This window comes from Harpia harpyja, chromosome 3, assembly GCF_026419915.1.
Source record: "Harpia harpyja isolate bHarHar1 chromosome 3, bHarHar1 primary haplotype, whole genome shotgun sequence".
NCBI lineage: Eukaryota > Metazoa > Chordata > Aves > Accipitriformes > Accipitridae > Harpia > Harpia harpyja.
In genome coordinates this window covers 78750710-78811657 of record NC_068942.1, presented here as the reverse complement: position 1 = coordinate 78811657, position 60948 = coordinate 78750710, and the positions used below count along the sequence as shown (strand labels likewise).

The window sequence follows — 60948 nt, the reverse complement described above, 5'->3', positions numbered from 1 at the left end:
ATGACTGCAAAGGGTATTTAGTGATTGTGCCAGAGAGGCAATGTTGGCAAAATACGCTAGCTGGCAAGATGCTGGTGGGGTTCCAGTACCGTGAAGGACTAATGCTTCACGCTCCCAGTGACCTCTTAGCAGCTCTTTTGGCCCTGCAGTCAGGAGTTAAGTAGATTTTAAAGCCGAAAAGGTCTATCAAATGAGTTTCTTTGGCCTCTTGCAGAGGACCATACCGATTTTTAGCCTGTTATCACCATACTAAACCCACTCGTAGGCTGCCGGTGCCACGCAGGGGGGTGGGAGCTGGCACCCCCGTTGCCTTCAGTGCCACGTTGGTCGCTGAACCTCACGGCACACGGGCAGCAAGGTCCAAGCCTGGAGACACCAGTGCGAGCAAGGCTGCAGGGGCCCCACGCCTGCCAGCGCTGGGGACTCCAGCAAGGCCTCGACCCTGCCGGTCCCCAGCACCGGGGTCTGCCCTGAAAACGTCCCTGGCCCTTGAACCCGCCGGCCGGGACCCCACGGGCCCGGCCCCGCTCTGAGGAGACCGCTGCGGCCCTGAGGAGAGCTCCGGGCCCGGCAAAGGCCCGCGGAGGAGAGCCTCAGCGCCGTGAGGAGAGCCCGAGGGAGACCCGAGAGGCCCCCAGTCGGGCCCCCGCGGTCGGCGCTGCCCGCCCGACGGGTGCCTGGCGCGGCGGGACGGCCGGTGCCTGGCACGACGCGGGGGCGGCCGGCGGTGCCGCGGCCCTCCCCGGCGGGTCCGGGCCCGTCCCGGTCCCGCCCCGCCCCGGGCGCGGATTGGCGCGGCCGTGCGCGGCCCCTCCCGCCGCCGCGGCTGGGAGCAGGGGGAATCCGACCGCGCCGAGCCCAGGCTGGCGGTTCCGCGCAGCTCGCCGCCGCCGGGACGCCCCTTCCTCCCCGCTCCGGGTAGGCTTCTGGCGGCGCGGTGCGGCGGGGCCGGGGCGGGGGACGGCGGCTCGGCTCGGTTCGGGGGCCGCGGGCCGGGGCGGGCAGGTGGGCGGCGAGCAGGCCCCGCACGCACCGCCCGTTCTCCCGGCCGGCCATGGCGGCTCCGGGGGCCGCCGAGGGGCCGCTGGCCGCTCGCCGGACGGGGCTGCGCGGCGCCGGGCCCCGTGGAGAGGGCAACCGGGCCTCCTCGTTCCCCCGGTGCGGAGAGACGGCCGCCCCCTCTCGGGTTCATTTGATTTGATTGGATCGGATTCCCGGTGCTCCCCTCAGCGCCGGCACCCTTCTGCCGTGCCGGGGCACCGCGCTGTCGGAGGCGGCCGCCTCCCCGGGAGGGGGGTTTATTACGGTTTCCCCGTTGTGCCCCTTCCCCGGCTCCGCTGGCAGCGCTCCCGTGGCCTTCCCGCCTGACAGCGTGAGCCCGCGGCGGCGGTGGGAGGGAGGGAGGGAGGGAGGGAGGGGGGGGCCCGGGGGAAAAGATCCCTCCGTGGGTGCCGGGTCCCGTCTCCTCCGCACGGCCCGGGTGAGGCGTGGGGGTCGCGGAGCATCTCTCCTTCCCAGCGGTTGCATAACGCGGCCGACCCACGCGTGGCTGCGGGCAGCGCGACGGGGTCGCGGCGGGTGTCCAGAGCTTCCCTGCTTTCTTGCAGGTCGCGGTCTTTTCGCGGGCCTGCAGGCAAGCATGCAGGGTTTTTCTTTATTAAAAAAACCAACCAAACAAACAACCAGCAAACCAAAAAAATCCGTGTATTTTTCCCCAAATTTTGATCTTCTGAGTACTGTCACTTCCTGATCGTGTTTTTCTGTATGGCTTACCCCGTGCTTCATACATCTATCAGCCTTTTAGGGGCAAGGATTGTGAAGCTCAGTAAACATAAATAGTGATCCGGAAAGAAAGCCTTAATTGTTATGAGATATTTTAGATAACACTTCTAATAACGCGTTCACGTGGGGATGGTGTAAGAACCTAAGGAAAGGTTAAAAGTACAATTACAGTGGAAGTGATTTCTTCTCAAAATTACTTCCTCCAAGGCCTTACTTGAAACAATAAGAGTAGCTTTTAATTTCTTCAGTAAACTGAGGTTATTGAGTTGTGCCGTGTGGCTTCCAGTTGGAAAAAATCACCCTGTATCAGCCAGAGAAGTGGGTCTAACGCTTGTCCTGCGAGGTGCTTTGTACAACGCCCAACAGCAGCGTACGTCTCTCTGCTCTGCTTTTAAATAACCGGCTTGGATGGGGCTGTAAAGCACAGCCGCAGCAGCTCGGGGTTCGTTGTGGGCTGTAAAACCCGCCTGCGAAGCTGTGTAAATACTCAAGTGGTTAACCCTGCTGCGCTGCATGCTATCTTGGCTATGCCATAGCTCTCGGTATCCAGTTTTGGTAGCTCGAGATATCCAGGCTAGCTTTGAACCGGCTAAGCGCCCAGCGCAGACTCGAGTCGCGAGTCTTAATGAGTGTTTGCGTAGTGCTTCGTGTTTTCTCGGATGAAAGGTTTTACATAATTGGCCATTATAATTGTCTGTCACCCCTAGAGAAGAGCCAAAAAAAACCCGTGGAGGTAGGCAGTTGTTTTGGAAGTCCAAAGTCTAAATCTGTAGATGCCTGTAGGTTGTTAATGTTGTTATTGCTTAACGTGGAGGCAGCAAAATGACTGACTAAAAAAAATAATCTAGTTCTGTTCTCCTTTTGAGCCATTTCATCAGCATCGTCCGGACAAATGACATCCTGCTTACGTTTGAGCTACTTGTTCTTCAGTGCCCAGAAGAATTTCTAATGCCACTCCAGTTGCACCAGCATTGCATTTTTTTTGTTTGTTTGTTTTTTTTTTCTTGAAATCTTAACTGGAAGCTTTTTACAGTGTTTTGATTCCTTTTTAATAAATGGCTAATCCCTTGCTGCAGGGGATGGGAGTGTTTTGAATGCAGCGTTTTTGGGTCCTGAGGGGAGGGGGAAGGGAGTGCCTTGTATTGCTTTCCAGCAGCCACCCTCCTTCCCTGTGCCTGAGTGAAAGAGCCTTATTGACTGGTTTTGAAGGTAACATGCCCAATTCTCCTCTTACATGCTAAAAACCATAAATTTGCTGTAGCACAGACCCTTTGAGGGAAAGAAATGGAATGTCAAGGAGTCTGGGCTTCATCACGAGCAGCCTGGTAACAAAGGCGGTGTCTGTTAATTGCATTGCGCTTATCAAAATCCCGCCTTCTAATGACAAAGTTCCATTTTAATAGGTGTGAAAAGTTGTGGGATTTGATTTAATACCAGTGTCTTACAATCATCTTGCACGCTCCGTATGACTAAGTTGTCTCTTTCATGCTTAATTGGAGAATGAGCAGAGGTTGAGGAGGAAGCTCTGTACATTTCACTTGCAGTAAATGCTCTCTCGGATCTTTTCTCCATTTAGGTAAGGATTGTGAAGAAGCATGAATGACTTGTCAAACGCTAAGCTGCAACTAATTTTCTTATAGGCATATAAAACATCTTTCTGTGTCCCTTAAAATTGGAAGCTCGTCTTGTAGCGTGCTGTGGACGTGCACCACGGCATTGGTGAGCTCTCTGCCAGCTTGAATACCAGCTAGCAGCGAGAGCGTGTGCTCACAGAGACTGGCCTGTAGTTCCCATTCCAGGAAGGGCTGTGGTTTTGGGGCACAGAGGTGCCAAGGTTGATTTCTGGTGCGTGAAGTTGAATACTGTGTTGTGGACGCACAATGCTACCCTAGGTACTAACTGTCCCTGAGGTTCCAGGTGTCAACACATTCATCATAATGTGTTATTTTCACTTCTTGCTGCCCTGTAGCATAACAAAACAAGCAATTCAATATAATCCTCAAACACCGGTTGCTTTATTACCAGCAGATATGGTATATTTCAGTATTCCCGTTGCAGGTTTGATACCTGGTTTCAGAGAAGATAGCAGCTTATCTTGTACCCAGTAGTTGAGTCTCTAAGGAAAACATAGGACTGGTCCTAAGCCTATGATTAAAGATAATGTAGCTTTGGAAGCATGCATGTCTGTCATCCCTGTCTGCTGCTTTTTTTTGGCTTTTGTGGATTATTGGGTCATTGGATGTATTACTAGATGTTCCTATGCATCCATATAAGCTTTTGAAGGAGGTCTTAGTTTAGTGAAAGCTGCTGGTTAGAAATCAACTTCCCAGCTTTGTAAGCTCTGCAGTAAGGAGGGCACAGGAATGCTGCTTTGGTATGTGTGGCTGCTCCTTTTTTATTTGTACCATATTTTACTGGTTTTGTTTCCTAAGCTATTTTGATTCTATTAACTTATTAAAGTAGAATCTATTAAAGCCAGTGTGACAAACTTTTTTTTTTTAATGTCATTTTTTTCCCCACTTGTATGAATCGGGATAATTGCTCATAGTGCAGATTCTGGGTATAGTTGTTGGATTTGTATTTGGAATTTGTGTTGATTCCCCAAATAACTTTTCCTTTTTGTCTTGTTGTGGAAGGGGAATATCTACTGTATCACTTGCTAATCCTGCTGTTGCGGTCTCATGCCTAGAGCATAACTGGAGATGTATTTACCACTGTAGGCATGGTGGTTGGTTTTAATCTAGCTATTTTGGGTATCAAACACAGAGAAATCACAGCAGGACTGGCTGGTATAGGTATGGGGTGGGCTTGTGCAACTCATGTTAATGGTACTCACTTGGACAGCCAGTTCAGGGTAAAAGCTAGGTGTCTGCAGTGTCATTGCAATGGGTATCAGAGGCAGATAGATTAAATATATCTCAGGTACGCCTAAACATGTTGCAGTTGCATGTCTTGCTGCAGTACAGAGGTAATATGAATGTTTACATAGATCACCTTCCTACACATTGGAGGTTGAACTACCTCTTTTGTAGTGAGTTGCTGCTGGGCAGCCACATGACTACATAATGCTGTTTTGAGAGTAAAAATACACTACAGAGGGATGCATAAATGGCTGTTAAGAAAATGTCTGTCAGATTTAAAAAAAAAATTATTCAGAAATGGCTGACTGGTATCTTGGGGTGCAGAAAATAGTGCTCTTTTCCATGTGATTAAAAAAAAACTGCTTTAGAAGCTGCTATGTTTGCAGTTCATAGCAAAGTAATGGCATTTAGGTAGCACAGAGGCTGAATTTCTGCCAGTTAAAATCTTGCTGTCCTAATGTGCCATTCTGTACAGTGCTTGGAAGCTAATATACAATGTTCTTCTGCCTTGCAGCAAAACAACTAGTGATTAAAAATTCAGCAGATGTTGTGGTTCACTTAACTACTTGTTCTTGCATCATTCAGGTCATATCACACAATTAATGTTGCTAATGTTCAATCTAGCTTTTTTTTGTTCTGAGAATGGAAATTATCTGAACTACCATGGGATTTACAGAACTGTTTTGGCAGGAACTGGGCTATGCAAAGTAAGTTATTCAGAACTGTTTTCATTCTTCCCCTAACTTGGAGAATCTCCTTTTGATTTCTCAAATATTACTTGTTCGTGCCAGACAGGGCTTTCATTTCTGCAGCTTTTCTCACTTTAAAAATCGAAGTGTTTTCTTTTGATTGCTTTGAGATAAATGAGACTCCCTAGTTGAGAAGGGGGGGGGGCGGGGAAGAGCACGATAGGTGTAAGTGGTTGCTTTCTTACTTAAACTCAGTATTTCATTTGGCCATAGAAATATTTTTGTATGAGAATTCTCGTTTTGTTTCGGGCAGGGTTTCTACTGCTTTCAGTATATCTACTTTTAATTTGCACAATTTTCATTAATAGTATTCAATCAAGTGTGTCATTTACTTGACTTTTAAATTAGAGTTAAACTTTACTTTTCCTTCCCTATGTTCCTTTAATTATGTAAGTTTGGGGTTCTTTTTGTAGCACGTACAGGTTCTAGAAACCTTTCCTGGGCTACCTGGAGCTACAAAGCAATGTTTGTGTAGTGAGACTTGTAGGTTGTTTTCACTTCTTTCACCACTTTTCTGTTTGGAAGCTGGTGCCCGTACTGCACAAGCAGCAGCCTATCCTTTCTCTTCACAATCAGTGCAGTAACTGTGCTTTTGGTTGACCTCCCTGCACCTTCTCAAGACTTATCTGCTGATGCTCGCAGTAGGACACTGAATGGTCCTAGGTGGGTGCCCCCTAAACTGGATGCATGTGTTGACGTACATCTTTATGGATCACGCTGCTTCTATAAGCACAATATAAATATCAAGGTTAAGGCAGGCAAACAACTGAGAAAAGCTGCTGGGTCTTTCAGTGTCTTTGAGAGTAACTTGCTATACTGGGGCAGCTCCTGGCTCGAGTGCTTAAGAGAAACTAAATTCAGAATGTGGAACGCAGGTGGAGTATTTTGGTCAAGGGCACATGTGAGGTTCAGCCATTGCTCAGCGCATTGCTGCAGGTAGCTTGAGAATTGCAGGGCTTGGGAGAAGACTATCTTTTTAAGCATGAAGTAAGTGTCAAATCAGTAATAGGAATGGAAAAGGTGGATTTGTGCGTTACAGTATGCGATATACAATGTATGATGTATACGCCTGTAAACCAGGGTTTGGAGAAGTAATGGGCAAAAACTGGAGACTTTCAGTTTATGCACATTGTTTGAACTTGCAATTTGGATGACTTTTTGTAATCTTGTCAATTAGCACATCAAGAGGATGTATTTTTAGTCAAGGCAGACATTTTTCTTTGGAAAAACCTGCTTGGACTATTAACGCTAATGTACTTTGAGAGAACTTGTTTCAGCTAAATTGTCGGCAGATAGTCGATAGGTTTGAAAAATGAAGTCTTAAATGTGTACCCCTCCCCCCAGCCTCGTTAGTGTCCTATTTAGAATGATGGAAAAGAAGGATTTGGATTGGTTTTTGCATATTCCTGATACCTTGTATGCATGTATCCAATATGCTATATTTGCAGAATTGATATTCAGGATAATATGTTTAATCTCTGATTGCAAAAAATAACTTCACACACAGCTAGTTCCATCTGCTGGAAAAATAAGAGCGAGACTAACTTCATCACTTACTTGGGACCTGCTTTTTGCTGTGCTAATTACTATGTATGAACTTTGGAAATTTGCATAATTTTTTGGCAAACCTAAGCGGCAGCCATTTAATTTAGGATTTTATTAACTTTAAACATCCCTAGCAACTCCTAAGCTACTTGAGTTCATTTTGTTGTTTTGGTCTTTTACAAGCTTTGATTTAGTAAGCTTCAGTAACATTTTTTTTTCCTCCTTGCAATGACTTTATATATATAAACAGGAGCTTGCTGCCATTTCCAGTAACTTTGAACCTGCAATCTAACAGAAAATTCCTTCTGTCATTCAAATAAAAGAAGTGTTGAAATTGACTTCTGGTAAAATGAATGCTAAAACAGTAAAGTTAGAAGTTAGCTTTTGGTTGCTCTTCTGCAGTGTGAGAAGAGCACTTGAAATATTTTAAGTGTAGATGGTTTTCAGAAAGTAACCTTGGGGAAACTGGGGCATGTCAAGTCTGGTCCTAGTTCTGCTAAAAGCTGGTCTCATGATGTGAATTCATAAGCTCCAAAGAGTTTGGATATAAAATCATCATTGCAGATAGCTGCTAAATGTTCTCCCTTACTAAAAGGCTGGGGTTTGACACATTTTCAGCTTCTTGAGGTGTCTAGCAATGTCTTTTCCAGTTGGTTTGCTTTTGTTCTTGTGACCTCCTCCTTTTACTGATTTCGCTGGTTGGCAGTCAGTGAAGGCATATAATCTGTAAAATATTATAACAGTTGGAATTTTACAGTAAAAAAATACTGTCTGCTTTATTGGAATGCTGTTATTTACTGGCTAATTTTCTTTTGGATGCAATAGACTGGATTAATTTTAAAATCTGAACTATTCTTTCTTCGTTACAGTCTTAGCCCGCTTTTAGTCTCGGTACCATCAGAAACTTCCTATCTTGGTATGCGCAATTGCAGTCCTGTGTCTTTGTCCCACTTTCCTTCTCTCTCTTATTCCGTTGATCACTTAAGAATGCAGTTTCTTCCTTGGGATGAACGGGGTTATATTGCTAGGCTCTTTAATTCCTCTCTAATTGGCAGAAAGCCAAGCATAAAATCTTGTTCATAAGTCACTCTAGAGATTTCTTTGTACATGCTATTATTTTCTTTGCATGCTAACATCACTGAAAAGATTCCCCCCCGCCCCCCCCCCAAGTCTAGACCAGGCATAATTATGTTCATGTGTATGTGTAGGCTTGGGTGTTGCCACTCTGCAGCCCAGCAAGCAATTTGAAGTGTTTGGGCAGTTTAAGATCAAAATTTCTTGTAGCATCAAAGGCAGCAGCTATCCCTCTGCATCTAGGTAGGTGAAATAATTTTCTGTTGTATCTAAACTTCAAAGACTAACTCATGGCTTGTGCCTGTGGTTTGGCTTTCTGCAATGTGTCATACTGGAGGCTATATTTTAAAGAAGAGTTTGGACATTGAGTTCAAACAGGACTTGCTGTGTATCGAGTGATAGAAGCTAGTGTCGAATTGGGGTTTGTGTTCACCAGCTTACGTGCTTCCAGAGGCAACCCAGTTCCCTTTTGATTTATAAAGCTCTTAATTGAGGTTTTTGTTCTGAACTTTGCCTTACCTAAGTCTTTATTGCAAAGCATAAAAAGCCTTTCCACCATGAAGCCTCCACTCTGGGAGTGCGGGACTGCGGTCTTAGTGTATTTATGTTTTCAAACCTTTTGTGCTTCTGCCTGTCCTGACTCCTGAGGTTGAGAGAAGCTCTCTGTAAACATATATGCAAAACTGCCCCTTATTCTCCTGCTGTTAGGCTGCTCTTGGTTTGGTATCGTGCTGCCTGTCACTCTGACTGCGATGTTCTCATTCATTTGCCTGCCTGACTGCCTGCACATGTCCCTGTCCTGGGGAGAGGAGGGCTGTCCCTGCACAGGATGTTTGCACCCTGGGCAATCCACTGCTGAACAGTCAGGGTGTGCAAGGCATGGTAGCTTGAGACGAATGTCAGGGTACGTGAACTCTAAAAAAAAAAAAAAAAAAACCCAAACCAAAAAAAAACCCAAAAAACCAAAAACCTTTAAGGAAAGCCTGTCCTCTGGAAATGGGTTTCTAGACCTCGATTTAACCATCAGTTCACCAGAGCTTGCTATCGAGTGTGGGACAGACTGTTGGTTTCTTGCCTTTTTTTTCCCTTTTAATTTCCTTTCTAAAGAAGGATGGCACTCTACTGTCTTTTTTTAAACGAGGTAACTTTATATTGATAAACACATGAATGAAGTGATGCAAAGAGTGCTTGTTTATGCGTCTGAAATCTAAGTAAATCTGCTACCACTTCTGAGATTTGGGCTGTGGGAGGATTACTGATAGCAATGAATCCATCTTCCATGGTGTTAGAAAAAATCCCTGTGTTTCTCTTAGAATGCTTATGGATTTTTTTAGATGCAGTAGGACTGCAGATGTAGTCATCTTAAAATGTATAATAACTTGCTTTGAATAGGTCTTGCAGCAGAAGCAGTTGGAGACATCGCTTTGGTACAAGTTACTGAGAATTCTCTTTTAATGCAGCTTTACAGCCTGTGCTGCAAACGGGAGCTCAGAGCAGTTTGAGTCACGCTCCCTCCACGGATGGTGCATGGGATGCCACCAACAGTGGACTAAACCAGTTTTCCTAATGATTGCTTTGTTAGGCTTTAACAGCTTATGGGATTGTTAAAATGGTGTCCGCTGATGTGTCAGCTGTAGGGTTTAGGGTAAATTGTAGGATAAATAGTGGTAGTTTGCATACCTTTGTAGCAAATGTTTCTGCAGCATTCTGCATACTCTTCTCACCTTAAAAGTTTGGGGTTTTTTTTTCCCCCTTTTTTCCTCTTTTGGATCAGTAGATGAAGCCAGCAAGGAAAGGGTTGTGTATGGATTTTGTGAAGTTAACGCAGCTTCATCCCTGGCCTCACTGAATCCAAGGAAGTGAATGCACCAGAGTGTCCTGCAGGGATGGCCCAGTCATCTTTGGGAAAACATTTTTAAGAGGTTGGAAAGAACTTAACTTGGAAAAAAGTCAGGGAGCTTAATCTGAGTGTAAAATTGCTGCATCCGTAATGGAGCTATACAGAGCAAGTTCATTGATGTTGCTAGCTGCATTAATAATGGTTGTAAGTTTGTTTTTTTTTTTTTTAAATTCCTTTTTTTAGGGCTGGAGGAATCCCCCCCTGTCCCCCAGCCCTCCTCCCTTGTGTTTCTTGGGTCACAGCAGACCAGCAAGGAATTACTTTTCATCAGGTGGCTGTCCAGGCTGAACAGAGGTAGTTAAGGACTGAGGAGTCTGTTAGGTTGCTTTCCATATGAAGAAGCCCAGAGATCTTAAAAAAAAAAAAAAAAAAAAAAAAAGGTAAGAAGTTGGTGATCACAGATAGAGAAACTTTACTGGGGTATACGTGAGGCAGAGGCTGTTGGGAGAAGGCGTGTCTTTAATTAGACCAACTGGTATCGCTGGGGTGGAGGGGAGGATGAGTGAGCTTTTGAGCATGAATAAATGTCAACATGTATTTTATCAGAATGGCAGTTTGGAAGCAGGGGTGTACTGTGAGTTGCCCTTCGGCTTTGGGGTGTCTGGGGCCTTTCTGCGTCTTCCATACATTAGCCGCTGTTATGGAAGGAGCTGTGTATACCACTTTACAAACATAAAACACAACTCTTTAAGGGAAGGTAGGGTGCAAATTGTTAAGGTAAAATGAGCCAGTGTTTTCAGGCTGGAGTCAGTAAAGCTAGACAGAGCGCCAGCAAGTGATACCTGTGTCCCGAGTTTAATATATTCACTTCACAGTGGTCGTGCCCAGGAGGATTGGAGGATTAGTGAGAGATGCTTTAACTGAAAGCTAGTAGGAACAGCAGTGCTTTTTTCCTCTGAAAAGTGGTGTGCTTTTACTGGAATAGCTAAATGCAGGCATGTTAAGCTTAATATATGCGTGTGTGGGTACCTGAGAAAACATCCCATTAAGTAAACCAGTAACTTTCTTCTCGGGAAATGCTGAGAATATCACCTTTGCTGCCAGTCAGGGCCAAGCCAGGCTTGTTAGCAGCTTGTAAGTGACAGCCCTACTTTGCTTTGTAGGTATTTTAAGTGATGAGGGTAGCAGAGCTAGAGATAGAGGTGATAACGTCTGTGCTGTGGTTTTTTTTTTTTTTCTTTTCTCTTTTTGAGGGGGGGAGGAGGAGGAGATGGGACTAATTGCATACCTTCCAATTCCAGTTACTTCATTACTGGATAATCATTGGAGCAGCCCTGCAATCTGCTCTGATAGCAGATAAGTGGCATGGCTTGCAGCACTTTAATCTAAACAAAACTTAAGTGCTTTTTCCTTTTTCCCTGGAGTGAAACTGTAATTTCATTATGTGAATGTTAGCCAGGACAAAGTTGTTTTTGCAGCTGTCATGATGCTTCTCTGGGCTTTGTGCATGTTAGAGGTGTGTCCCCAGTGTATGTAGCAAAAATATCCTAAAATACTGCATTCCCTTACCTGGCAGCTTCAGCTGAAGGCTCTCCAAGTAGTTTGCCAGGTGAAGATCTGTTTAGCTTTGACCTTAGAAGTCTCAAAGGGTTTAGATATAAACCAATGAACGTTTAGATTATATTTCCTTCCCATAGTGATACGTGTTAATTAGTTTCTCTGTCTGCATTAGGCCCTGAATAGTCAAGTAAAACAGCCTGAGCATCCTCTGCTACCAAGCTTGCTGCTTCAGAATATGAGTCCCTGCGGTGAGAGTGGTCACGTTGATGAGGCTGTAGCAGAATTGTGTCGTTTTGGTTCCCCAGTGTAGAAATGGCGTTGTATGCAACCTGTATGATGCAAAAGAGAATTATTGGGCAGAGCTTCGGAGAGGGTTTTTGTCTTTCTTTGAAATGGGATAAAAGTGCATTCGTGCATCAGGCTGAATCCTGATAAAATACCTTCTTGGAACTGATGTTGATCATGATAATGATTTTTGAGGTACCGGCTTAAGGCCGTGAGAGCACCGCAGACGAGTGCCTGTGTCAGGCTAACTTTTTCTGGACTGCCATAGAACTGTTAAATCTGATCTATTCCTAAAAAGACAGCTGACTGTGCAGTCTGAGCTACATACAATTCTTTGTCTCTGCTTTTGACTTGAATGGAAAAGTAGTTTGTTTTCGCATTAAATGGAACTCAACTGCCGCTGCCCCAAAGGGGGTCTGTTCTTGCAAGCTCTGCTTGGACTCCAGGCAGAGTGCTTTTGGCTCTCGCTGCTTTTTGCTGTAAGCAGGGTAACTCAAGTCAGGGTGATGGGAGGATGGTAACCCACTAAGGCAGATACTTGTTGACAGGTAAAATGTCTTGGGGAAAGAAAATACAATACGCTTTTTTAATGTTGATAGTTTTTGTAAGTTTGGGCTTGGTTGTAACTGGGCTGATGGGGTTGATCATGTAGAGCGACTCAGTATGGATCCAACTGCAGTATTAAGCTCTGGGAATAACTTCAGGTGAAGTGATGGTGAATTTCAAAGAATTAAGGAGTACAAGGCCCCTTAGCTGGGTCTTGCATTTATAGAGTGGCTTTCAGAGGGAAAGACCCAAACATGCTTTGCAGACTGGCCTGTGCATCATGTCCTGGAATGGATCCATGCTTTGATAAGAACAATATGCGTTCTTCTAATGAGATGAACTGCATCACCTTTTTTTTAAGGAGGTATTTATTTATTTGTATAGGGGGAAAATACTTTTTTTTTTTTTTTTATTCCCTGTGAAAATCTGTAGCCGATCAGATTCCTGCATCTGTGTTTAGCCACTGATACTGCAGGGACAGGAGGCTGGCAGGCTGGATTGGGTATTGCCGAAGTAAAAACTAGGTTCAAGCCTGGAGTGTTATCTGGCAGCAGGGCTGCCTGAACCCCAGCCCGCTGGGCAAGTTGACCCAGCATGTTCTTTGCCACGGTTTCCTCAGGAGAAGGTTGTAGGCCATGTGAGTCTTGTGTGGTAACCCGGGTGCCTAGCTGCCTTTTAAAAAGAGGTCAGGGACCTTGCATTTGTAGGGAAAAGAAGCTAAAGGATGGGCTGCGATAACTTTCTCTCATGCTGGCCAACCTACTCTGAGGGTAATATAGGTGGAAAGGGACTCGTCTATGGACAGGAGGTTTGGGTGGGTAGTGAGGAAGGGTCTACAAAGCACAGCTCCTTCCTATGAGTGGGTGAAGGTCCTCCACCTGTATGCTTATAATGAGGGTAAATACCATTGCTTAGAGCAAGAGCTTGGTATCTTTTGTGCTGAGGTGGACTGCTGGCTGATGAAATGGTGTCTCTCACAGATGTCTCAAACCCACAGTGCTGGATTCTGCTTTGCTGTTGAACGGTTGTGTGCAGTTGTGTTCCCTTTCTCTAGTAAAAAAGCTAATTCTGCGTCTCAAAACGGTCTGTTTGCCTACCCAGCGCTGCGCTTAGTATTTTTGGCATTGCTCTTGGGTCTGTGCAAGTTGACAAGGCTCTTGTGACCATTTGGATGGTGAGTCGCCTTCCCCATGCTCCACTCTTCTTGAAGTTTGCTAACGAAGCTTCCACGGCAGCCACCCAGCCTTGGCTCTTCTCCGGCCTTTGTTTACCTCCCCATGGTTGAAGTGTGCCTCGGTGCTTCCTTCCTCTCTTTCTTGTGTTTGGCTTGGGCGTTTGATCAGTCCTCTGAAGCAATGTGTGGTTGCTTGAATCAACACATGTGACTGGGAGGGTAGGTGATGAGTGTCCACAGGTTTTTGCATTTGTGTGTTCATGAGCTGGGATGGGTGCACTGGGGCTACTTGTGTGCTTCAATATCCACTACTTAGTTATGATCCATCTTGACTGCAGAAAATCAATTGGAGGCAAATTATCCAGTACTGGAGACTTTTCTGCGGGAAAAGTTCGATGAGTACCTGAAGGGCTGCAGTCCTGTAGGTTGTGTGTGGTGTCATGTAGCTGTGAGCAAGTTTTCCTTCTTACAGAAGCTGGATTGATTTGGATAGCATCTGATCTTTATGTGAGGGAGGGGAAAAGGCTGTCCGACTTTAATCTGAATTTACTAGGTAGTTAATAAGAAAGACCTCTGCCCTGAGTAACTTGTTCAGCCTATGTTATGTTGCAGGAGCACCATGGAGATGAAGCCTGTTGGCTTTATTTTCCTCCAAAATCTATTTGGCTTAAAGTTGCCTTCAGAATCTCAGCCTCCATGGTACTTCAGACTTGCAACTGGGTAACCTGCCAGGTGTTTAAGGACTGAGGTTGGGGCAAAGCCTGGATGCTTTGGTGGCTGAGCGGTGACATTGGCATGTGGAACTTGTCATTCAGGTGTCCTCATGCTGAGAGCAGTGTGCCTCTTGCCTGTCTCTTCTTCCCTTTATAATTTGCAATTTGTATTTAAAAGTAGAGGGATTTAAATTTTGTTTTCTCTGCAGTTGTGGTCTATAGGAGCAATTAGCTATCATGATGTTTGGCACTGGAACTGCCTATGGTGGCTGATTGCGTAAGCGAGCAGGGAGCAAGTGAAGGCATTTGCACCAGTCATTTAGAAACTGGTGTAATTCAGGCCTGAATCAAGTTCAGGCTCAAACAGGTTGTGGAATTTATTTATACAACACCACTGGGGTGTGTGGCGTTGCAGAGACAAATAAACAATGGTTCCCAGCCCCGAGGCATGTGTTCGGTATTAGATAATGAGGCATGGGGTAATAATAGTCAGGGACCTGGGAGGAGGGGTTAGGAGAGGGTGAGGGTTACATCCGTGTAGAGAGCATGAAATGTTCCTTGTTGCACCTGCAGCTTGTTAATGGCACTGTTAAGAAATTGTGGGTGTGTCTGAGGTTATAGGAAGGATGGAGGTCAGCTTTGCAGAAGGAAATACTGAGTGAGTTACAAGAGACGCGTGGATTAATAAGAGAAAGCGGAAGGAGGTGAAGTGAAACTGGTCAAGTATATGGGGAGTGGCTGGGTTTACACGGAGGCTGAACATGCAAAAGCAGTGGTACTCAAGGGTCTTGAGGAACTTGGGTGTTAAAGCAGTGACTGGGAATCCACACCCAGACCTCTAAACACATGTGCGTGATGAGAATGGAGGAACACGTAAAGAAAGGGGTCTGGCGTGAGAGCTACTGAGAGCTTTGTGTTCTCTTCTCTTTGCCGTCCTTGCAGCCTGGGCTCCCATGATGCCAAAGCAGCTTCTGCCCTGCCACCCAGCGGGACTTCTCCTTGTGGCAGGGCTGCTGCCTTTGACTGTAGTTGCTGAACTTGAACTCTTTTTGGGGTGTACTCAGTCAGTTGGCACTGAAGACCTGCTCGAACTGGTGGTGCTCCACATGTCAGCAATGCATTGATTGTTGTTCCCGCATGCCCTTTGCACTGGGCAAACCGGATCTTTTGGGTTTTAAGAGCTGGATAGTAGTTGTAACACCATTACCGTGTCACTAATTTCCTTTTTCCTTCCCTTTTGCTCTTCAGAAATGCCATTCTCATGAGTGTGCAAGGAACCCACAGAACTGTAATGTCTAACCCTACATGGAATAGCAACTCTTTGAAGGTACCACCCTTTTTTAACTACATGGCTTTGTTACAGGTTGGGTTAATGATGCACTGATCTTTGCTTCGAAACTTGAAATTGAAGAACCATGTCTTATGTAATGGTATCTCTTCCAAAGAGGTAACAGTGCTGTGACACTCTGGTATGATTTCCAGAAAAACTGCATGCAACCCAGCACTTGATCTGGGGTGCCAAGGGGCCATCCCTGTTTCTCTGTGAACAATTTCTTTAGGCAGGTCTGGTGTTGCCTTAGGAACAGATGGTGGTTGCTATTCAGAGAGCTGAACTAAGCTTTCTTCGTACTTGATGGCCATCCTTGGAAACATATTGCCCTTCTTTTTAGTGACGCATGATGGCTTGCCTGTTTGTCTTCAACTTAATGACCTTCTGGATCGTCTTTCTTGACGAGAGGCTTCTAGCCATATTTATGAAGAATATAATGATAAAGTGCAATTACGCTTTAACGTTTAGATTTAAATGTCTTAGCTGTTTGTGCTGCATTAACCAGCTCTCAGGCGTTGGCTTGCTCTGCTGTCTGATCCTGCAGTGATGCCATAATACTGAATTTTGGACTGCCCTGTACGTTACCATGGCAACAGACTGATGTCACAGACTCAAGGACATGACTTCAGTGTATGATCATGCAGAGGCACGATCAGATTTGTGAAGGAGAAAGCTGACTAATGCACATCTCAAAAGCAAACAAGGGGAATGCAGGTTACAGCTGACCAAGCAAGGTGCTTCAGTATGAAAATTCCCCTCTTAGACAGAGGAGGGGCTGATCATGTCTTTAAGACAGGAACAGTCGTCTTGATGAGCTTCTCTTTACCGTGGATAAGCAGACATCTTGCAGGTATCCTATATCTTTTAAACAGGTGGTGTTCTGGGGTGGGGAACCTTGCTCTCTGGTTTCAGAGCTTTGAAAGGGCACTTTTTTGTTTTAATTTTAAAGAACTTCTCAGTGGTCTTGCAAGCACACTGAGAACACTTCGACTTGCTTAATGTTGTTCAAAGAGTTTAATTGGTTTTCCAAAGCTTTTATTTTATCCATAACATTGGAAGGTGAAAGGGGAACTCTGCATCTGCATTATGGTCACATTTTCCTATATCCTATTAGCAGATTCCAAGATTGTTTAATGTGATCTCCACCCATTTCATTTGGCTGCAACCTTTGCTCCCATGAAAACAAGGCTGATTGTTCTGAATTGCTGTGTGTATGTGCTTTGGCACAGCATGAAGGTACCTATAATAACACAACCATTGTCTGGAAAAAAAAGCAGTTTGCAGTAATAACTACAAATAAAAGGGTGCAGTACTGGGGCAAGACAGATAATGGTCGTTTTCCCACCCATTATGTACAGCAGATTCTCAACATGGTCACCCCTCGGCATGACAGGGATGTGGGCTTTAGTGTAGTATGTGAATATTGGGAATAAGGGACTGAAATATTTGCATGTTGTTCCAAGTTTCTCTTTCCTGGACGCGGTTCCATTGCTCATATCTACGGATGGGGAGACTGAATGACTTTTGCACAATGCGGTATTTTATTTGCATGCTGTGAGCAGTTTAACAAGTGTGTGTGCTAAATGAAGCATTCCCACTTTCAGTTAGCAGCTGACGCACCCTTAAAATAAAAAAAGTGCCTTTAGGTTGAACAGTGGGGTTTTGAGGGGTGACATTGTGCTGTGTGTTTGAGCGGATGGTTGGTCGTGCCAAGCCTGAATGTTAACTTGAAATGCTGTGGGATTCAGCAAACAACCAACTAAAACTCCTTCACGCTGAAGTAATTTTGCTCATCTCTACGCTTTGTGGAATAAAAGCTGTTATAGTGCAAGATTTGGGAGCAACGTAATTGTTTTAAATGTTCAGTGTCACACGAATTGGGGATGTTTAACAGAAACTGGCATTTCTTATAGCAGTTTTGTTGCCTCCCAGGACAGGAAGCTGTAGTGTGTTAAAAAAAGAGACAGGGAAGGAGTTTTAACAGCCCTCTCTCTAAATCAGGATGCTTGAATTCGGTGCCTGGCCTTGAGCTAAAAGGACTGGAAGCTCTGCAAGATTCAGTGATTCATGCTGCTCTGCAGCGAACAAGAAGATAATAGCGATGGACTATCAAGAAGGCAGCCTTGCTAAAAAGAGAGGCTTTGTGATACGGTAAAGGGGAAGGAAGTCTGGAGAACTTAGAAAAGGAACAAATGTTTTTGGAGGTGGGGAAAAACTTAAGTATCCATGTAGTTTGCTCTTGCAGTGAAGCCAGCAGAAGGAACTTGATACCAAACAAAAGTAGGCACACCCAGTATTTAGCACAGGGATCCTGGAAAGCTGCTCTTCAGTGCTGCGGTGCCTTTCTGTTTGACAAATACCTTGTACAGTCACATCTCACAGAGGCAGAAGTGAATAATACAAGCACCTGTGAGTTTGTGCAAAGGTGTGTGTGAGAGTTTGGAGGTGTTTGCTTCTCTAACAACAATAAAAAAACATTTAATGGATGTATAAAACTATACTCAAAGCAGGAAGCCAAGAGGGCTGCCGTTCCCTGAGAAGGAAATAATGACAGAAGATGCATTAAAAAAGAGGGAGAGGTTGCTTGTAGGGTGTGTTTATGGACTGTGATGACTGGAAATGTGATAAAACAGATTGCCACTCGTGCTTTGATACACAGGATCAGCAGTGATTTTTCAAGTTGTTGAAACTTGCATTCAAAAAAAAAAAAATATATTTTGCTCTTACTAATAGGTTAATCCACTGTAATTGACTGTGAAATAAACCTGGGGGAATTTTCCCGTCTGCATGTGATGCACAGCCTCTTTGCTGTCTACTTGGCAACTGTACCTTCAGATAATTAAAAGCTGTTTTTTAAATCCATTCTTCTTTCAACTCTTATTTTTTTGCACCTTGGTACTTCTCTGTGAGCCATCAGTCACTCTTCTGGCTAAGGTGAAAAACCAAGATAATGTGCTTTTAGGAAAGGAAAACTGGAGATGAATCTTTTTACTTTTTAAAAAAAACAAACCACAAATACCGCAAAACTAGGTGAATGCGTGAGGCTTTTTAACATGCTGCTGCATTTCTAAAAATAATTTAACTTTCCCAGTCCAGTATGGAAAACTCCTAAGTTCACTTTGACTTTTTAAGATCTCATGCCACTTGCCCCTCTAAAATCAATAACCAAACCTCCATGGCTGCCTTTGCTTAGGAAGCAGTTGTAATTACCCAGAAATTACAGGAGTTGTTCAGCACAGGGATCCTCTGGTTTCAGCACATAGTTTCATCGCTCTGTAGTGTTTTGAGAGGCCGAAGGGTGGGATGCAGCTACAATGAGTTTCCAGATTCCTAACAGTGTGAGAGACTGTTTTTAATAGTGATGATAAAAACAGTTATTCCCAGTTGGAGGTTAGTCAGTGGTACAATTATCAGAGCTATGAAATAGTGCAGGGATGGCTCAGAATGGAAAAACTAAGGCTTGAAACTCACTTTCTTGAGGGAGCTGTTTGAAACTATTTCCTGCAAGGTCATAGAGAATTAGTATGAGATGTTAAATGGTGAGAGATCAAGCTGATGAGGCTTGGTGATTACTTCAGTAATTTAGTTTTCAGGCTAGCAAGCTTCAGCTGGCTTTTGGGAGAGGGATTTGGTAGCAATTTGTTGACAAAAGCCAGTGTGGTGAGTAGGAGCTCTGGAGCTGGCATGTTTGATTTGTAAGGTTATGGTCTTCTGCTCTATGGTGTGCTCACACCAGCTGCTCCACTGGGGAGCCTGAAAATGAGCTGAGTATTTTCACAGTAAAGTAACAATCCCCAGCTCAAAATCTGGTTCACTTAAACCATCCTTTTTAAAACACAGTTGTGGGTATCTTATTTTCTGCTTAGTGTCTTGGTGATTTGGTGGTTCTTATTCATATTTGCTGTTTTGCCCAAGAGCAGGAAACCCTAAAAAAAAAAAAAAAAAATCGATTGTACTGGAGAGGAGTAGTAGGGAATACTGAGTTAGATAGCAATACTTGTATTTTTTCCTTTTCTGTCTTGCTTATAAAGCTATTTTTGCAATACTAAGTCTAAAAGTCTTCTGAAACAAACCAGAATCTGATGTTTTCAGGTGAACTTTTCTAAAAGTTCATACTTCAAAAATGGTTGTTAACCTGGAAAGAATTGCACCAGAATTATTTGTGGTGTCCTGTTGTAGGTCTGTGTTACTGAATTTTGAAGATGAGACATGAAAGGGGAAAGATTTGCAGCAAAAATTCTCACAGTTAACAAGGCACTTGAGTGTGCAGAAGCTATCCTTTACTGAAATTTAGATGCTATTTTGGGGCCTTTCTTTTCTTCTTTAAAAAATGAATTATGGTAGAATTTGTGCTATGCTTGGAATTTCTGAAAATTTGTGTTAGTTGCTAGGCGTATCAACTACAAAGCTCTGAAAATATAAAACTATTTTTTACTTCAAGTAACTCTTGAGTTATTAATGGAAAAAAAATCTTTAAAAATGTAGCCAAAAAAAGATTAAAGATCCACAGAATTGGTAGGCTTCAAAATTAGCTTAGATTTTAAACAGTCTTTTAAAACAATCATGCAAAAAAGATACTGTATTTAACGCTGGTCTCTACTGCAGTTTACTTGCCAAACCCCCAAGTTTATCTGTAGCTGAGTGAGTTCAGCAGAAGATGTTCTGTGTATATTCTTCTTTTAAGCATCTGTATAAAACCAAGCAGATACTTTGGCTGAGAAGTATTTTTAGTGTGTAGCCTTGCCTGCCTTCTGTCTCCATCTTAAGCAATTTAACCATAGTGTGTCACTAGTCACAGGCCAGTGCTTTTGAGTGTTCCAAAGTCTCTCTGGTCTCTTTGAGCAGGTTCTGTGGTTTGCAAGCTGCAAAGCAGTTTAGTGGTGAGAAACATCCTCTGCATCCAGATGCTGTTTCCTGGATCATTCACCTGCATTTGTGTGGCCCTAGCTCCACTCACTGATGCACTGTTTCTTCCCTGTGCCTGCTCCTGCTGAGCTTGGACGAGCTTTGCCGTGTGATGGCTGCAAGTGCCTAGTTTCGTATGACAGATAACTAGGGGGTCTGCTTTGATTGCGGCATTGCCAAGTGCTGTTGTGAGTCTCATCTGCATTGCTGTGTTATTCCTTCTGTCACTGGTTTGGATTACATCTTTATTTTGCTGGCTTTGACACCCTGCTGTCCCGTTTCCTTGCCATGCACGTGTATGACTTCATGCTGCAGGCCTAGAGCTGTTGGAGAGACGCTAGCACAATGCACGACGGTAGGCAAAAAATACGCTGCTGGATTGAAATGATGGGGCCTCATCCTGCCTGTAGTGAGCAGATGTCTCCGGCACCATGACAGATTAATCTTCTAATGAAGAGTGAAGATTGGCAGCCTTTGATGTGCAGCCTAATTGAAAATGTATGATTCTTGTGTGTGGTGTCAGTTAAACAGCACCAGCACTTAACAGCAGAGTCAGAATAACTTTAATTTCTTCAGATTTCGTTGAAAAGTTGTGTGGTGAGTTAGCCTTGGCCAACAGCCAAACGCCCACCCAGCTGCTCGCTTGCTCCCCCTGCCCAGCAGCACTGGGGGGACTAGGCTTAGATAGCTTAAAGGTCAAGATAAAGTCAGGGAGATTACTGATTACTGTTGTGGACAACACAAGAAAAAATAATTTATTGCTAGTTAAAATAGATTTGAGTAGTGAGGAACAAAGATAAGCATTAAACCACCACCTTTCCTCTCCCATTTCACTGCAGGGGATTACCTGCCCTGCCACAGAGCACCTCCTCTCTATCCTTCTCTGAGCTTGGTGGGTTTTTTCCCCCTCCTCTCTCTCTCTCTCAGGTATTTTTTTGCCCTTTCTTAAATATGTTTCCGCAGTGGTGCCAGTTGCTTGGCTGATGGGCTCAGCTGTGTCCTGTGGTGGGTCATGGTGGAGCCAGCTGGAAAGGGCCTGGGGCAGCCATGACCTCCTCCTGCAGAGGCCATGTTACAACCTGACACTAATTAGTGATTTTTTTTTTTTTCTTGTCTTAGATTGTAGCCTGTTCTTTGGGAGCTTTTTGTTTTGTTTTATAAGATACCACTGGAAAGACCAGTGAATCCAAAGCTTGTTGAGAGGGTGTGGGTGGTGGTGTGTCTTGTTTGTGGGTGAGTGGGTTGTTTTTAGATGCTCCTAATGAATCTGTTCTGTTGGAAGTTTTCTGTCCTCAGCAGATGTAATGTTGCACTTTGTTACAAAATGTTCTGTGAAAAATAGTTTGAGCTTCCTTTTTACATGAAATCTGTCTTGAAGTTGGGTATACTTAGTATAACTGTTTTCTTAAGTTTGCAGAGCAGAATTTTTTTGTAAACTGCTGACGTATAAATTTGAAATTTCAGAGTTCAGCATTCTTACATTATCCTCACAAGATGAAAGATGGTTTTCTCTGAAAGCATGAAGTCGGGACATCAGCAGTGTCCTAGTTTAAACAAAAATTTGGAAGGATTTAAGATTTCATGACAAGTCATGAGACATGGATGCAAGAAATTGTGGAAGATGCTAGTATGTGAAAACAGGGTGGATTCAGGAGTATGATAGAAAAATTTGGGCATTTTGAATTACAGAAATACTTGCAACTGATGGCACAGTTACTTACTAAACTTTTTTTTTTGAGTACTGTTATATTTAGTGTTTGTGTTGCTGAGCAAGGCTTCTGGTTGTTGAATTTGGGTTTGGAGACCCTCAGGAAAAATTTGAATGCTTTAGAGATGCCTAGTGAATGTTGCAACCTCTCAGCTCTGCAATGGGTTGGTGGAATGAATCCATGTGGACAAAATTAGGTTTTTCTGCTTTGAGTCTTGGATTTTTTGGTGCCTGGGTTTTGTTGCGAAGGTATTCACAGTGTATAGGACAGAGAAATCCACAATATAACTTTTTGGTTAAAGGGTAAGATGCCACAAAAATAAACAAAAATTAATTGCCCCTTATTCTGCTAAGCTATTTAGGGCTGGACCTGTGATCAGCATATATGGTGCTGTCTGTGTGAAAGGAGAACTGTCATCCCAAAGGCTGGTCCAAACCAGTTAGAGCCATATAAACCAGTTAAAGCCATATTTAATTCAGTGAATGAAGTTTCAAAGCGGATAAATTTAGTGTTTAACATGGGGTCACCTGCTGTAGGGTTTTCCTTATTAGCAAAGTTCTAAAGAAGGAACTGTATTTATTTACTGGATATTTAGAAGTTAGCTGTAGGCTTGCTCTTCTACTTTAGAAGCCATTTAAACACCCCACAGAGAGATGTACAGAAGCAATTATTACTGTGCATTTTGTGCCGTGGTGCAGGGGGACTTCTTGCCTATATAGTATCAAGTATGAGATTTTTGGTTTCCTACTAACATTTTACTTTGTCAATATATGCCAGTAAAATGGCCAGTCCTATGCTGGACTACATAGATTTAAAGATATGCTTGTCATCAGATGAGTATCACAAATGGGTTTATTTTCACTGGGTTCTAAGAGCTGCCACAAAACAGGCAAAGGAAACTAATTTTAAGCATTAGAGTGGGTCGTTATGCCGTGCTATTGGATCACTAACAAACTATTACTGGCTAGCTAGTGAGTAATTACTGTCAGGCAGGCCATGTGGTGGTCAATTTATTAGCAGTTGTAGCAAAAAGGAATCTACCAAATGTGTGCCAAAATGAGTCAAGTGGACCTCTCCAGCCAGGATCCCTAACACCCACAGGCGAAACAGGATGATGAAATTATTGTTGACAATCCTAATCTGCCACGTCAGTGTTGTAATAGTAATCAGGATCTTCTTTAGCAAACTAACGTTGCATTCTTGAAAAAGATGGGATTCTTCTTCTTGCTGGTTTTAACTGGCTTTCTCTAGAGGGGGACAGGTTGGATCTCTGTTGGCATTCAAGCTGATCTCTTTCATGTAGGGTGACCGGATTTCTGTCTCTGGTGTTTGTCCTAAAACTCCTTTAATGTCAATACTGCATCTTGCAGTTGTTCCTACTGTTCTTTGCATGTACAGGAGCAATCCAGTGAGACCTCAGCTTTACAAAACGAGGGCACAACGTCTCCAGAGCTCTGGGAGTGCTTCTTTACTATTTTTGGAACCAGTTCTATTGCTTCTATAATAGGAAGGCTTCTGGAAGCTTTCTCCTTCCCCTCGCCCCAAGAAAGTAGCCTTTCAGCTGAGCTTTCATTAATTCAGAATCTGCATGGCAAAACAAATCTAGTTTTATACGCTAAATAATTCAGACGTGGCTCATGGATCACGTGGCCTCAAATGCACAGCATTACAGTGAGTATCTTTACCCATACCCCATAACCTGAGGACGCAGCAGCTGTAACCCTGCTCAGGGCTGTTTAGCTACCCCCTGTTTATCATTCAGGGCACACCATAGATTTTGTGGTGACAAGGAGTGCCAAAGTAGGTGGTAGCTTTCTAGAAAGCAGAGTAATGTGTGATCTGGGTGGGTTTGTTGCCAGTGCTGGAGCAGCATTGGCAAGTAAGGGATTTATTGGTTTTGTTTTCCTCTTGGATCAAGCAGAACAAATCTAATGAGCCAGTTCTTAACTTCTTCCCAGTTGAGCAACGGATTATGTCCTTACCCAAATTGTGCAATGCAGCTAAAACCTTTCAGGAATAGTTGAACAAGGGAAACACTTGTGATAGATTCTCCACCCCACCTCCCTGCCCCATTAAAATACAGGGTTAACAAGGTGCAGCAGAGCTTATCTTTATTTTATTTTCTTTTTCCCTTCTGAGATTTTCCTTTTGAGGAGAGAGGGGCCGACTTAGTCCTTCCGATGCTAGCCACGCCTAGAGGAGAAGAAAGCATGAGAGCTACAAATTTGAAGCATTTCATTCTTTATTGACATGATCTTGGAAGGAAGACAGGTTCTCCCTGTAGTGCTTCATTAGAATAAGCATTTCATATGCTTATTGGTGCAGCAAGTAGCCCTGTTTGACAGCAGTGAAGAGTCAAACGTTGTCTTGAAGCCCTACATGCTCATTTCCCTGCTTCCGAAACACTCTGTATTTTGCACACTGTGCATTCAAAAGTGTTCTTTTCCACTGACATGAAAGAAGCTAAAAAACCACTTAGTGGCAGACACCTTTCCTGGCATGATTCAAGGCATGGATTTGAGACACCTGAGTCCAGTCTGAGTTGCTGAGAACCTCATCCTGCTGGGCTTTGCTAGTGCCTGCTAGGTCTGGGGGTAAGTGGGTTCAGGGAGCTTACCTCTCCTGGGTTAATTTTCTCCTAGTTCAGCTCCTTGAGCTGCTTCAAGTGAGAAATCAGATGGGAACCAGTGCTGATAACGGGGAAGGTGTGAAACAGCTGGGAGGAAGAGAGGGGTGAGACCCCATCATGGCAGAAATTACAGTGATGGAGAGGGCTGTGGGGCTGCACAGCGTTTTGGAGCATCCATGTGCTCCCCGCTGACATGGATGCCCAAGCTCAAATTTATGTGGGAATCTTCAGATTTCAGTTAAATAACTGCTCCATCTGGTGTTATCCAGGGTACAGAGTATGGATGGGAGCTTGGTGGAACTTTGAGAAGGGCTGGAGTGAATTTGGTGGGGAAATGAGCCAAGAGCAATGGTAAGGAGGTCCTGTTGCTTGGCCAGCTCTGATTGCCGGTACCTAGAAGAAGTGGTATCGGCAGGTTTTGGTGTGTAAGTAGACAGGGGAAGCTCTCCCTGTTTATTGCAGCTGGAGCCTCTGTGGCAGCTTTATTGCTTTTAGATTAGATAACATCAGATCTATGTAAAGTTACAACTTTCGACTATCAAACGGAGAGGAAGCTGAGCACACAAGGTTTCACAAGGCAAACGGTGTTTATGATGGTTCTCTAGCTTCCTGCTGCAGGTGAAGAGGCCAAAGTGCAGTTCAGCAGGACTCAGAGAATCTCATCTGATTGTAGTTGTTAATCTTTGCATCTCTTAATGCTTGTAAGTTGGATACAGTGTCTTTACTAAATAGCTAGTTTCATGCGAGGGTTTGTTGCCAGCTGCGGATGGATGGAAGCACAAATGTGAGGTCACTCTGAAACTCTTTGCAAGATAGCTTTAGTTTAAACATGCTTGTTTTGTCTTATTTTGCCTGAGGCTGTTCTAGTAAAGAAGTGAAACCTAGCTAGTGAACTTAGTGTTAAAAGGTAGTTCTTTAAGGTGTTTAAAATAGGTAGATACTACACAAAGAACAGTTAAAGAGAGAGGGTTGCATTCCTGTGGATGTCTAAGAGGCTGACTATGAGGACCTGGTGTATCATCTTGCTGTCTGAACTAGTCTGGGAGCTGCTGCGGATCGCTGGTTGTTACCATGGAGTGTGAATGTTGGGACTAGGGAAAGCTTTCTGTTTGGGGAGGGAGGGAGGGAGGGTGGGCTGGAGAGATGGCTAGGCTGGGAAATGGCAGAATTGCATGTCTGGTGAAATCTGCTTTTAGAGACAAGTATCATGTAACAACCTAAACTTGAGCTGAGTGGTGGGGGAATGAACTTGCAACCCTGTTCTTGCAAGAAAACAAAAACCCTCGTGGAGATCTCTATTATAAGGCCTCGGCGCTGGCTTTTTTTTTTTTTTTTTCCCAAAGGATTACCTGTCCCTCATAATGACTTTTTTGGTATTAACTCTTCTGAGTTCCCCTCTGAAATACTTGCCATTGCTTTCTTCTGCATCCTGAGTGTGCTGATGCTCTTTGCCCAGCTGATCCAGGGCGATGCGGAGCATCCTAAAGCTAGCCCTGCGTGGAGGTGGGGTGGTCAAGTCTGTTTTTACCAACAGTGTGGTTGTTGCTGAGAACCAAGTCCCGAGGCCAGGGCTTCCTTCCTAGAAAGCAAATTTTCTGAAAGGATATGACCATCCTTTGAACTCATTTGTTGATCAGTTACTGTTGCTACTGTTTAAAATACACTTGCTCTTGCAGTAAAGCTTTAGTGTATCGCTGCACAGATGAAGAGACCTTGACCCCCCCCATCCATGCTAGTTGAGTTAATACCTTACTTTTCCTAAACTGCAGCAGTGTTCAAAACCGATGATAAGACGGGGAGTTCTGTGGGACCATTCAGCGAATCGCTGTCCGTTGCTGGGAGGACGTGATGCTTACTGCTGCCAAAATCTGAGTCCTTCCCACATCTTATGCATAAAGGCATATGTTTGGGGGTGGTTTCAGAAAGGGAGAACAACATGACTAGGTTTTTAACTTCCTCTTCTGTTTTGTTTCTCTGTGCATCTGTATTTCAGTTTTTGGGCTGTACCCAACTGTGTGCAAAACTAACAAATCAGCTGAAGCACCTACTGATAAGGATCAGCCTTGGTAAAAAAATACACTGTGGTAGTTAAAAGGCAGTAAGTATCTCTGTGCTAGCTTGGATGCTGATTTTTTTTTTCTTTTTTTTTTTTTTTTTTTAATTCACAAGCACAGCTTTTTACTACTTACACAGTAGGAATTTGTCAGTAGCTTGCTGGCATTAATAGTCTATTTCAGCTCTTTTCTGTAGCCCAGCAGCTAGAGGAGGGGAAAAAGCATGCTTTGTATGGAGTTGTGTTTGGATCTGTGCTGCAGTGCCCATCTGAACTTGTCTGTGTCTATTTTGTCAGCTTTTGCTTCCCTCTAGTAGGTGCTAGTACCTTCTTAAAACGCATGACATCCCACCATACAATGCCTGTGCTTGGATCAGGGTTGTGACTGCCCCTGACCTGAACCAGTTCGCTTGATGGTTTTGCTTCTCCAGCTTTTTGCTGCAAACAAGATACCTTTTGGTTTCGATTTCTTTGTTTGGCTTTTTATTGTTACTTCTCAATTGATCTGCAAAGGAGTAGGGCTGGGACAAAACATCTGGTATTCCTAACTAGGAATACATGGAGAGAGTTTTAGCTATTGAAAAAGTGACTGGCATTCTTGAAATGGTATGGTTGCATTTATTTGGGTGTGGATATAATCATGTTTCTGTGATACAGTTCCTGCTGAGTCTGAAATGCTAGTGTCAGTAAAGCCAGAAGGAAAGCCAGACAAAAGCTTGGATAGAAGTCAGAATTTCAGTGCCTCTTACTGATGGTTCATGGGAAAGTAATGATTTTGTGTTTAACTTTTGATTTTCATAAGGCGCTAGGCATATGCTTTTTTCTCTGTGAATTACTGTTTGTATACATATATTTTGCAGCCCACAAAACATCAGAAATGGCTGATTTTTTGTGCCTAGGTTTCACTCTTGCAGGTAGTCCTTGTTAGAGACTCTGGGTAGTCTAATGAAAATGGTGTTTAACTACCAAGCTTCAGTTTATGCTGCTGTTAACCACAGCAGCCTAACTCCTTGTCTTTCTGAATTTATGGAGTAGAGGGCATACTCTCATCCTCCTGCTCTGCCAGTGCAATGCCTCCGGCTTCTCCATCTGACATGTTTCTTTGCCTTGTGTAGAGCTCAGCAGAGGTTTCTTCATGGAGACTGAAATGTGTTTATATAATATTTTATATATTATTTTAGGCTCCTGCTTACTCAAATGTAGGCAAATGATTAACCTCTCATTCACCATCACTAGAGGAATTGTGAAATTGCTATAGCAGACATCAAATCAGATGGATCTAAACCAGTTTCTGTTTTCCCTGTCTGGACACTCATCCTTCATCACTTTCTTGGCGAGTGTGGCTGCCAAGTTAGAGCAGGCTTTCTAGGCCAGGAGTGTTTAGTGGCAGCGTTGAGTTGTAAACCAAATTGGTCAAGCACTGATTAACTGAGCCATGCATAGGTAGGTGCTCTTCTGCGTGGGAGTTTTTTCTCTCTGGCAGGTGTTGGGAAAGGGGCGATGTGAGAGGCTCCATCTCCGCGAGAGCTCTGCTGCCGGCAAGCACAAACCTCCAGCGAGTGCTGTACTGTGGAAATGCCACTGTAGGAATAGGGCAGCAGTAGGAGCACTGGGCAAAGCTGCTGAAAAGGAGAGAGCAACCTGCTGCACTAAATCACAAATCCCCTGGGGACACAGCTCTATAGTTAGCATTTTCAAATGGCATTCCTTTATTACGGCATCATTGTGCATGGTCCTCTAGAGAGGAAGCAAGTGATCTTTAAAACAATCTGCTGGCAACTCAGGCTTGAGTATTTGAGTTTTTCCAGGGCTCTTTTGCTGTGTCACTTTTTCCTTTTATGTTCCAGCTCGAAGGTTGTTGTTCTTTCACTGTCAAAGTACGTTAAAGCGCCGGTAATGGTGTCTACTCCAAGGACAAGACGTAGAAGGCAGCAACCTAGTGCGAACGAGAGATACGGCAGAACAGTTTTGTTTTGGTGAAATCTGCTGTCTTATCTGTGTGTGATGCAAAGACGGGGCAGTTTTCACAAGGCTTGGAGGCTGCATGGTGGCATGTTTTTTGTCCTTTATGAAATCTGCCACATTATTTTGATTAGAACACTAACGTAACTCCTGGCAGTGTCAAATCTTAACTGCTAGCACCGATTTCCCTCCAAAGCTTGATGCGGTGTTAACAAGCAGAAAGATCTTGTGCGTCCTGTTTTCGTGGAGCTCGGAAGACAGCGTGTTCCATGGGAGGTGCCAAGGTGGTGCTGCAGTCATATATAAGGTGAAGCAGCATTGTTCGTGCAGACAGGCTGTTGTGGGGGGCATTAATTTGTATTTTAATGGTGTTCAGAAACTCCAGCTGCAATAATGGCATGACGATGTTAAGTTCTTTTATATTTTTATATATATGTTTTATATATATGTATGTGTATGCATGTATGTGTGTGCGTATGTATTTTCTCTCTCTTGGGAAAGAGTCCTTGTCCTGATCATCTGTGCTTCAATCGCTGCTGTACTGGAATGTGATCTTCTTATATACCTCTTGTTTGTTCAGTTTCTAGGTGGCAGAGACACGGTGAAGCTCACTGTGGAGCAAGGAAAGCTGATGGGGGAGCCTTGTGCATAACCCAGGATGGACTGGCTGTGACGTGCCTTAGCTGGAGAGGTAGTTACGATGAAGAGTTCCTGCAGAGCTGGCCTCCACAGGGAACCGCTGAATTCCACATCCTCCACCTTCCATCAAGTGAAACGGTATGAACGGACCGGCTGGTCTGCCTATAGTTAAGTATTTAGCATCCATTTAGTTAGCCTTCTCCTTACTTTCCTATTGTCTTGCGTGTCACTCAAATGTTTGGTCTAAATTCTTACTTTCGGGTAGTGTTTAAGTGAAATGTTGTAATGGCTTAAGGGCAGAAATGTTCTTTGACATTTTTATTTGATAATGACAACTGCAGATTCACTACAGCTGGTACTGTACTTGGAGAAATCTTTGGGTTTTCTAGCAACGGCTGTAAATCAATTTGGGAACATGGCTTTGAAGTAGAAGTTAATTGGAGAATGGCTTGTCATAGTAGGCTTTAAAACATGCAGTCAGCTTAAAGCAAGTGGAAATACTGGCAATCGTCGTGGTTTGTCTTACTATGGAGTAAGTAATTAGATTAGTTTAAGCTCAGATTTTGTATTGCTCACTCTCCTGTGTCTCTTATTAAGAAGAAATGCACGATTGATTTCAAACACTTGTGCTTATGTGACAATTAAGTGAACGCCTCTCACTGTGTCTCGTTATAGGAACACCATACAGAACAACTTGTCCTTATGCAAATGCAAGAACATGCCAGTTTGAGTTCAAGCTACTTGAAAATATATGTATCTTTTTTTTTTTTCTTTTTCTGAAACCAAGACTCTTAAACTTCCTCAATCTGGAGGAAGAGAGCCAGCTTTCTGGTTTCCAAAAGCCATGTGGGTTTAAAGCAAACTTTAGCCTTTGTTCTTTGTGGTTGTGTACACAGCATATACTTGCTATGTTAGTCTCTTGGTAATTTAGTGCTGCAAAAGACTTCCTGGGTCACCCAGCTCCTTGCTCTCCCAAGCAGTATCTCATAATCCCTTTTGTAAATTTAGAAGTCTAGCCTTAAAAACAATTACATCTTTTCTTTTCTCCTCCTGTAGATTAAGCCATTACTGAAGATGACAGATCTAGCTGTGCGATTAGGAGCCTTCATTTGATTCCCAGTCTGAACATTCTTGCCAGCTTATATACTCATTTGAGCTTGTGTTGCTTTTTTTTTCTTTTGCGTAAGGCCTGCTTCTTCTTTTCAGTGGTTTACCTCTTTTGCTGTGTTCTGTAAAAATGTGGTGGTATACCTTCACCTGTGGTTTTGCTGTGCTGAATGACCCAAGTGTTATCTAGTAGCTTCTTGAACAACAGCTGTCGTCGTTGTTCTCAGTGTGGATGAATCTCCTCTGAGTCATGTCAAAAAGCGTATGCTGTACTCCAGAGCAGATCTGGTGGGAGGGCTTTTCACTGCTGCCTTGAATATATCACATAATCACCTCCACTTGCCTCTGTTTCATAGATATGTCTATGGTGGCCAATGCACCTTTCTTAGTTACCTCCAAAACTTCTTGGTGTTTAGCTTTCTGGTGCATCACCAGCTGGATTTCAAAACTCTCCTCCATTTCTGTTACTTGGTGCTTTGTGCCTCTGCTGTATTGGTAGTGCCTTTCATTTCTGTGGGTGCACCTGTAGTACTTGTGCTGAAGTAATTCCTAACAAAATCAGAGTGTTCCCAAGGCTGATTCTTGAGGCATGTCTTTGGTTTCCAGGCTGGTGTTTTCTTATCCAGCACCACCTGGGGCTGTCTGCTGCAAGCCAGCTCCTTGGTCTGTTTTCCCATTCCTCTGCCAATCTGTCTTAACCAGTAAATCTCGTGTGCCTTCTGAAGTCCATGTGAATAAGAGATAGGACACTTCTCTAAAAAGATCACTGTTTTGAGAACCTTCAGGTTAGTCTGGCATATCCCTCTTCCTCCTTTTACTCTGTGTTGCCTTAATCCTCGCTTGCAAAACACCTTTATATTGAAGTCAGAGTACCAGGCCTGGAGAGGCTGCAATTTCTCTCCCTGCTCTTTCTCCCCTGCAGTGCCACCTCCAATGTGCCATATGTTTTATTAACTCATATTGTTGCCTTTCAAGAGGTTTATAAATCTTGCTTCTTGGCCTGCAGTTCATGAGTCTGTCTATTCTGGATTCTAAAACTGAGATGAGCCACTCCTTGCAATTTTCATGAAGCTTTTTAATCTTCCCCCTGCCAATGTTCTTGTTCAAATTAACCCCTGGGCTTTTGCCCTCGTGATCACCCTTACCACCCCTCTTTAAAAATGATGCAAAGGCAAATTTAGTATTTTGTGTTGTACCTAGAGTACTCTTAATCTCTGCCTTGACCTTGCTTGCAGCCCTGTTTCTCTCCCTGTCCTTTCTAACAAACTGAAGAACCTTTTACTATTTCTTTAAGTATCTTTGCAGTGGCTTAACACTGCACCAGTTCTCATGTTTATTCCTAGATCTCTAAGATAGAAGTTTACAAGTGATGTGACCTGGTGACTTGAAACCTGTGTCTGCTTCTTGTATCCTTCCCGAAGAAGGAATGTGTTCAGTTGGAGTTTCTTCTGTTCTTGTTTGGGATGTGTTCTTGGTAATGAAAACACCTTTTGACTCCTGGAGAATGCCTGCTGGGTTGTGCTGTCTGCAGTGAAATCCTCTGCACCGCAGTGCAGCTGACTTCATGAAGCAGTTCCTTTTGGCCTTGAGTTTCAAAAGAACAACCTGATGACTTGCCTTCAGATCTACTTTTGCTTATTCTTTCTTTTGAACTCTAATGATAGTGTGGTCCAAGGTTAATTTCTACAACCTTTCATGTGTTCTTATTATGTATGCACAAAAATGAAGACTAAATAGCATCACTTTTGTGTTGGTTCATTAACTGTTTGAAGAAATTTGTTGTGCCATGATGTCAAGAAAGGTCTTGGTCCTCTTGCAGTTAATAAATTAGAAAACAAATGTTAAATCTAGATATATTTCCTTCCAGAAATGTTTTATCTGTCACTTACCTGTGCTGCTCTGGGCAGCTTTCAGCAGAAGACCTATAAAACCACCATTTTTTTTTTTCTTACTGTCCTTTTGTGATTTCTTCTCATCTTGGCCTCTTCCACCACAGGCACATGTGCTACCCCATCATCTTTGAGCTACAGGTTTCTGGAGCAGCTTATAACCTTGAATACCAAATCGTTAAGTTTGTTTTGTTCCTATCTGCTTTACATCATCTCTGTCATCTGTAGTATGGTTGGGAAGCAGGGAGCATGGGTTTGAGCTTCCTCAGGCTCAACAAAGAGTTGCTTCTACGTCACTCACTTCACATTAAGGCTTTTATACAAAAGACTGGCAAAGCAATGGCACTTCTTCCTGTGTAAAATTTAGAAAGTAGCTGAGGCTGCTGTGTTTCATGGTGAAGGGTGTATATGTGTGTGCATTTACTTCAAAATGTGTTCAAAACTTATTAATGGGTGGGAGCCCTCAAACTGGAGTAGTCTGTGTGTTGGGCTTGGATGTGCAATCTGTCACCTGAAACCTCTGCTTGTTGAAGATGGTGGATTTTACGCATGATGGATTTTATAGCTGCTCCTGTGTGCAGCTGTATTTGGGTGTCGTCTCCCCCAAAGTCAGGTTATTTGACCACCTGATGTGGGTGAGCAAGCAGCGGGGGATCCAACGTTAAGTTAGGCGCCTACTTTGCATGTAGCTCCTCAGCTTTTTTGGGCCAGCTCTGCCTCACATTTGGCTTGCTCCCGCTTCCCCCAGGCTGGCCGCTCAAGTGGAGAGTGCTGCTTCAGCAGTCAGATACCTTCTGTTTACCTTCAAAGCCTGTGATAATCCTCGCTTGCTCTCCAGTCGATGCAAGAGGCGGTTTCACAGGCGTTAGAAGGTGGGTCTGGAGCAGTTGCTTTAATTTGAAGTTACTGCTGCAAGGGAGTGGGTTTTCTAGAAATCGGATGCCTCCGCAGCTGCTGAAGTCGAACCCACCCCTGGTCTGGAGCATCGTGCCTCCCAGCCCGCCTTTCTCTGAGCTTGGACACTTGCCACACGCCAGAACAAGCTCCAGTGAGTAGCAGAGCGTCTTCCATCCCGGCTGCTCGGCTGGGACTTTCCCGCCCCGGCAGAATCCGTGGAATGCCTTTGAAGCAGCTCTCTGTCTGCTTTGCCTTGCCCCAGCAGTGCAAAGGGGATGGAAATGGTACTGGAGATTGAGCCCAAAGGACCTACCAAGTCCTTCCAGAAATAACAAGTGGCTGACCATAGTTTAACTTGCATTCAGTACTCAGTCCTTCATAATTGTCAGTGTCCTTTACAGAGGAACTAAGCTCTATAGACAGAGAAATGGGATGCCAGGGAAGAGAAAGGCCTTGCCAGAGGTTATGCTTGGTGTGGGTTTTTATTGTTGTTGGGGTTTGGTTTTTTTTTTTTTTGGCTTCTGCCTTGTGTTAGTATGTCCTGAGGGTTTTTTCAGAGTTGTAGTTGGCACTGCGTGTGTAGTCAGCAACGCTAGGAACTTTTGTCGACTGGAGTTAGTGTTTACAAAAAGAAATCCACAGGAAACTTTGGAGTTTTGATTGAAATTTTCGCCTTAATAAAACCTTCCGTGCTTTGTGCAGAAAACTTGCAGTGTGAATATGCTGTTCGAGCAGATTATACTTTTTGTTGTTGTTGTTGTTCTTGCTGGCCAGAGGAAATCTTTTGGCTTCACAGGGTGTCGTGAGAGTCCCTGACCCAGGTGCAGTGAGGGGCATCTAGGTTCTCTGTGGACCGTAGAAGGTAGTTGTGAAAATTTAGCCTTTCCTACCAGTTTTTCTTCCAACTTTGGAGCTTCCACTAAAGCGACTGTTATTTTTTTAGGCTGCTATGATTTAGAAGATATATAAATACAAAAGAATGCAGAAAGATTCTGGCCGGCTTGGCACAGTAGCTGATGGGCCTTCCCTTCAGTAGGGAGAGGAGGGGTGCGTGCGTGTCTGCACATGTATAAAGGCATATATTTCTATATCAACCCTGTGTAGTAACTAACTTGATAAAACTGTAGTGGAAACAAGCTGTAGTTACTACTTGTAAAAACAGCAGTGTCATTCCAGAAGTTTTAAGTATCCTGTTTTTCAGACACGGCTGATTAGAAATAGAAAAACTGGCCTTTTTATTTCATCAGCTTAAGGATGGAATAGCAGTATAAAGGCAGCACTGCTAGTTGTTTCAATGCTGATCATTCCTGGCAGAATTATCTCTTATCAGCAATTCAAAACCGCACATTTGGGATTGAAAACCTTTTATGCTTACTCCATGAACTTCTGAAGAGTCGTTGTCTCTAAAGATAAAATTAGAAACTCGATAACTTAAAGGGTGGAGGAAAGCAAACAGAATTGTTCTGGAATTAAGTATCATAGGGAATTGTCAGTGACTTCACCTTTTAACAACTATTTTTGGCGTTTTTAAATATTTAAAAACTTACCTGCAGCTGCCACAATTCTCAGCTTGCCAGTGCTGAAATGTTGCAGAAATAAGGTAGTCTGTGGGTGGGGACTGGGCTCTGGTTCATCTTCAAAGCAATTTCTGCTGGGAAGCCTTGTTCTAATTCTAGGAGCTAGAAATGAAATGTGCTGCTGACGTGCAGGGAAGAAGCTATGTTTGCCTAAAAGTTTGTTCTTCTTAATGTTCACAGCAAAGTGTGTGTGGGGTGGGGGCTTGTTTTTTCCAAGTGACACTTTGGGGTAAGGTCCATTACTAACATCCCTTTCAAAATGGAAGTTCTCTTCCCTGCTGCCCAAAAACTGGGAGGCAGGTGGCACTGTGATTGAGCTGGTCAGATGAAGTTAGCAGTATTCTTTATAGCTGTCTGAAGTTATTAAATGAAGGTTTTCTTTAAATCTGGATCCATTAAAACAGTGCAATGAACTGAATGCTGAATTCAAATGAGGCAATTATTCTGGCAGTAAAACTTCTGACTAAGGCATAATTTTGTTATGTAAATTATAACTTTTCAACCTTAAATGGTATTGTTGGCTGAGCCAGAGGCTAACTGAAACATAGGAGGAAATATAACCTTAAACGAGAAATCTGTAATAGGTGAGGCATAACTCTACCCTTTGTCTTTCTCCATAGACCAGAAATAGCTGGGAGCAGCTGAACGAACTTTGCTGGCTAAACATGTCCTCTAAGCATGTTGGGGTAACCAGTTTGGTCCTGTTTTCATTCGTATAATACCTGGTCTCACCTTCGTTTGCAGCTTCGCTTAATGAAGGGTGTTGAACCAATTGTCTCGCTGGATTCCTGAAAACTGCTTGAAGAAAGCCTTTTAAAAACACATTCAGCTCATCTTTCAGACACCCTGGCATGAAAACTCATGAATGAAATTTGATCTGCTCCTAGCTCATGAGATTTCAACGTGCAAAGTCGTGTATTTAATTGTATTCACCTCTTCTCCGCAGGGTATGGTGGCGGCCAGCCATCGGAGCTTCTCTCTCTCTACTCTGAAAAAGCACAGCTCCAAAATGCCCTTCTGGATGGGGGAGGGAGGGCTGCAGGCACTGTTCTCTGCAGCAGCTTGCTGCAGTGGTTCACCTGCTGCCCTTCTGGGCTGGGCACTGGCCTGAGCACGTGGTGGCCTGATCCTGTTTAGCTATAAAGTGCCACCGAGCTAAGGCAGACGCTATGGAAAATGAGGCTGAAGTAAACTACAGCAGCCTTGATTTCCCATTCTCTTCTATTCATCTATTTCAGCACCCCGAAGTTCTATTTTTGTCAGATTATTTTAGCTTTTAGCATCCAACTGAGAAGGCAAACAAAATAGCTCGTTTGCATTTTGCAGAGGAGACTAAACTGGGAGGTGACCCAACTCCAACAAGAGCTGGAATTAGCGCGCAGAAGGCATGGGGAGAGGATTAACCCAGGGACTAGGTAGGTGTATCTGCAGTAATGGGAGCTCTCTTACCCCACCAGTCTGTAGGTGAACTGCAGATGGGTTTGGCACTGTCTGGTTGCTAGAGAGAGGTGGTGATCTTTCTATAAAATCAGGAGGGGAGAGAACATAACAGCATCCTTTCCCGTGTCTGCCTCCTGGCCTTCAAAGCACTGCACAGGACCAAAGGGTTCCCCTAGGTTTTGTGCACACTCGTAGAAAGGTGACCTAAGCCCTTCCTCTTGATGGACCTCCCCAAAACCTCTCTGCCCGCACTTGTCATCCACCCCCTTGCTATTTATCACTAAGGCCAGAAGGAAGAACCAAAACCTCAGGGGAAAGCAATGGTTAAGCAGCATGGCTGCTTCTAGTGCAGGAGGTTTCCTCTGCTTGGAGAGGTGCAGGCGGTGCCTGGCCGAGTTGCTGCCCTGGTGCACTCAGGTGTGTTGTGTTCGCAGCTGGAAGTGGAGCGCCTTGCTTTGAAAGCCTTCCCTTGGCTGGCTCCGCTGCTGTCTGGCTCAGCTCTCCCTTCTGCCATCGGTAACTCCGGAGGGTCCGTAGCCTAATCTGTGGGGCAGGGCTGCCTGGAAGGTCCCCAAGCTGCGCTCCAGGTTGCTCGTACGGCACGTCCGTGTGCGTTCTTGGTCAGCATCTGCTGTTATGACTTGCCTCTTACGGCCATCCTGCATGCTCTGGCGGGTCTGCTCGAGGGGTGGGTGAGCCGGGTTCCTTCCTCCTCGTGTGCTGACCCCACGGGTACCCTGCGTAGCTTCCACAGGGATGTCTCGAGGTAGGTGCGTGTCCTGATCGCAGTGCGGCGTGGCAGGGCAGAGCCTGGCTGTGTCTGATACAAACCTACCGTGTGTGAACCGCAGGTGTTAAAACTATAAACCCATCCGCCTTTGTAGATGTTACGGCTTGAGGTTTTTAATTAAAAGCTGTTTTTAGGCTAGAAATGCAATACCAAAGCAACTGGTTTGGTGGTGGCTGTCAAGGGAAACGTTCAGCGTCTGCATGTGTCCGTATCAGCTCATGATAAATGTGGCATTGAACCTGCTGTTCTTAAACTAGCAAGCATGGATTATCCCCATTTCAAAAAGGAGGCCTTTTAGTGTAACAATTCAAAGATTACCATGGAAACATAATCTATACTTAGTTCTGTAATATGCTTATGTGATACTCCTGGGAGAAGAGCCTGAAGTCTCCTGATAATTGCATCCTATGTGGCAGTGCCCTGGGCTTTTGTGTTTTTGAGCTTTGAATTGAAGATTACTGCAAAGGTGAAACAGAAAAGAGGAGTTGAGTGCCTGGGACCGTTGCAGGAGTGGTGCTGCTGCTGTAATGTCAGCAGCATCCAAGTGTCTCCTTCACAGCTCTTAAATTCTTAACCATAAAAACACATACTTGAAAGCAGTTCTCTTCAGCTGTATGTGATGCTTTGTCACTTTTGGGGGGGGCATCTGATGTATAGCATAAAAACCCTTATGGGAAAGTACACTAAATTTGGTACTATTGATATACCAAGGGATAGATTGCATTTTGGGTGGTATTAGGAGATTAGATATCTGCTGGGATCCCTGATGAATGTGATTACACTTGCTAATTTCCCTTTTCAGCTTTAACTGTACTTTATCTACTGAAAAGAAAATTATATATATATAAAAAATACATCTGGTAGCTAATATCAAGACAAACCCTTTGACCCACATGTGCCTTATAACTGTATTAAGAAATGAGCAGACAGAAGGATGGCTCTAACTCTAGAATGAACCTCTAGCTATGTTTGCACAACAGGTAGAACTTAAATGTTAGGATTTCTCCTTGCATCTCCCTGGAAACAGATTTCTCTAACAGGAAGATCTCTGCTATCCTTAAGATTATAATCCTCTTGCAAGAAGTTCTCCAAGGGTGGATGTTGTAGCCTGGTTGCTGCTTTTCCTTTCTTGTGTGGTTCCTTTTGAGGTGTGGGCTGCTATCCTAATAGGAGGCATGCTGGTGCCTACTCTGGGCCACCTTCTCTAATTCCAGGCAGGCATATTTTGCAACTATAACTTCTTCCCTTTCTGTTTTTCTAGGGTTTCTGGTATGCACTTAAAGCCATATCTCAAGTTACAGAAAAAAGAGCGATCTCCAGAAATAAGCCAGGATTCCCTGAGAGGCCCACCTATGAGCCATCAGAGATCAGCACAAGAAGAGAAATACACGAACAACTGCACCAAACTGAGCGTTTTCCCAAAACCCTCCCTTGTGACTCCATCCCAAAAGCTTCTGGGGATTATTTATCCAAATACTATGTGCAATATGAATGGGAAAGGTCCAGCGGATGGTCCGAGTGCAAGGGAAAAGAAGAACGCCCTGTCTGCAACGATCCACCAGGGAGAAGAAGGGGAAGGGCCTCTGGATGTCTGGGCTGTAGTAAAACCTGGCAATACAAAGGAGAAGATTGCGTTCTTTGCAGCCCAGCAATGCAGCAGTAACAACCGGCTAGGCTCCATGAAAATTAAAAGCACGTGGGATATCGACGGAAGAACAGCTAAACGCAGGAAAAAATCGGTAGATCTTAAAAAAGCCAAAATTCAACTGGAAAGAATGAGGGAGGCGAATGTCAGGTGCTCCCAGCCGGAGCCTTTTGCCTGTGGCATCGAGCACTGTTCGGTGCATTACGTGAACGACAACGGTGAGGGTGTGTTCCCGGGCCGGTCCCTCTCGGTGATAGAGATGGTAGCCTTTCTGGAGCAACGAGCAAGTGCTTTACTGGTAGACTGTGCGAAAACCTGCACGCACGCCTCTACTACGAGGCTGAACGCTCAGCCTAAAGGTGCGCTTCCCAGCTCAGACCCTTTCTCCTCCGCCGGGGCGTGCGAGGTACATGCGGAGAGGGGACCTTGCGGCAATAGCGAGCAGCAGCAGAGCGAGCCTGTGCGTGTGCTGGACATGGTGGCCAAGCTGGAGTCGGAGTGCCTGAGACGCCAGAGCGAGCGGGAGGCCGGGAGCCTCTCGCGGAACAACAGCTTCCGCAGAAATGTCGGGAGGGTGCTCCTGGCGAACGGCACCCAGCCCGAGGGAGAGGCGGGGAAGGTCTCCTCGGGGGTCCTGGCTCCGGGGGATGGCTTGGAGGAGGCAGGTGTAGCAGAGGCCGGCTACGGAGGACGGTGCGGTCCTCTGGGTGACGCAGAGTTGTGGGATGGCGCTGCCTCTGCTCGGCAGCCTTTTCCTTCTGGGCTGGATGCTCGGATGGGGAATGTGAACTCGGGACTTGCTCATGCAGTGTTGGCAATAACCGCTGGCAGGAGCGATACTGAAACGCGAATCGAGCCTCCCAGACCTCTGCCGTCTGCATGTCCGGCTGCTGCCAGGTTGCCACCGGATTCCTTGCAGAGCAAGAATGCGACTGTTGATTGTACGTCGAAAGAGCCTGTGATTTTGCCAAAGCAGAGTCTGCATCCTGCTAGGAAGGAGCCCTTATGCATCAGTATATCAGTCACCAAGACTGAGAAAGGATGCAGGAAAGAGAAGCTCTCTAACGCCAGTGGTAGTGAAGATCCACTCCCAGGGAGGCTGTTTTTCCTCCAGGCTGACCAGCCTGCTGCTCACGAGCAACAGCCGCTACGGGAAAGTACCCAAGAAAAGCCAGGAGAAGTAGCCCAAAATGAGGATGAGGATGCTTTGGCATCTGACAGATCATGCGTCAGAAACAGTGTCCCTACAGAGCCATCTGCCCTTTGTGTTCCTCCGACAGAAGGGGCTTTGCAAGTACTTGATGCTTCCTGCTTAAAAAGGCAGGTTTCGCATGACTTTTTGGAGACCAGGTTTAAAATTCAGCAGCTTTTGGAGCCTCAGCAGTATATGGCCTTCTTGCCTCACCACATCATAGTGAAGATCTTTGGATTGCTTCCTACGAGGAGTCTGGTTGCCCTAAAATGCACTTGCTACTACTTCAAATTCATCATTGAATATTACAACATCAGGCCAGCAGACTCCCGCTGGGTCCGCGATCCCCGCTACAGAGAAGACCCTTGCAAGCAGTGCAAGAAGAAATACGTGAAAGGGGACGTATCGCTGTGCCGGTGGCATCCCAAACCATACTGTCAAGCTTTACCGTACGGGCCTGGGTACTGGATGTGCTGTCACCGGTCTCAGAAGGGCATCCCGGGCTGTAAGTTAGGTCTTCATGACAATCATTGGGTTCCTGCCTGCCACAGCTTTAACCGTGCTATTCATAAGAAAACCAGAGGAGCGGGAGCCGAAGTGGAAGAAGAATATTAGTGCACATACACTTTCCTGCGAGATTGTTTAGGGTAGGAGGAGATTCTCATGCCTTGTGCTGTTTACAGTGTATATAATTGTCGTGGTTTTTTTTCACAGGGCTATGAAACTGCACATACTTAAACACAAGAGCCTTTACCTTTTAGATTAAAGATAGCTTTTAGTCCATCTATGTAAATAACACTATAAAAACTAATTGTACATACAGAGTCTACAGCTGGCTGAACAACGTAATCACTACAATGCAGCTATGATAGTGTTGCGGCTATAGTTGTGTGTGTTTTTAAGTGTCTTGTTTCAAAAATCTGTATATCCTGTATAATATATGAATGTTTCTGAGAAGAAACTCTAAATAGGTAAAGGTCAACTTGTTTAAAGAATCTTCAGACAACTTAACTGGACAACCTTAAAATTAGACTAGAACAGATCCATTATAGTAGTGTGGCAGTGGATAAAAAGAGAGGAATATTATTGTATAGTCAGAATATAAAAAAAGTTCTTGTCTACCCTACCCATGTTGTCTGTTTGGTTTTTTTGTTTTTTTGTTTGGTTTTTTTTTTTTTTACTTAAATAAAACATGCATTCTAGATCTGCCTTACCAGCCTTTCTCTTGTAAGACTTTTGCCCCAAACTAAAACCACTGTAAAACACATAGCAGAAACTTGGTACTGTGATGTTGCTCAGATGTGCAGTGTGCTTCCTGTAGAAAGCTAGTCCTCCTACTAAAAAAGAACCAAACCAACCCCTCTATATTACTTGGAGAACTCCCTGCTGTAACATTCACAAATTCCAGCTTTTCCTTTCCCTCCCATCAGCTGTGTGTGCAGCAGAGGCTCGAGAGAGGCTCCTGGTGTCCAGAAAGCTGGTGCTAGGTGTGTAAAACTCGCAAAAATGGGGACTCTCCGGTTTAAGTCCTGCTTCTCAACTCTTGCGTCCGCCCCTCAGCTGTGCCCCAGATGCTGGAGGACGGAGCGTGGGTCCAGCAGGATGAAAGTGGAGTTGCCTTGGCTCAGTGATGTGCTGGAAGCTTTGCCGTCTGCTGTACATGGAATTTTTCCCTTGTAAGAGGAATCCTTGCAGTGCTTTGCTCAGCTCTGCTACAGCTTCTGGCATTGTGTTTCTGAGGTGTGAGTTGGTGCTTTCAAAGGAGAGTTGTGAACGTTTGTGTCAGAAATGCAGATGAACGGGTGATTCCTCGAACTCTTACTGGGAGCTGAGCACGGCATCTCTTTTGAGTATTTCCTCAAATACATTCCTCTCCTGCAGTGCTGCGTTCCAGCTTCCAGCCTCCAGTTACAGCCCTCCTCTCGCCCAGCTCTCTGCCTGAGGGTGAACAGTGTGGAAGTCTGGGAATGTACCTTGGATAATGCAGCAGCCTCGTTCAGTTCCTGGGAGCAAAGCGGAGCAGCGCCCATTTAGCAGGGAGCCAAACGGAGAGCGGCAGTTGTGCCTTTGCATTGTCCGAGTCCCTTCTCTCCCTGCACTTTGTGCCGTGGCTGTTTCTCTGCCCCTTCTTCGGACAAGGATGGACTCCTGGCAATTGCACTGGTAGCTGGAGCGGATGAAATCTCTCATCGGGTGCAAGAAGAGCTGCTGCCACCTTCCCGGGGGCTCACCCAGGGTCCTCTACCCTGCAAACCCCAGGGGAACACCTGGGAAAGGGCGAGGGCTCGCCGTGGGAGCAGCGTCTGGATGGGGCGGCCGTGCACCCGGCTCGTCCTGTTCTGTAACCTTCAACGCAAGATCAGCAAGGTGCGGATGGGTGCTGCGGAAGGCCAGGCTGCGCGCCGAAACCCGCGGTGGGATCGCACGCAGTGACTCGTGTTGTTTTGGCACGTCGGGACAGAGAGCTTTGAAGGCAGATGTTTTTATTCTCTCCATTAACAGCGAGAGAAAGCAAACTGTGCCCTTACAGCCTGAAACGCGGGTTTGGTAAGCTCAGGATGTTCATGGTAGATTTAAAAGAGATGCTGGGGGTTTTTTTCCCCAGTCGCTGCTGTACCTGCTGCCTGACACCCTGGGCGTCAGGCACCCCTCCCCGGTGCTGCTCAGCCATCTCTGCAATGCAGCAGACATTATGACAACTGGGAGGAATGAAATTAGAAAGCTCAAAGAAGGGTGCGGCTGCCTTGTAATCAGCTGTGAAAAGGGAGAGGAAAAGCAGGATCCCTTGTTAATTCGTGACTTCATTCTCTAACGGGGCGCAGGCTTCACCCAAGCTTCGATCTGCTCTGCCGGCTGCACTGGGACGAGCAGCAAAACAACTTTCTGGAAGGAGTTGTCTTGCCAAAGCCATCAGCATCTTCAGCTTAATTTCAATTAAGGAAGAGGGGGAAGAAACTGCTTTCCTGCCCCCCCAAGACTCCTCTGGAAAACTTGAGATAACCCACGCCAGGCTGACAGCAGCGAGGAAAGTCCCTGCGAGGCTGAAATAGAAGCAGCGGAGGAAAATATTTTGTAACTAGATAAGGGGCCAGTGAGGTCATTTTTTTTGGAACAGGGTGTGAGATTTTGGTCACCTTCGTTGAACAAGGGGAAAAAATGAGAATAAAATAATAGCATTGGGCTGTTTTGTTCCTTGGAGCAGTTAAATACGGAGGACAATTTGCTCTCTACCCTACCCCATCCCCACACTCCCCCCAAAGCTGGCTGAGGAACGCGGGCTGTTTTATACATTATTTATTACGTTGTTTGCCGGCACGAGCCCTGTTGCACAGCACTGCTGTTAAAAATTGTTTTACAGAACAAACTTTTGCATCCAGAAGTGGGTTGGTTCTCCATGCAGCCATGCTGAGCTGCCTGCAAGTTTGTTTTTTTTTTTCCCATAAAGTTGTAAAGCGCAGATTTCTGTTTCCTTAAGGGCCAGTTCAGGGAGAACCCAAGGTCTGATGAACTTTTTTTTCCTAAGAGGCAATGAAAAAAATAAAAAAAAGTCCAGTGTTGGATTTACAAAATTCAGTGTTCAGAAGAACTGTGGACTAAAGACTGTGCTGTGTGCTTGACTTCCCTGCTTAGGAGCAGTTGGAGCGTCTGGACTGAATTTCCAGATATGCCTGTGAAGAAATTGTACTAACATTTCCATTGTTTGTAAGCTTCCAGTTTTCATCAAGCTCTGGGGGTCTCCTGGCATGGACACCACTGAAAAAGCCACCCGAGGCTGAAGCTTGTGGTTGAGCTCTTGCTCCATCCTGCCTGTTGCTACAGCAGCTTTTCTCCTTTGCTGCATCTCTGCTGCCTGTAACGAGGCTCTGCAGTGCTTTTATCAGAGTTCAGCTGCTTGCACTGGCCCCAATTCACTTTCTGCAGCATCTGCCCCCACCCCCCAGAACCATCATTTCACACCTGCACAAAACTGCACTGATGCACTCTGTCTTGAGTCCCACTTCTTGCAAGGTGGGCACGGTGCTGAAGCCTCACCCTCGGCTGTTTCTCCTCCCCAGCCTGCATTTGGCTGGTGCAGCCAACCCCAGAGTAGGGACGGGACATGGGAGCCTTATGGGGCTGCTCTCCTGCCACAAATCAGTGCTGGCAGAGGACAAAAGCTCCTGCTGACAGCACTGCTTAAGCAAAAGTAACCTAAGCAAGCTGAGGTCAGAGCCAGGCTTGGCTTTGCGCACAGGCTGCTTTCCCGCACAGCCATGACTGACCACGCTGCGACCGAGGCAGCAAACTGCCGCAGCTCCGCGTGCAGGAGCCCCAGGCTGCTGCTGCTCTTGAGGGCACAGCAGAGAGGAATCACAGGGCATCAGTCCTCCCCATCAGGTCGTTTCTCCTCCATCATTCAGCAGCCAGTAACCCAGGCCACCAGGTCGCACAGGCAGAGCTTGCTTCTCGCTGACAAACGTGGCCCTTTCCCAGCCCCGTTGCTCAGACACACACAACAGTTCACTTTAATAGTTGCCTCCTTCACAAGACACACGCTTGCGTCCTTCTGCAATGACTGTGTAAAGAGGAGCGTCTTCCCTTGCATGCAGAAGTAATTCAGGCTCAGCCCCTGCAGAAAAAAAATGTCACCCATCAAAGGAGCAGTTCAAAGCCAGGCTTACACATGAGATTTATCCATTTACACATACATATAGGGATATGTATGCGTGTGTGTGTGTGTGTGTTTTGCAGGACTCCTCTACCTGCTACAAATAGAGATGCAGTTATTTTATGTAAGAGTATTTTTTTAGAATCAGTATTGCTTATTCCACCGCTGTATGATTGCACTGTAACAGGTCTGGTCCCTGTGATGCTTTGAAGGCTGGAAAGTGGTGTGTACTTCCCCAGCACGGTTAAAAACAAACCACACAGAAGTAACAATTATAAATATACAACTTTAAAAAATTACTGTTAAAGATTTATTGCAATAATACAATAAAATTTAGAAAAAACAAACCAAAAAACATTTGTGTTGAGTTACATCTAGTTCAGAAGTTGCAGAGAGAGGCCCCGAGTTTTTGCAGGTGACAAGCAACCCTTGGGTGTCCCACCTGAGACCCTTCAAAGGCACCTGATTTTCAGCAGAGAGCTGGGCTCTCAAAATCAGGCTCTTCCTTGGCAGCTCAGATCAGCCACCCCAGATCACTGGTCACAGACAAAAGCCACGGCCTAAACTGAAATTCCCGCATTCATGCTACCCAAAGTGTTTTGTAAACTCTCAGCTGGCTGTCTTCAAATATCTATAATTACAGATATTCCTGCCCTCCCTCCCCCACCCCCAAAACAACCTGGAAAACTAATCCTGGCAATTGCACTCAAGGTTTGGACACACACAGCTCTTCCTTAGCTACACATGTGCAAAACACTTTAAAAAAAAAAAACAACCACCCAAAAAACAACCACAATCTGTATTGTGTTACAAAAAAGTTTCATGAAAAGACGGATCCCAATGCATTTTAACACCCTCGCAGTGCCGTTGTGCACTTTCAGAATATGACATGGTTGCAAATGAATTACTTGGAAAACATGATGGTTATGAAGTATATGGCTTAAAAAGGTTTTTTTGTGTAGGTTTTTCTTCCCCTAAGTAAGTAAATGACAGTATACAGAGCTGAATCATGGCCTGACCTTTAGAGGTTCAAAGTAGCACAAAGGCAGCAATGAAAGAGTGACTGAAATGCGTATTAAAAACAAAAAAAAAAAAGGAAGAGAAGATATTTATATGGCAGGGTCCAGTGCAAAATAAATGGGGAACCGACGCTAAGAGCCCAATATACAGTACTGGTGAGTATGTGCTGGTTGCTAAGAACTGCAAAGGATCCGATAGCTGCAAGTGAGTAAAGTGCTGTGAACTGAACAGTGACCCAACCCTCCTGGCCCCGGCCCAGGCAGCGCTTGCTGCTGGGGGGGCTGGGGGGCACCGTCCCCATTCAGGCTGCAGTAGTCAAGGGAGTCTTGGCTGTTCTCTTAAAACGAACCCAACTATTGGATTTAGACCAAAAGAATGGTTAGGACCGAGGGTGTCTTCGCCTAACAACGTGTGTGCTGTTAGTGCAGAGTTAAGGGTCTTTGGTTTAAAAAAAGAAAAAAAAAAAGTTAAAAGATACTACTGACAACAGATGCCCATCCCCAAGGCCAAAGAGAAAGAGCTGCCGTACAAGAGAGGCGGAGGGCTGGGAGACACGATACTCGGCCGGTACCCCTGGCGTGGAGCTCGCTGGGGTAGGCAGGCATCGGTACCAAAAACTACTTTTCCACCCGCTCCTCGGTGGAGGCGGGAGGCAGCGCTGGCTGGCCTGGAGAGGAACCGCACGCCTCTTTGGTGGCCAGAGCAAAACCACCACAAAAAGACTCTGTGAGACAGCCGGGTAAGCCAGCCCCGGAGCCGGGGCTTCAAATGCGCAGGAGGACAGTGCCTGATGGCAGGGACATGGCTTGTGCATCCCTCCCTGCAGCCTCGCCGTGCCCCTGGTACGAGCTGCATCGCCACAGGGAACAGTGGCAGAAATCTTCCCTCCTGGAGGGGTGGGAGGATGCTTTTACTTTAGTTTACCCTGTGGAGAAGTGCAATGTCCCAACTATATAAAAATGTAAACCATACAGTGGAAGCCTCACTGAGCAAACCCATCTTTAAGTAATACATACCACAAGGCAGAGGAAGTGGAGGAGCACTTGTTAATGAACACATCTGTCAGTATCATACCTCCTGTAGTTTTACAAGGGAGCCAGCTGCGCTGTGAGCATTTCTGCAGTGAAATGAAATCAACTTCTTGGCATTCAGTAAACAAGAAAAAAAACCCCCACCATAAACATAAAATAGAATAGGGTTTAAAATGCATGTAGTGTAGAGACCATGTGACTTCATTAAACTAGCTTGAAATGAGGTTTTTCTAATATTAAAAAGTGGCAACATGGTGTCATAACTGATGAATATTATTGCAACAATGCAATCCTGTATCAGCATCAAATGTGGGTCTAGCTAAGAGAACGTCCAGTGTTTCTTTGGTGTATGATATTAAGAGTAAAGAGCCTGCGTGCTTTGGACAGCACAACATGAAACTTCTAGACTACCTACCAGTGGAAACAGCATGAAACAAGCCAGTTTTCTATGGCAAAACTGGGTAAAGATTCACAACCAAATCTAAAAGAAGAGCAATTTGCTGTGTGAATTCCTGTCCATGCTGATTCTTTGTATTAAAAATATGGCAACAGATATTAGAAAACATGTTAAAAATGCATAATTTTCATGTCCTGAATGAAAAAAATTTAGAAATACGCATTTTTGCATTATGCAAGACAGATTTAAAACACACACAAACAAAAACCCTGTAAGGAGTTAAGAAAACATGAACTGCATTTGCACCACTGTCCAGACTGCACACTGAGCAGCCTTCTCTCTGTACTCATCCCAATTCAAATACTCTAAAATCTGTTTCTTCTTCAGAAAGTAGAGCTGGAGGCTGCCGTGTCCTTCTTCTTTGATACTCAACAATGCAGACAGAACCAAGACACAAAGTGCCATCACAGAATCCATCAGAAGTACGTAGCTAGCTAATTTACAAAATGGTACCATCACAGTCATCTTGGGTAAATAAAAAGGTTTTTCTGGTTTACAAAATGAAAGTCTGACCTTTTCTTTGTTCCAGGCACTACTTAACTGAATATGTAAGGTTTACTACAGCATTGCCGGGGAGGGATTCCTTCCATAAATCCTATGATCCTTTTCCCATGCTCTTTAGCGATGTCCAGTGTACGCCTTCAGCCACGAGGTCACCGAGGCAGCAGCGGACGAGATCATTCCACCGGCGCTGCTGCTGGCAATGGGCTGAGATACCTGCGTGCTCTGGCTCTGCAGCATCTCCACCTGCTGAGAGGGGATATCGCAGAACCTGGGGCTTGGCAGATTCTCCCAGTCTGTCCCTAGGTCTGTCTCTTCATCACTGATGTGCTCATCTCCGCTCTCATCTGTTTCACCGGTGGCACTGGGATCCACAAACTCCATGGAGTCTTCAAGATCAGCGCTGATTTCAAAAGGCCCAGACCTGTGAACACGGACACAATGCCGTCAGCCCGTTTGGTACCATGCACGAGAGGGACTGTCACTTCGCTGGTGTGAGTCCTAGGCACGCCAAAGCACCCTGCTCTGTCATGTGTACAGCAGAGAAATTAAAACACCTCTGCGTTTATCAGTTGGCAGAGAGACACTCGCTGGCTGCAGAGATAACTGTATTATGACAATGGTGAAACGAAAACAGTTGGCCAGGGAAGCGATAGCTGGGTTCCAATCCATGAAGCAGGAACGGCGGAAGAGCTGTTCTGCTTTGGCAGTGGATAGTGAAACACATACACATAAAAGAAAAAAGCTATTGATAATAACTCACAGCTCCACTAGTCTCAGCTTGATGCAGAACAGCTTTTATTTTTAACGCTAGCCCTGGCCAGGCCAAGACCGCTGACAGAGCTGCAGCCAGGGGAAAGGTGTAGCTTATAACTTAGAGAACTGGGTTGGCACAACTCACTAGTGGAGACTTCCCATAGCAGCACTTCACCCTGAGCAACATCTCAAGATCTTTTTTACTATGAGGCTGGTCAAACACTGGAACAGCTTGCTCAGAGAGGCTGTGGAGTTTCCACTGGAGATACTCAAAACCCCACCGGCCACTGGTCCTCGGTAACTTGCCCTAGTTGGCTCTGCTTTGAGTGGGGCGATGGGCTGGATGTCCAGAGGTCCTGGCCAAACCCACCCGCGTGTGACTCCGAGTTCCCTGCTGCCACTGCCTGGTGGGAGAAGCAATTGCATCCCACCCCATCCCACTGCTTTGCACTAGAGTACAGGCAGCCCAAATCTGAAACATCTTTACTGAGCCAAAGCAGGCAGTTTCACAGACCCTGTGACCCACGGTCAGAGAGCGCGAGGTTTTCAAGGAGGTGGTGAAAGGTGGATTCCCCACAGCAAGCAGCATCCCTGCCAAAGTTCATTCCAAAGCACAAAGCTGCTCAGTGAAACAGCAGCAAGAATTTAACATGGGTAAGAGCGTTTCTGCAGCCTTAGCGGGAGAAGCCGCCCAAAGCAGCGATTTAGCATGGAAAACTGTAATCCAAACAATTAAAGCTTGGTAAAATTATATGTATCTGAAAACAGTAGCTTATAAAGGAGACTGTCAGGCAACTATAGGCCTAGATATCTAAAGAAAAATAAAGAGAGCTGGTTGCTGCAAACTTTGCAGACAGCTGAGAAATTAAAGGTAAACACTCCTCTCTCATAATCCAGAAAGGAATGGGAGTGCTGCCTTCTGGCAAAGTATTTTGCTTAACAAGGCAACATAAGAAGAGAGTCATCAGGTTTAAGGCCAGAAGGGACCATTAGATCATCTCGAGTGACCTCCTCTGTAACAAAGGCCATTACGTTCCACCCATTCCCCCTGCCCAGTAACTTCTGCCTGATGAAAGCATCCATTCCAGAAACTCATCCAGCCTTGACAGGACAACATAAGGGAACAGAGAATCCCCACCTTTTTTCTTGCAGGTAATTAATCTCTGTGTTAAGCACATGTGCCTCATTTCAACCTAGCTCAGACACTTTGCTTCCAGTGGCATCTATAAAGCCGTTCAGTAGGCTGTATTTTCTCCCCATGAAGGCGTAGAAATCAGGTCCCCTCTCAATCTCATCTCTAGCAAGCTAAGACAGTTTTATACAGACTAAACTATGCCCCTCACTGCCAGGTATTTTCTCCGACTCTTTCCTGTAACCTCTTCTTTTACTATGTGGACCCGACTGATGCGTGTGGAGCTCAGTAACATTTGCACAGAGAAGGGAGACCCACTGTGGCACCGGGACCTTCTACAGCAGCTGCTTTCCAGGACACAATTCTTCTTTCTCTGGGTATTTCCTGCACTCTCTCTGTTTTCAGGCAAGCAGCAGCAAGCACATAATTTTTTCCAAACTGAGCTATGTTACAAAGATTTGGCTCCCCATATCTTTGGGCTGAATCAGCAGGGTTATACCCAGAGAACATAAGGTAAGTGGTTAGAGGCATGCATTCAGTTCCTCTTAGTGGCACTGCAGGTTTTTAAATAAAACTGGATCTGTACACGAGAATAAAGTGGAAAAGTAGATTTCAGAACATTACTGTGTTTAAGGGGGAATAAAGCACTTTGCAAATATTTGTTTAATCTGACAACTGTCTCGGGCACAAGTGACTTGTGACTGGATTATCCCAACAGGAAATCAATGTTGTTGGCTTTCTTATATTTAGATTGTAAAAAAAAAAAAAAGAAAAAAAGAAAAAAAAGAAAGATTATTAAACCTGGTGCATGCAGCCCACAGGAACTGATGTTCTTTTCATCACGTACTGAGTTAACAGAAAACTTGTCTTTAATCTTAATTTACATATAAATGAATATTATTTGAAGTGTTGACTTTGGTCTAGGTTGTTCATTGACTTGAAGTATTTTGGGAAAGGTTTACCTAGTATTCGTTTTAGGGTTTATATTGCTGGATGTCCCTAGGTACTTACACGTTGGCAAGATGTGGATAGGGTCGTATCCGGAGTAGTGAGACTGCCTGGCATATGTGCTGCTGTTCCCTGGAGGGAAAGAGTTCCTGCTTCTGGGCATAGGGGAAAACAATTCCATAATCAGCTATGAAGCCTCCAGCTGAGCCTGCCATACGCAAAAGCACAGCATACACACATCTCTGAAGTCTAATTTCCTACTCAGGACCCCCTTTTTCTGTCCTCTCTTGTCTCCTCCTTGTAACTACCCTGATTTCTGATGTGCTGAGGACTGATCTATAGGTACAGCAGAAGAGAAGAATTTCCCTCATAAGTAACAAGGCAAATGCATAACTTCAAAAGGGATTCAGTCACAGGTGAGTTGAGATACTGCTGTTCTTACCTGCCCAAGTTCTCAGTGTCTGGGCTGACCAGGTACATAAGGTTCCTGAGCGTATGCAGTGGGTGCAACAGATCTAAATTTACATGCTACCATGGAGAAGGTAAGAAAAAGACATGATCAGTTACTGGAGGAAACCTGCAGGCACAGTTGATATTTTAAAAGCTACTTAAAGAATCCCCATATACATTCCCCCTACCTGAGAGAAGCAAAGGTGAAGGATATTAGCATTCAGCTTCTTCACTGCCCGCGTGAACCTGTGTCTGCTGAGATTCTCTCCACAGAACTCGCTGTTGAAACACCATACACACACATATATATACAGAAAGCAAAACGCTGTGAAAATACACCTACTGGAGACATCAGCATTCTGTGCCCTGGCTTCCTAACAAATCCCAGAGCAAACATCCTTGCAGTAAGCACTTCTTTAAACTGTACAGCCAGTTTTAGAGTGCTCAGGAGATTAATTTTTCACCTAGCAAGACTGTTAGCATTTCATCAACAAGCACTGCTTGCCCTAGTCTCACCAGTTTCAACAAGACAAGCGATGTAAACTGTATGAAACTCAAAGATCCCCTGTAGCCAAGCTATTTCAGCTCTCCTTTTACATCTTGCATCGTTTCCTGTTCCCAAGCTCTTCCTTCTGCAAAGACTGAGCACCCAAATAATAGTATAAAAAAAAAAAATGCAGAGACCCTACACAACTTTTGTGCCCTCACTTCAGCAACCGCTGTTTTTAAACACTTAAAAGAATCTCGGCAGCGTATTTGAGACCTCTGGAAGCCTGACCAGATCTACGCCTCCCTCAGTGCTTCTGTACAGATCCCATCTGCTCCGCGTAGACATTAAAAACGTAACAGTGCTTTTCCTCACAACTGGGGTTTACCCAATACACTCCTAGACGTCTGGCAGCCAGGTACATTCCCCCTTGGTGTTTTATCCTAAAGAGAATTACATTGCTGTCATGCCACATTATAAGGCCTTGTTCCACAGCACTTAATGTAGTGGAGCTATTCAAGATGACTACGAGTTGCTGAATTGGGCTGGGATTTTGTAAAGCACAGTAGGGTCTCATAAAATGAAAAGTGCTATTCATGGACTGTCATATTTCTTTTCTAATTTGAGGATGCTGAATATGCCAATTAGAAAGCTGTTATTTTCAACTATGATGGTTGGTCTACACTCTCAGGAGGTAAAAAAAGAGGGAGGGACTATTGACTGGTCTAAAATCCTACTAGCCCTCCACCCAAAATTAAACAGCACAAAAATCCATGAGCCATCAACCATTACCATAAAAGCTGTTCCAAGTAATGACTTCGTTCCCAAAACCAAACTGAAGTAAGATCAGTCAAAACTGGTCACTGATTCACCTCCTCAGAGGCTTGCATTTACTTGCCTGTTGCAGAGCTTCTTGGGAAGATTTACATCAAGTATGAGAGACAAAGTGTTAACAAGCTGAGTTGCATAGCACAATGCAGCACTGATGGTATAAGCAGGGTTATTATGTTCCATATCTAAAAGAAATAAAAACATCATGAAAGTCTCATTTTAAATGAAGCCTCAGTGGGTGTGTTAATGCATTAGTGAAGTCTACTCTGGAAAATGTCATTTGTAAGTACTGAGAACAGCCTGAATCCAGCAATCATTTACAGTGAAATCTGTCAGAAGTTGGTAGAAAATAGTAATTCTTGGAATTCCTGTTAAAACGACGACATGTGAACCATGTCAAAACTGTGAATAATTAACTTTATCTCTCTATTACATTGTGCTGTCCCCCAGCGAGCATTTCCTGCAAAAGAGGATTTCAATGGACTAATCCCTATACTGGTATTTATTTCTGACTCAGGTTGGTCTGGGTGAGAACAAATGGACCAGGCTACTGCTCCTCAGTGCCTTCTGTTGGCATCCAAGGCTGCAAGTTCTATGGCTTCTGGAGTATCCCAGATGCCTAATCAGACCTTGCTCCTTACCTGGTCCTTGTGTAGTCTTCTTCTCTTCCACCCAATTGTAATATGCTGAATAGTCTCCATTATTAGGAAGGGTTATCCAAGGCCCTGCGATACTGATGCTGGTGTCCCCATTATGATCATCACACACCCATCTCCCAGAGAGATACGTGGTTCTCCTGGCTTCCGCGAGCTTGCTCACAGTGCTAGAGGTCATAGCATTGTCACTCTCAGAAGACACATCTGCAGGATCTCTGTAGCACCCAAAGAGGAACAGAGTGTTTTTAAAGAAATTTTAGAAATATAATCGGAGATGCACTTGGCAGGCACTTAGCCAGATTTCACAGAGAATGAAATGCTTGTAGAAACACTCTTGCAAAACTCCTTATTCCCCAAACTACTTTCCTTTGTTCTGGGATTTTTACTTATCTATTTTAAGAAAGTTTAACATTGGATACATACCTCAGATCTCTCAGTGGGGAGATGCTAGCACCTCCAGATTCTTCTATTCTGGACCTCTATCTTTGGGTCAGATGCTTTGCCTTTGGGAAACACCTCCTCCCCACAGATGCTAAGGGAGCCAGAGCGCCTGGCTTAGACTTACATGACTCACTTCTGGGTGTCTAAAGCTAAGCAAAATGAGTCCAAAAGGATAAGCCTTCTGTACCTCATGCTTGTCTTTACTTCTTCAATGGGAAATATGACTGACGTTAGCTCCAGGATATGCGTCCGACGAAGATTTGCCAGATGCTCGTACTGGGTTTTCAAGTCATAGGTTTTTTTCTCTACCAAGTCTCCCAGCTTGCGGTTATGCCTCTGGATCTTCTCTTTCTTCTCCTGATGCCGCTGAGCCCTGCGATAATGCTTCTGGTTCTCTTCTTTAATTCTCAGAAGCCCCTCCGTGTCTGTGAAAACAGCAGCAGATGTTAGCCTTGGAAAAGGAGCTGTGAGGTACTTGTAGTAAGCTTGAGAAAAGCATTATTAGTATTTATAGAAAAAAAAAGACCTGTAACAGCTTAAAACAGAAAACCCTGCTAAACTATTAACATTTTCCAGCTGCTAAGTGGTACAACTTCTTAATCTTTTCTGAAGATCTCCAAAGAGACTGAAACTGGGATTAATCTTTCCCTGTCTTTCACCCAGCTATTTTTGGATTTGGAGCAGAAAAGCCAAGATTTCACAGTTTAATTAAACTTCTGAGGTAATCATTATGACAGAAATAGCTTGACTGTACACGTTTGTGTGGTGCTGGCCAAAAAGACATGCATTGCTTGCAGCCAAAATCAAGTGCAGATAGCATCTTCATTCACCATTTCTGGCACCACTGCTGCTATTAGTGTATGTTATTTGGGCTTTGCACTCATGTATGTGCTCTTAAAGCACTTGGATCCCAACGGTGCAGACTTCTTGTTACCACAAGGGAACACTGACTACCTCCCTTTCCAGTCACAAAATGAGAAATGCACTTATGTACTCAAGTGCTGCAACTGCCTGAATTTACTCCATGCATCAAGCACACTGAGGCTTGGAAAAATATCCTTCAAGAGCATCTGCTGATTCTCCTATAAAATAATTGACTGCAGTAATGCTTCCAAAAACATATGGTGCTAAAGACAGTGAGTTAACCACTTTGTCTTTCAAAAGCATAAGGAAGTATTTCTTATACACACTCTCCAAATACATGTCTAAAACTCTTAAGGTACCCTAGTTTGAATGAGAGCCCCCATCTACTAGTCACTCACTTCCCATTTTTATGGCTGAAAAGAAACAGTGTTAGTCAGGTTCTCTTACAGCAAGGCATCACTTCCCTGTAATCAGGAAGTGGGATAACTGTCCCTTGCACAGAAGGGAAGCACTAAGCCCTGACATCATTTTACTGATATATTTTGATTGCAAGGCACAGATGAGACCAGAGCTACAACAAGAATGCTCTGTGGCACTCAAAGCAGCTGCATTATGTACTACTAAAATCAAGAAAACTTCTAAGCAGCTACAGCTACCTCAAACAACACATTCAGACTATCAGTCTTCCCAATAGGGGAGCACAAAAATTAAAAGCTACATCCACAGAATGGGACCCAAGACAGATTCCCATCCACGGGTCTGTGCCAAGCCAGCACACAACACCCTCCTGCTAGTCCTGGTTTGTACCTGCAGAACTGGAACTGCACAGCCATCTGGCTGGTCCGTCATCTGGCAGGGTGGGAGACCAGGACTGCTGGTACCCCTCAGAGTGTGCCTGCCCCAGCAGACACAGAGTGTGCTTTCTCCAAATGTCAGGAATTATTTCTAGTCATCTAACTGATCTGTGGCGATCCGTGTGTTTGGTAGGAAGGAAGATCTGATACATGGGAGATGCAAAGTCCCAAATTAAAGAAGGTGAGAATAGTTTCCCTGTGCAGATAAGAAGTAATAATTCTCAGGTTTGTAAAATAAATGACCCCCTGTTAGAGGAACCATAGAAAATTGACTTTTCTCTGAGTGATACCAAGAATCCCTATGTGACCGCTAGTAATTTAGTTTCCTTTAAGCATTCCTGTAACATCAATGGAAAAAATCAATTAATGCTTGCATTCATATTCCCAAACTCTCCCTTTGCATAAAGAATAAGAGACAGAGGAGGAGTAAAACATCCATCTGTTCAATTTTCACATTCATATTGTACTTGAAAGGCTACTTTTTCAGAGAGTGAACTCCCTTTTCTGCAGGTCCAACAGCAATTATTTGAGAAGCAAGCGAGAACACTGCACACACGTTTCCTCTTTAGCAGTCCCAGTGCAGAAACAACTATCCTTTTTTTGGCACAGCATCTCTGCTTTATGACCCAATTTATGAGGTGATTAAAATTTGTCCCCAGAAGTATTTCAGGACACCACTGTGTCCCACACATCTACACTGCCTGATAAATGCAAGCACAGGCACGCTGATCTCTGCCCAACAGAGAGCTCTGCCAGATATTTGCAAGATTGTCTCCTTGAACTGTTCTCCACAGACAGAAGACAAACACACATATTTGAAAACCTTATTTTAGGGAGCACCAATTATTGAGGTATCCAGTCAACTGCAAAAGCAGGAACCCAGTGTTCTAGAAATTGTTCTTATTTCAGAAAACTAAACTATGCCATTTCCAAGAGAAGAGAAACAACCTATTTACATTTTCTAATGTGGTCCAAGAGTGAACCAAGTTGGGTTCCTGCTCTACTGGCTGCTCATGGAAAGAGTTCATTTTGGGTCTATCTGCAAGAGCAATTGTGGGGTAATTGAGCTAACAACAGGTCAGTTGGGCAATAGTTAGGTCAGTTCACAGGTTAAATCTAATCAAGTTCACTGTGAATCAGAGAAGTTGCAAAATCTGCAGATAATACACTTCATACAACAGCAGAAAAGTGGAGGAACTCCACTCCCCAGTTGGTCCCTGCATTTTGAGAAAAGGTGACTAAGTGGTGGGTGTCGGCCCAGAGGGAGACCCAGGTATGGTTGCCACTCGGGGGAAAGCCATTGTTAGGAAAAATATGGCAACGCAGATAGAGGTCCCACGTAAACATGCAGCTGTCCAGGTCTCTGGCTGCAGGGAGTGCCTGAGTCTATCAGAAATGATGGAGGTCAGCGGGGACACCTCTTGTGTGAGGTGTGACCAGGTGAGTGATCTGCTCAGCCTGGTGGTAGAGCTGAAGGAGGAAGTGGAAAGGTTGAGGAGTATCAGGGAGTGTGAGAGGGAGATAGATTGGTGGGCCCACACCCTACCATCCCTGAGGCAGGGGCAGTAGATGGAGGCTCCGCAAGAAGCGGAGGTTCCCCTGCCCTCCTGCCACCAGGCAGGAGGGGACCTAAGAGATGGAGGGGAATGGATACAGGTCCCTGCTCAGGGAGGCAGGCAAGTCCCCTCCCGGTCTCCCTCACCTTCCCAGTTGCCCCTACGCAACAGGTATGGGGCTCTGGAACTTGAGGACCAGGCCAGTGAAGATCAGGGTGTAGATGAAGCCCTATCTAGGGAGGTGCCTAAGCCCAGTCGGGCATCCCCACGCATTCTCACATCCTCAGAAAAAAGAAAAAGGAGGGTAATTGTTGTAGGCGACTCCCTCTTAAGGGGGACAGAGGGCCCGATATGCAGACCTGACCCATCCCACCGGGAAGTCTGCTGCCTCCCTGGGGCCCGGGTAAAAGACATTACCAGGAAACTCCCTGGTCTGGTTCAGACCTCTGATTATTACCCATTGCTAGTTGTGCAGGTTGGCAGTGATGAGATTGCAGAGAGGAATCCAAAGGCAATCAAAAGGGATTTCAGGGCACTGGGACGATTAGTAGAAAGATCGGGAGCACAGGTAGTGTTTTCCTCAATCCCTTCAGTGGCAGGGAAATACACTGAAAGGAACAGGAAAACACACCTGGTCAATACGTGGCTCAGAGGCTGGTGCCATCGGTGGAATTTTGGGTTTTTTGATCATGGGGAGACTTACACAGCACCGGGCTTGCTAGCGACAGATGGTGTCCAGCTGTCTCATAGGGGTAAGAGAATCCTTGCTCATGAGATGGCAGGGCTCATAGAAAGGGCTTTAAACTAGGTTCGAAGGGGGCAAGGGATAAAACTAGGTGCACCAGAGATGAGCCTGGGAGCAGCGTGCCGATGTTAGGGGTGGATTCGATGACCCAGCTCAAATGCATCTACGCCAACGCACGCAGCATGGGCAATAAACAGGAGGAGCTGGAAGCCATTGTGCAGCAGGATAGATATGACTTAGTCGCCATCACGGAAACATGGTGGGATGACTCCCATGACTGGAGTGCTGCAATGGATGGCTACAAGCTCTTCAGAAGGGACAGGCAAGGTAGAAGAGGTGGTGGGGTGGCTCTCTATGTTAGGGAATGTTTTGACTGTTCAGAGCTACACGATTCTGATGACAAGGTGGAGTGCTTATGGGTGAGGATGAGAGGGAAAGCCAATAAGACAGATATTGTGCTGGGAGTCTGTTATAGACTGCCTGACCAGGTTGAAGAGACGGATGAATCATTCTACAAGCGGCTGGCAGTAGTCTCAGAATCGTGTGCCCTTGTCCTTGTGGGGGACTTTAACTTTCCAGACATCTGCTGGAAATACAACACAGCAGTGAGTAAACAATCTAGGAGGTTCCTGGAGTGTGTGGAAGATAACTTCTTGACACAGCTGGTGGGTGAGCCAACCAGGGGAGGAGCCTTGCTAGACCTGTTGTTTACGAACAGGGAAGGACTGGTGGGAGGTGTGATGGTTGGAGGCCGTCTTGGGCTTAGTGACCATGAAATGGTAGAATTTTCAATTCTTGGTGAGGCAAAGAAGGTGGTCAGCAAAACCACCGCTATGGACTTCCGGAGGGCTAACTTTGGCCTCTTCGAGGCACTGGTTGAGAGAGTCCCTTGGGAGACGGTCCTGAAGGGCAAAGGGGTCCAGGAGGGATGGACATTCTTTAAAAAGGAAATCTTAATGGCTCAGGACCAGGCTATTCCCATGTGCCGCAAGTCAAACCGCCGAGGAAAACGACCGGCCTGGCTGAATGGGGAGCTTTTGCTAGGACTTAAGAAAAAAAGGAGAGTTTATCATCTCTGGAGGAAAGGGCGGGCAACTTGGGAGGAGTACAGGGATCTTGTTAGATCATACAGAGAGAAAATCAGAAAGGCGAAAGCTCAGCTGGAACTAAATCTGGCCACTAGTGTAAGGGACAACAAAAAATGTTTTTACAAATATGTTAACAGTAAAAAGAATCCCAAAGAGAATATCTATCCTTTAATGGATACAGAAGGGAACGTAGCAACCAGTGATGAGGAAAAGGCCGAGGTACTTAATGCCTTCTTTGCCTCAGTCTTTAATAGTGAGTCCAGTCATCCTCAGGGTACTCCACCTCATGAGCTGGAAGGTAAGGATGAAGAGCATAACATACCCCCCTTAATCCAGGAGGAATTAGTTAGGGACCTGTTACGCCATCTGGACACTCACAAATCTATGGGACCTGATGGGATCCATCCAAGAGTACTGAGGGAACTGGCTGAGGTCCTTGCCAAGCCACTCTCCATCATCTATCAGCGTTCCTGGTCAACAGGGGAGGTCCCAGAGGACTGGAGGCTTGCCAGTGTGACTCCCATTTATAAGAAGGGTCGGAGGGAGGATCCGGGGAACTACAGGCCTGTCAGCCTGACCTCGGTACCGGGAAAGATTATGGAACGGTTTGTCTTGAGAGCACTCACACGGCAGCTCCAGGATAAGAGGGGGATCAGGCCCAGTCAGCATGGGTTTACAAAAGGCAGGTCCTGCTTGACCAACCTGATCTCCTTCTATGACCGGGTGACCCGCCTAGCGGATGAGGGAAAGGCTGTCGATGTTATTTTCCTAGACTTCAGCAAGGCCTTTGATACTGTCTCTCATGGCATACTCCTGGAGAAGCTGGCATCTTGTGGCCTGGATAAGTGCACTATTCACTGGGTGAAAAACTGGCTGGATGGACGAGCCCAGAGGGTCGTGGTGAATGGGGTGAAATCCAGCTGGCGGCGGGTCACGAGTGGTGTTCCCCAGGGCTCGGTGTTGGGCCCTGTTCTGTTTAATATCTTTATTGATGATTTGGATGAGGGGATTGAGTGCACCCTCAGCAAGTTTGCAGACGACACCAAGTTGGGAGGCAGGGTCGATCTGCTTGAGGGTAGGGAGGCTCTACAGAGAGATCTGGACAGGCTGGATCAATGGGCTGAGGCCAATTGTATGAAGTTTAACAAGGCCAAGTGCCGGGTCCTGCACTTCGGTCACAGCAACCCCATGCAGCGCTACAGGCTTGGGGAAGAGTGGCTGGAAAGCTGCCCAGCAGAGAAAGACCTGGGGGTGCTGGTTGACAGCCGGCTGAATATGAGCCAGCAGTGTGCCCAGGTGGCCAAGAAGGCCAATCGCATCCTGGCCTGTATCAGGAACAGTGTGGCCAGCAGGAGCAGGGAGGTGGTTGTTCCCCTGTACTGGGCACTGGTGAGGCCGCACCTCGAGTCCTGTGTTCAGTTTTGGGCCCCTCACTACAGGAAAGACATTGAGCTGCTTGAGCGTGTCCAGAGAAGGGCAACCAAGTTGGTGAGGGGCCTTGAGCACAAGTCTTATGAGGAGCAGCTGAGGGATCTGGGGTTGTTCAGTCTAGAAAAGAGGAGGCTGAGGGGAGACCTTATCGCTCTCTACAACTACCTGAAAGGGGGTTGTAGTGAGGAGGGTGTTGGTCTCTTCTGTCAGGTGTCTGGAGATAGGACAAGAGGAAATGGCCTCAAGTTGAGGCAAGGGAGATTTAGGTTAGATATTAGGAGAAATTTCTTTACTGAGAGGGTTGTCAAACATTGGAATGGGCTGCCCAGGGAAGTGGTTGAGTCACCATCCCTGGAGGTATTCAAAAAGCGAGTGGATAGGGTACTCCAGGGCATGGTTTAGGGGGCATGGTTAATGGTTGGACTTGATGATCTTGAAGGTCTTTTCCAACCGAAATGATTCTACGATTCTATGATTCTAAGTTCCTCCAAGTCACATTGACCACCTCTTCTCCTTTCTTCACAGTTATTATCTCCTTCGTAATAACCTTCTACCTACTGAAAAGCTTGCTTTTCTTCACCTTCCTCTTCTCTAAACCAAACCAAACATAATTTCTCTTAGCCATTCCTTGTGTTTTATTCCTAATACTCTCTTCCAGACTTTGAGCAATTGAAGAAAGATACAAATCAACTGGAGAAATTGGACACCAGACTTCCACTGAGGCAATACCAATGCTGGGCACAGCAGGATAATTGCTTCCATCTTAAATACAATGCTTATATTAGTATAACCCAGAATGAGGTCTGAACTTTTCTGGAGTGGCATTAGATTGATCTTTTTTATTTAATTTGCAACTCCCAGATCCTTTCCTGCCAAACCTCACCACTGACCCCCACTTTGGGTTTATACGTTTCTCCTTTCGAAACAATGGATATCCTTTTCAGATAATATGTCAATTTATCTGCACAATTTTGAATTTGATCCTGTTCTCCACAGAAGTCCTATCGTCATCCACCTTGGCTTCCTCCATTCCACCTTGTATTCTACCATGGAAGCTATTACAGAAAATATTGAACAAAACTAGGCCAGGAACTGGCTCCTGCTGAGCTCCACCTGTCTCACCTCCTTGGTTTGACAAGTATCACTACTCTTTGAATGC

The 60948-nt window shown here is 45.1% G+C and overlaps 2 protein-coding genes across 14 annotated transcripts in view; one reads left to right on the top strand and one right to left on the bottom strand.

Annotated features, from left to right (window-relative positions):
* Window positions 1-809: 809 nt before the first annotated feature.
* FBXO34 (F-box protein 34) lies at window positions 810-41019 on the top strand. Of its 11 annotated transcripts, XM_052783568.1 has the most exons (6): window positions 28603-29024; window positions 29298-29494; window positions 33101-33224; window positions 35571-35773; window positions 36153-36241; window positions 38318-41019. In XM_052783568.1, exon 6 carries the CDS (start codon window positions 38328-38330, stop codon window positions 40506-40508), a length of 2181 nt encoding a protein of 726 aa, XP_052639528.1. In that variant the 5' UTR covers window positions 28603-29024; window positions 29298-29494; window positions 33101-33224; window positions 35571-35773; window positions 36153-36241; window positions 38318-38327; the 3' UTR covers window positions 40509-41019. The 11 variants fall into 11 exon arrangements, with proteins under 11 accessions (XP_052639519.1, XP_052639522.1, XP_052639525.1 ...); XM_052783559.1 differs by lacking the exons at window positions 28603-29024; window positions 33101-33224; window positions 35571-35773; window positions 36153-36241 and adding exons at window positions 810-918; window positions 15378-15456; window positions 26696-26800; XM_052783567.1 differs by having other exon boundaries at window positions 35571-36241.
* Window positions 41020-44310: 3291 nt separating this feature from the next.
* The window catches only part of ATG14 (autophagy related 14), a 24528-nt gene continuing 7890 nt past the window's right edge, over window positions 44311-60948 (bottom strand). Inside the window, exons 5-11 of one of the 3 annotated variants that reach the window (XR_008234624.1) lie at window positions 53439-53676; window positions 52796-53025; window positions 52218-52339; window positions 51025-51111; window positions 50829-50914; window positions 46578-47974; window positions 44311-44502 (exon numbers count right to left, since the gene is read on the bottom strand). Coding sequence is in view for 1 of the 3 variants with exons in the window: in XM_052783572.1 (XP_052639532.1) it covers window positions 47668-47974; window positions 50829-50914; window positions 51025-51111; window positions 52218-52339; window positions 52796-53025; window positions 53439-53676 (1070 nt within the window). In the remaining 2 variants the exon portion in view is untranslated. Of the gene's footprint in view, window positions 44503-44820; window positions 47975-50828; window positions 50915-51024; window positions 51112-52217; window positions 52340-52795; window positions 53026-53438; window positions 53677-60948 lie in introns of those variants that run through there. The other 2 variants (XR_008234625.1, XM_052783572.1) reach the window with 2 other exon arrangements.

What these genes read in the sequence shown, in the direction of transcription:
- FBXO34 (XM_052783570.1), top strand. Translation starts at nt 32,602, where the DNA reads ATGGGTTTGAGCTTCCTCAGGCTCAACAAAGAGTTGCTTCTACGTCAC. An exon ending in TTCTACGTCACTCACTTCAC is followed by an intron (nt 32,659 to 33,099) that starts ATTAAGGCTTTT and finishes CCGCTTCCCCCA; the next exon opens with GGCTGGCCGCTCAAGTGGAG. An exon ending in GGTTTCACAGGCGTTAGAAG is followed by an intron (nt 33,225 to 38,317) that starts GTGGGTCTGGAG and finishes CTGTTTTTCTAG; the next exon opens with GGTTTCTGGTATGCACTTAA.